This window comes from Staurois parvus, unplaced genomic scaffold, assembly GCF_062004578.1.
Source record: "Staurois parvus isolate SC_StPar_1 unplaced genomic scaffold, SC_StPar_1.0 ptg001525l, whole genome shotgun sequence".
Classification (NCBI taxonomy): Eukaryota; Metazoa; Chordata; class Amphibia; order Anura; family Ranidae; genus Staurois; species Staurois parvus.
In genome coordinates this window covers 1,320-73,408 of record NW_028319321.1, presented here as the reverse complement: position 1 = coordinate 73,408, position 72,089 = coordinate 1,320, and the positions used below count along the sequence as shown (strand labels likewise).

The 72,089-nt window shown below is 45.0% G+C and overlaps 1 protein-coding gene and 1 pseudogene across 3 annotated transcripts; both read right to left on the bottom strand.

The window, feature by feature from the left end:
* Window positions 1-17,719: 17,719 nt before the first annotated feature.
* LOC149435373 (uncharacterized) lies at window positions 17,720-40,570 on the bottom strand. Of its 2 annotated transcripts, none has more exons than XM_089662705.1 (5): window positions 40,469-40,570; window positions 35,368-35,471; window positions 35,154-35,251; window positions 34,904-35,045; window positions 17,720-19,310 (listed from the first exon to the last, which is right to left on the bottom strand). In XM_089662705.1, the coding sequence occupies exons 2-5, from the start codon at window positions 35,399-35,401 to the stop codon at window positions 18,169-18,171; spliced, it is 1,416 nt and encodes a 471-aa protein (XP_089518831.1). In that variant the 5' UTR covers window positions 35,402-35,471; window positions 40,469-40,570; the 3' UTR covers window positions 17,720-18,168. The 2 variants fall into 2 exon arrangements, with proteins under 2 accessions (XP_089518831.1, XP_089518832.1); XM_089662706.1 differs by having other exon boundaries at window positions 35,368-35,468; window positions 40,469-40,563.
* A 10,832-nt stretch (window positions 40,571-51,402) lies between these two features.
* LOC149435372 (uncharacterized) lies at window positions 51,403-63,337 on the bottom strand (annotated as a pseudogene). The gene is made up of 4 exons (XR_016308496.1): window positions 63,308-63,337; window positions 61,456-61,653; window positions 54,625-54,792; window positions 51,403-53,214 (listed from the first exon to the last, which is right to left on the bottom strand). The product of XR_016308496.1 is annotated as an uncharacterized LOC149435372 (transcript).
* Between the last annotated feature and the right edge of the window lie 8,752 nt (window positions 63,338-72,089).

Genomic DNA, 72,089 nt, shown 5'->3' with positions numbered 1-72,089 from the left:
GACAGGAATATCTGATCCAAAAATGTCACTTGTATTATTATTAGTATTACATGAAGTGAATGCTTGCTTACTTATGTCATCCAGGTTTATATTACTAGATTCCATTTCCACATACATATATTTATATGAAATGGTTTAACAATGAATACATATTGATATATTGGGGATATTGATAAACTCCCATGGCTTTAAGTACCATCTCTATGCTGATGACACACAAATCTATCTTTTTACTCCTCACCTCACCCCCCCCAGTCTCCTCCTCACCTCACCCCCTCAGTCTCCTCCTCACCTCACCCCTTCAGTCTCCTCCTCACCTCACCCCTTCAGTCTCCTCCTCACCTCACCCCTTCAGTCTCCACTCGCATTACTAACCTACTAAGTGACATATCAGCATGGATGTCACTCCACTTCCTCAAACTCAATCTTTCCAAAACTGAGCACCAGCCCGTGCCCCCTCCCCTGACTTCTCCATCAAGATCAATAATACAATCATCAGTCCCTCCCCTCATGCCAGGGTACTAGGTGTAATCCTAGACTCCCATCTGTCCTTTCAGTCCCAAATCCAATCGCTGTCCTAATCTTGTAGACTTTACCTTTCAACTCCGCAACATCTCCAAGAGATGCCTGTTCTTAACTTTTGAAACTACTAAGCAACTTATTCACTCCCTGGTTATCTCTCGCCTTGACTATTGTAACTCCCTCCTCATTGGCCGACCTCATCGCAGGCTATCCCCTCTTCAGTCTATCATGAATGCTGCTGCCAGACTCATCCACCTTACTAACCATTCTGTATCTGCCACCCCTCTCTGCCAATCCCTCCACTGGCCTCCATTCAGTGTCCTCCACCCCTCTCTGCCAATCCCTCCACCGGCCTCCACTCAGTGTCCTCCATCCCTCTCTTCCAATCCCTCCACCGGCCCCCACTCAGTGTCCTCCACCCCTCTCTGCCAATCCCTCCACTGACTTCCACTCAGTGTTCTCCATCCCTCTCTACCAATCCCTCCACTGGCCTCCAGTCAGTGTCCTCCACCCCTCTCTGTCAATCCCTCCACTGGCCTCCATTCAGTGTCCTCCACCCCTCTCTGCCAATCACTCCACTGGCCTCCATTCAGTGTCCTCCACCCCTCTCTGCCAATCCCTCCACTGGCCTCCATTCAGTGTCCTCCACCCCTCACTGACAATCCCTCCACTGACCTCCACTCAGTGTTCTCCACCCCTCTCTGCCAATCCCTCCACTGGTCTCCATTCAGTGTCCTCCACCCCTCTCTGCCAATCCCTCTACTGACTTCCACTCAGTGTCCTCCACCCCTCTCTGCCAATCCCTCCACTGGCCTCCATTCAGTGTCCTCCACCCCTCTCTTCCAATCCCTCCACTGGCCTCCATTCAATGTCCTCCATCCCTCTCTGCCAATCCCTCCACTGGCCTCCATTCAGTGTCCTCCATCCCTCTCTGCCAATCCCTCCACTGGCCCCCACTCAGTGTCCTCCACCCCTCTCTGCCAATCCCTCCACTGGCTTCCCATTGCCCAACAGATAAAATTAAAAACACTAACAATAACATATAAAGCCATTTATAACTCCGCCCCAAATTACATCACCGATCTTGTCTCCAAATATCACCCAAACCGTCCTCTCCACTCCGCATATGACCTCCTGCTCTCTAGCTCCCTTGTCTCCTCCTCCCATGCTCGTCTACAAGACTTCTCCAGAGCTTTAGTCATCCTCTGAAACTCTCTACCACATTTTATCAGACTATCGCCTACTCTGCTCACTTTTAGGCGATCTCTGAAAACCTATCTCTTCAGGGAAGCCTATCCTGCCCTCAGCTAATACTGGAAACTTCTACTCCTCCTACCAGTCCATCCCCCACAGTTACTACCTTTTGTACCACTAGCGCCTCCCTCCTAGATTGTAAGCTCCCAGGATCAGGGCCCTCCTAACCCTCTTGTATTGATCTGTATTGTTGCTGTATTGTCTCCCGTTATATTGTAAAGCGCTGAGCAAACTGTTGGTGCCATAAATCCTGTATAATAATAATAATAATATTCTGTTTCTAACATTATAAAGTATCAGTTTGAGTTCATTGTATGACAACGTTGTTATGTTACAGAAGACGTGAGATAAGAAGTCTCAGTATAATGACCTCATCTTTTTGTAGGATGTATAGGTAGATTTCTCTTCTCCAGAATCACTTAATACATTATTTGCAGTGACTTTGGTACAAGTTTGTCTGAAACCAACCCGTCAGAAAAGCCGTTATCTGGTAATGTAGTCATGTCCTTACTAGCCGAGGTTAAAGGTCAACCCTTGTCATGTTCCAGAAGACCCAAATCCTTCCCAATCCTATACTGCCCCCTTCAGGTCATTGAAATCTTTATATAGAGAAATGACACCTAGTCTGAGGTCACTTTTAGGTGAAGATAAGCTTTGCCCGCCTAGGGTTATGTGGGGGATAAAAGTAAGAGACGGACAGAGAGGAGACCACATCACCAAAGAGACCTCACAAGACAGGAGACAAGGGACAACAGACGGACACAGACACCCCCTGAAGTGAGCGCACTGAAAGCTGACATCACTGACACCATACAGTCCATATTGGGAACTAGAACTTTCATTTTCCTCAGATAACTTGTACTCCCCTTATATCTCCAGATACATTGTTTAGTCCGATAACGGTTCTGGTGAGCACAGGAGGGGATGTGACGTCATTTTACCTGCAGTATAAATTATTATCATTTCCCTCCTCTGGGGAAGATTTATTTTACATATCCCTGAAGCTGATTCTGGCTTCTAGTCAATGGTTTATCCGGATGTATACAGTATATATATGACAAGGTAGACTACTTCATGTAACATTACATCTTCATCTCAGATTGTAAGCGGATTGGATTGGCCTGTGTATGGGATTCCAGATCAAGTCATGGCAAGGTACACGTTGAGCGTTGAATATCTGGCTGTAGAGATCACGGGGGGGATTTGTATATCTGTTGTCACATGTTGCTGAGTTACTGATTTCTTACACGACATTTCCAGACAGTTGGATGTAATTCATTAATATTTGGCAGTAATTGCTGGCTTGTATTTCTCCCCATTATTGTGGATTAGATCATTGTACTGTTATCTTGTATTGTTTATTATTTATCATCACCTATTAGATTTCATCCCCATTTTGTACTGATTTATATTATTAATAAATATATATTTTTGCACATTATTGTGTTTTATTTTGTCTTCCAATTATCACAAATACAGAACTGGGATGTCGGTTACTTTGTGAGAATTAGTAGGGAATCTCCTTCATTCCAGATCCCGCCTGTTTCCATGAATTGTATACGGATTATTTCCTCACAGATAAAGTTCTGACATATTTCGGAGATCCCACCAAGATTTGCCTACATTTGAAACAGATAGAAAAATATAATGGTGCAAGTATAGATATTTTATAGTCATTTTCTTGGTTCTGAAAGCGCTGTTGTCAGTTACAGATACAGAAAATGTCTGATGTGAGAAGTGTTCCTAGTAGATGTAGCCATTCTGGTGCCGAATCTGAAGCTATTCTGAGTCAGAGAGATGTCAGAGAATTGGTGACATTTCAGGGGATGTCTTTTGTGAAAGATAAGTTGGACATTAAGCAGGATATGAATGATTGGGTACCTGAAATGTGGAGTAGGATTCCAGGGTATACAAATGATATCTGCTCTGATGATTCACGTGTTGCTGGCTATCTGTATATAATAGCTGAGGATAAAACAAAGAAAGAAAAAGAAACACGGCTGCATAAATCTCGGCCAGAATTTCTTGATGTCATTTTTGAATTGGCAGAACAATTAAATAAAGCAAAATTGGATATCAGGCCAGAGGCTGAGAACGTTAAACACTTACAGAGAAAACTCCATGAGATAGAAACTCAATCTACAAACATTTCTGCTGAGATGGAACAATTGTCAGATAAAATGTTCAATTTTAAGAAAATTATTTGCAAAATAAAGAATTGATCACTTCTTTAACCACTTCCAGTCCGGACACTTTCCCCCCTTCCTGTCCAGGCCAGTTTTCAGCTTTCAGCACTGTTACACTTTGAATGACAATTGCGCGGTCATGCAACACTGTACCCATATGAATTTTTTAGCATTTTTTTTTGAGACAGATAAAGCTTTATTTTGGTGGTATTTATTCACTGCTTGGATTATTATTTTTTTTGCTATATAAATTAAAAAGTCCAAAAATTTTGAAAAAAGTGTTTTTCTTATAAAATTTTGCAAATAGATAATATTTCATCATAAATCTTGGCCAAAATGTATTCCGTTATCTTTTTAGTAAAAAAAACCCAAATTAGTGTATAACCAAAAATTATAATTTTTAAAAAATGTTTTTTAGAATATTATTTATGTTTTTTTACCTACTGTCACCCTAGCAGTACAGTGTCACCATGGTGACACTGTACTACTTGTGGGGGATGATGAAGATTTTTTTTTTACACTGATTATTTTACACCCATGCATTCTTGCAGCCATTGATAAATACTGTGTAAGCTGTTATTGGTCACAGCTTGTCACATGGTACAAGGCTGTTGTGAATAGCCCTGTACTATGTGACCTCTGTGATCATTCATAGATTTCACACATAGCAAGCAATGATGTCAGAAGTGACATCTTGCTTACTACTCTGCATGTGGTCACTGATTGGGCAATCAGTGATCACGATTGGGACCTCACAGACGATCGGTGTTCCACTGTGTCTGGAGGACACAGCGGGCACCGGATCGCATTGCTGCGCACTCCCAGGGAGCGTGCACAAGCAGGGGGTGGGGAGGCCATTTATAAACAGCCACCTGCCCCTACACTGCCTGTTCTGTCTCTCCAATCTAAGCATTGATAGTGTGATCTCTGTAACTTACAGTTGTGATGAGATAGTGATAACTTCAACCTCAGTTGGATACCACAGTCAGTGACTCAATCAATAAGACATCTTGTAGATCTTGTGAAGTTTATTCCATAAACTGAGAGAATCTTACAACAATGAACATTCGATAGGTCAAAAGATCATAATGTTTCCTGCTCCATGACATGAGGCTAGAGCTGCAATGCATTCCTGGGAAAGGGGGAGGGCTATCTATACAACATTAACTAAACCAAAGGAAAGGAAGGAGCAGAGAAAAAATATAGAAAACACTTAAAGGCATATGACAGTCATGTGAAACATGACACTGCCACCATCTGACTGTTTATATACAACGGCTGGATGGGAGGTGGTTAAGAATCTAGATCAGATCTCTGAGGAGTTGTCTGATTGTAAAGGGATAAAATCAACTTTAGAAATGAGAATGTGAAAAGCTGAGCATTGCGAATACCCATCTCCAGCATGAGGTAGATGTCCAGAACCGCGCAAATCAGCAATTGGTACCGGAGACACAGGAGCTAAAAGCCAGCAGTACAAGGGTTACACCTTCTACTTGGCAGACTACAAATGTCATTGAACCCTTTAGCAGCTCACACACAGACCATTCTATGAGGCCTAAAATTGTAATCCCATTAAAATCAGAGGATTCAGAATCTGAGAGTAACTACAGTGACCCCCCAGATGAGGATGAAATGCCTTCCAGTAGGGAACATTATCTTCCTAAATTAAGACCCATCTCACTTCATAAACACCCCAAAAGTGAGAGAAAATCCCAGAGGCCTGTGTATGATACCACCAAAGTGATACCATTCCTAACAGAAACTGTGGGCCTCTTTACTAAGAAAGGATCCCTTCTATAATTGATCACACAGAAACCTACGAGGAGGCGATGATGACCCGAAGTTTGAATTCTGACAAACAGAAAACTGAATTTGTCCCATGGGTGTCTCAGCCAAAGCACAGGAATTTCTTGACTTGCCTCAGAGACACGGGTGTAATAAGATGGTCTGAAGTGGTATCAGAAATAAAAGCAGAATTTGGTCCCTACCGCTCAGCTACTGCTGATAAAAAACACATTTTGACTTTAAAATGTCGGCCAAATCAAAGTCCCCGAGAGTTTTTGTCAGTTCTCAAGAATGCCTACAGCCTGGCTGAAAAAGATCCTGATTATGACAGCCCTGAATGTGTCCAATTGTTTTATGATGCTTTGCCAAATAAAAAAGAAATGATTGTGGCCCGAGATTACAATCCCAGAAAAACTCTGGATTGGCTGCTGACAGAGAGGACCGCCCTCTACGCTGGATTACAGCATGGGGAAGAGTCTCAGGGCAGGAGATTTACAAAGCCCACAGAAAACATAGCTGAGACTCAGATTAAAAAGGATCCCAGAAAGTTTGAATCCCCAAAAAGGAGTTCTGCTGAAGTTGTTGAAGCTCCAGACCACTCAGTCAGAAGAAGTCTAAACCCAATCTGGATTTCAAGAAGGTCCCCGTCACTGACAACTCAGACAAAAAGAATCAATTTACTAAGCGACAGGAGAAATCAGGATGGTTATTACCAGAATTACAGGTCCAACCAGAAAAAGGTCCAATCTGGTTCTGAAACAGAAAGTTCTGTCAGATCCCAGACATCCAATTCCAAAACTCCAAACCCAAAAGTCCATTGGAAGAGTAGAAGTAATCTATATGAAGCCTGGAGCAGATGCAGGTCAGTTCAGTGTATTAGCAGAACAAATGGGGAAATAACCAATTTCTTCACTGCTAACACTAAGAATCCTTTTTTAGGGAATCCCAATCCTGCAGAAAATCGTCCTCAGTAGGAAGCAGGAATGAACAGGTTAAAGCATCAAACAATGATAATGCCTGTAATGTCCCGATAAACAAGAGAGCACAAATGAAGCCAAGTGTCTGTATGTGTGAGAAGGATTGAACCTGTCCTATGCCAAAAGGTAAGGGGGGGCAGAATGTTTGTGTTTCTGTATTACAGCCCACAGAATCCTCCACAATGAAAACGTGACAAGCCGTCCAAGGAGCTTCCATGTGAAGAAGAAGGGGGGGTCAGCGGATGAGACAAAGCATAAAGACACCTTCACTTCTCCCCCAAGGTACCTCTGCCCATTACAGGACATTGACAAAAGGTATTCCATTGAAGTGGAATGACATCATCATTTACCAAAGATCATGGCTTTATTAGACACGGGGAGCCAAGCAACTATTAGAACTCAGAAAGATTTCCAACAAATCCAAGACTTCTCTTCAGGGAAATGTAAAGGTGAAAAGTTTCCCAGCAAAACCTGTGAGTGTATCCGGTACAGCCATGAAGGTATCAGGTACGGCTTGGCTACATTTCATAGTGGGAAATAAAAGAATCTGCCATCCCACACTGCTAGTTGGTTTGCCCTATGACCCCTAATTATTGCTATAGATCTCCTTCAGAGATGAAACCCTGTCATTGATTTTATCAGTGAGGTTATATGGTCACAGGTCAATGTGCCAATTAATTATGAGCACCGCCAATCCTATCACAATCCGTGTAACTGCCACGTGATGGAGGAAAGACCGGACTCTATTGAGGTCCATTTCAGGAACAGCCAAATTCCAGATGTTTCCTTCTTACAGGCAACACCTACCTCCACCTTATGTGGACAGGAGGAGAACACCATATGTGTGTCCCCTGAAAGAGTCAGAGATGTCTGCCTGGAAGGGGACGTTCTATTCACCTCCATAGAGAAGATACTGACTCTACTGGGTTCAGTAATCATACACAATTCCTAGCAAGGATTGGAAAGGTGAATGAGGATGTGTTCTTTCCCTTCAAAGTCAATGACCTGGGAAGAACTAAAAAGGCTAAACTGGCTTTACGCCGGGAAATAGTTACATTAGTAGAGATCTACTAACACAAATGTCTAATCCTAAAGTAGTCAGGTATCCCAACCCTCAGGATAACTGGATCCATGATCTGGATAATGACTCCAAAAGTCATAATATTATTGCCAAATGCATGTTATCCATTTCAGTTGGGGGTAAAACAGCCAATCATTTATTCCTGGTAATCACTGAGCCCCGGTATCAGATTTACATTGGCAATGATCTAGTACATCGCTTTGCCATACACACGGATCTGATAAATTCCACATTGTGGACCAGATTAAAGGGGATCTATGTAAATTTATAGATGAACATGAAGCCCTTAAATCATCCCAGATAGTGCCATATGCAGGAAACATATTAGTACCACATGATGTACCTATACAGGTACAAAAAGGACAAAAAGAATCCTGATGCATTTATAGTCTCTCAAATAAGATGCAACAATCGGGAATTTTGGTAAATCCTACACAAATGGTGAATATCCAGCCATTGAAAACCCAAATAATTATTAATAATGGAGCCCCAAATGAAATCTCTTTGCCCAAAAACACTATAATTGGTTTGGCTTTAGATTCCTATTCTTGCACCTTTGGGGTTCATAATACAAGTATTGGCCTTATTCCTGAACAATTCCTTACTGAGGAACAGATATCTGAGCAAACATTTCATTCTTCTCCTGAAGGATTGTTCACAATTCGCTCAATGTATGCTTTCCATTCTGAGATAGGTACTTGTAAGGTGGAGGAATCCTCTTTTATATTTAATCCTCCTCTTAATGAACAAAGGAATATCATGACCTCACTGACAGGCTTGAGGAAGACGATGAAAATGTAAATATCCTTCACTGATGGATGCTCTAATGACCCAGAGCACCAACGGCTAAATGAAGTCCTTATGGGATTCCAGGATATGTTTGTAAAGATTCTTATGACTGGTGTTACAGACATTCACATAGCCGGGATCCAGACTGATCCTGATGCCCCTCCCGTCTATATCATGCAATATGGACTTCCTCTAGCGTGTTACGATTCGTTGTCAGAAATCATAAGGAACCTTACAGAGAGGTATGATAAGACCGGTGCACAGTTCTTATAATAATCCTGTCTTAGGGATCCTTAAACCAAATGGTCAATGGTGTCTGTGTGCCGACTTCACACAGCTCAACAAATGTGTATATATGTCCGGCTGACCCCTCCCATATATTGACCAATGCTTGGTACAGATGCAGGGAGCCAAGATCTTTACTGCGCTGGATTGTGCCCAAGGTTATTGGACAGTCAGGATAAGTCCTGGAGACCAATGCAGACTGGCCTTCACCTTGGATAAAGAACAATATACCTGGACCCGTATGTCTTTAGGTTACATAAACTCAGGCCATGAATTTGCTGGTTCTTACATAAGGCCATGCCTGATGCTGAGAGAGAGGAAATGTAACATATGTGGATGATATTTTACTGAAAAGTACTTCTGTTGAAAAGCATATCCAAAACATGAGACGGGCTAAATCAGCTGAGAGAGGCAGGTGTTACAATGTCATTACAGAAAGCCCGATGGTGCCGTACCAAAGTCACCTTCCTTGGACATGAAGTGACCTCTGAAGGCCTAAATCCACAAAAGAAGAAAGTGGAGGCCGTGATGAAGTGTAAAACACCTCCCAACATCAGTGACGTGAGATCATTTGTGGGTGTGATGAATTACTCACGTACGTTTATTGATGACTAGGCAGAAATCAGGAAACCTTTATTGACATTACTAAAGAAGAATATACCATGGACATGGGGGGGGCTCAGGAGCGAGCCATGAATGAGCTGACAAGGAAACTCACCCAAGCCCCGTGCCTGGCTTATCCAGAAGGAGGCTTATCCAGTTGGCCTGGCCTATCCTATAAGCCTGGCTTATGCAGTTTCCCTTCTATCTGGAAACTGGATTCACAAACCTCAGTATCAATGCTGTACTGGATCAAATACAAGACAATCTGAACCAATCATTGCCTATGCCAGTAATTCCCTGTCACCTGTACACATCACATCCAATGACTGTGAGAAAGCATTACTAGCCACAGTCTGGGCCCTTCAAAACTAGACTCATACTAGACTCATACACTTTACCAACCGATCAGCGACTGCTGCCCCTCTCTGCCAATCCCTTCACTGACTTCCACTAACTCAACGTATAAAAATTCAAAATACTAACCACAGCTTACAAAGCCATCCACAACACTGCCCCTAGCTATATCACCAACCTCATCTGCAGATATCATCCATATCGCCCGCTCCGCTCCTCCCAAGATATCTTCCTTTCTAGCTCCCCCATCACCTCCTGCCACGCTCGCCTCCAGGACTTCTCCAGAGCCCCCCACCCTGTCTGCCTTTAGGCAATCTTTGAAACCTCACTTATTCAGGGAAACCTACCCCACCCCCACCCCCACCTAAGAACTGTACTTGAATCACCTCCACCAGATCATCCCTCCCAGCTATCACCTTTTGTATCACCTCCCCCTTCCTTCAGATTGTAAGCTGCATGAGCCGGACCCTCCTATTCCTTCTGTACTGAAATGTATTGTAATTGTACTGCCCCCCTTATATTGTACAGCGCTATGCAAACTGTTGGCACCATAAATCCTGTATAATAATAATAAACACATAGAAGACCCTGTAACACCCCTATATTGGAGGAAGACTACGCCCAAAAAGAAGACCACCAATTATTTAGTGACATCCGAATCTCAATTCAGTATTAGAGATGGATTACTGATAAGAACATCCAAAAATGGTGTCCAACAATGGGGAGCCCCCACTATATGTAGAGGACTCAGGTTACAACATGATCATTACACAGAGCATTGAGGTCGGCTTGTAAGTTGGAGACATCCTGTAAGGACGTTATTCCCCGGCACAGCTTGGTGTCATCTGCAAAGACTGGAATGGGATTTATAATCTCACACCCCATATTGTTTATATATATATTAATAAGTAAGGGTCCCAACACTGAACCCTGGGGTACCCCACTAATAACACTGAACCTTGGGGTACCCCACTAATAAAACTGAACATTGGGGAACCCCACTAACACTGAACCTTGGGGTACCCCACTAATAACACTAAACCATGGGGTACCCCACTAATAACACTGAGCCTTGGGGTACCCCACTAATAACACTGAACCTTGGGGTACCCCACTAATAACACTGAACCTTGGGGTACCCCACTAATAACACAGCCTTGGGGTACACCACTAATAACACTGAACCTTGGGGTACCCCACTAATAACACTGAACCTTGGGGTACCCCACTAATAACACTGATCCTTGTGGGACACCACTGACACCCCCAGACCATTCAGAGTATGAATCATTAATCACTACTCTCTGAATACCATCTTTTAGTCAGTTTTCTATCCATTTACATTCAGATTTTTCCAGCCTGTAGACTTTACCTTACACATTAGCCGTGTGTGGGGAACTGTGTCCAAGTATACCACGTCCTCCGCCACCCCTCTGTCCAAGTATACCACGTCCACCGCCACCCCTCTGTCCAAGTATACCACGTCCACCGCCACCCCCTCTGTCCAAGTATACCACGTCCACCGCCATCCCTCTGTCCAAGTATACCACGTCCACCGCCACCCCTCTGTCCAAGTATACCACGTTCACCACTACCCCTCTGTCCAAGTATACCACGTCCACCGCCACCCCTCTGTCCAAGTTTACCACATCCACCGCCACACCTCTGTCCAAGTATACCATGTCCACCGCCACCCCTCTGTCCAAGTATATCATGTCCACAGCCACCCCTCTGTCCAAGTATACCACATCCACCGCCACCCCTTTGTCCAAGTATTCCACGTCCAAAACCAGCCCTCTGTCCAAGTATACCACGTCTACCGCCACCCCTCTGTCCAATTACACCACGTCTACCGCCACCCCTCTGTCCAAGTACACCACGTCCACCGCCACTTCTCTGCCCCAGTATACCATGTCCACCGCCACCCCTCTGTCCAAGTACACCACGTCCACCGCCACTTCTCTGCCCCAGTATACCATGTCCACCGCCACCCCTCTGTCTGAGTATACCACGTCCACTGCCACCTCTCTGTCTGAGTATACCACACCCACTGCCACCCCTCTGTCCAAGTATACCACGTCCAGCGCCACCCCTTTGTCCAAGTATACCACGTCCACAGCCAGCCCTCTGTCCAAGTATACCACGTCCACAGTCAACCCTCTGTCCAAGTATACCACGTCCACCGCCAGCCCTCTTTCCGAGTATACCACGTCCACCGCCACCCCTCTGTCCAAGTATACCACGTCCACCGCCACCCCTCTGTCCAAGTATACCACGTCCAGCACCACCCCTCTGTCCAAGTATACCACGTCCAGTGCCACCCCTCTGTCCAAGTATACCACGTCCACCGCCACCCCTTTTTCCAAGTATACCACATCCACCCCCACCCCTCTGTCCAAGTATACCACATCCACCCCCACCCCTCTGTCCAAGTATACCACGTCCACAGCCACCCCTCTGTCCAAGTATACCACGTCCACCGCCACCACTCTTTCCAAGTATACCACGTCCACCGCCACCCTTCTAGCCAAGGTTTTGCTCACCTCCTCATAAAAAGAAATCAGATTTGTGTGAAAACTTCTGTCTTTCATGAATCCACTACAATTTGGTAATGGATAAATGGGAGGAAGAGTGAATCTATGACAAATGGCCAGAGATGGCGCTGTACAGGCGATACATTGATGATATTATCATAATATTGAATGGCATCTATGAACATCTGAATAATTTTATTGAACAGATTAATAATAATATGTATGGTTTAACCGCATGCCACCCAGCCACTGTAGAAACAAGGTGGCAGGGCGGCATGGCTGGGCAAAACCACATTTTAAAACATGTGTTTTTAAAACAGGTAGGGGGTGCACGCGAGGCCGCAGATGTCAGTCGCCAGGTCACAGACAGTCGTTACCGGCTATGTCCCGGCAATCGGCGGCAATCGCTGACAGAGAGCACAGCTGCAGTAGCTGTGCTTTCTGTCAGTTCCCTGACAGCTCCAGGACACGCTGATCAGGACAGAAGAGTTTCTCTCTCCCGATCAGCAGAGTTCCCTGCAGTACACACCCCGCCCCCTAGTAAAACACTCCCCCTTACACAGTTAACCATTTCCCTGAAAAATAAACTTAACCCCTTCCTCCCCAGTGCCATTAGTACAGTGTCAGTGTTTTTTTTTTTGCACTGATCACTGTATTGGTGTCACTGGGGATGTCAGTGACCCCAAGTCAGTTCCCCCCAGTGCCAAAATGTCCACCGCAGTCCCGCCATAAGTCGCTGATCGCCGCCATTATTAATATAAAAAACCCTAAAAATCCCAGTATCTTTCCGCCAATTGTCCGTTAAACTAGCGCAGTGCTGTATAGCAAAAAAATGGCGTAAATTGCAGTATCTCTCCCATAGTTTGTAGACGCTATAACTTCCACACAAAGCAATCAATATACACTTATTGGGATTTTTTTTACCAAAAACATGGAGCAGAATACATTTTGGCTTCAATTTATAACCAACTTTGAGTTTACTATATATTTTTTATAGCTGAAAGTAAAAAATATTGTTTTTCTTCAAAATGTTTGGCCTTTTTTTGGTTATAGCGTGAAAAATAAAAAGCGCACTGGTGATCAAATACCACCAAAAGAAAGCTCTATTTGTGTGAAAAAAAGGATGTAAATTTTGTTTGGGTGCAGCATTGCATGACCGCGCAATTATCAGTTGAATTAGTGCAGCGCCGAGTAGAAAAAAGAGGCGTGGTCATTAAGGGGGGTAAATCCTCTGGAGGGCGAGGGGTTAAGATTTACGGTAACTAGCGATCTGAATCAGATTACTTTTCTTGACCTCATATTATATAAAAGCGATGGTGAAAGTTTGACTAAAACTTTTTTCAAGGAAGTTGATAAAAATAGCTATATTCCTGCAATTAGTGGACACCATCCTAGATGGCTTCACAATACACCTAGGAGCCAATTTATGAGAATGAAAAGAAGTTGTAGTGAAAACAGACTATATCAATCAAACAGATATTATTATTGACAGATTTGTGGAGAAGGGATATGAGAGGCCTTTTCTTCTTAAAGAAAGGAATTTAATTAATGAAAAAAATAGAGAGTCCCTTTTGAATAATAAGTTATCTAAGAAATGTGAGAACAATATCAGCTTTATTACCAATTTTAATATGCAATATCGTAAGGTTGAAAGAGGTTTTAAAAAATATTGGCCTATTTTGTTACAAGATGATACCTTAAAGAAAATTATTCCTAAAAAAACAATATTTGTCTATAGGAAAAATAGGTCATTAAGGACAAGAAGAGCCCAGAATGTTATAGACCCCCCTAAAAGAGTAGAGTTATTTCCAGATTTAAAAGGTTTCTTTTATTGCAACAACTGTATATGTTGCAGAACAGTTCGCAGAGTCAAAGAAAAATCTTTAATTCGTTTTGTTCTAATAAAGAATATAAAATCAATTCCCTGATTCCTTGCAATTGAACCCATGTAGTTTATATCCCAGAATGTCCGTGCCACCTTCCATACGTGGGGCGGACAGGGAGATGTCTTAAAACTAGAATAGCTGAACATATTGCCAATATAAAAAAGGGTTTCGAAAAACACAGCGTTTTGAAGCATTTTAAGATGAAACATAATTGTGATCCGAGTTTATTAACCTTTTATGGTATTGATTTGGCTAAATCCCATTGGAGGGGCATGGATTTAATTAATAATATTTCCAAGAAGGAAACTTATTGGATTTATGAATTGAATGCTCTTAAACCCAATGGAATGAACGTTGATATTGATCTTAATTGTTTTCTCACTAATTTTTGACATTTGTTTTTATTTTGATTTTTTTATGCCATTTTTTGCGATATTTTATATTAAGTTCCCCTAGTCCCCTTTTTTTTCTCTTTTCATAAGATATTTTTTCATGAGTTCCCTTTATTTTAGTATTTTATTTTATTTATTGTATTAGAGTTCCCCTTAATTATTATCTATCCTTGTTGATTAGTATTACAAACCTTTTCATTTTTGATCAGAGTTCTCTTTTAGTATCTATTTGACAATGCCACGTTAAATGTTTTTTTTTTTTATTGTTTCTTTATCATTTTTATGTTTTGTATAGATATTTTTATATACATTCTTACGTTAGATATATTAGGTTTTTGTTTAGATAGGTGTGCAGAGATATCAACGTGCATTACAAGATACATGTGTTTATGTTGAATGAAGATTTTCCTTTAATGACACATGTATCTATTTTGTTACTGTCTCCCAAGATGTTTATGTTCCCAATGATCTTTTATCTGCTTATATTGAAGTCATGTTTGTTATTTACCACATTGTTACATTTTACCCATCTATTGTATCCATTTGTTTACATGACAGCTTGTTGTTTTGGGATAGGATTGCTTGCTCTGTCGCTCCCATTAGTCATCAGTCTGGTGCAGTGAATATTTAATGAACAGCTGACATCTCACATCCATCCGCTCCATGAGGTCATCGATGATGAAATGCATAGGGCGGTGCCTTTGGATGTGACGTTCAGAACACTTCTGGTCTGTTTGCACGTTGCATGTGCATGTTTAGCTGGGTCTGAGTCGCTTGTATTCATCACACACGCTGTTTATACTGGTGTCAGTCTGGACACCTTGCTTGGAAGTGCATTTCTTCATTAAAGTTTGTTGCCTTTTAAAACATACTGCACCATGATTGGTCACTTTTTTTTTTCGAGTGACGGTCTGATCATCTCTCAGTTTGGATACTGAATCACCTTTGAAGTGGATTTTCAGCTTTGCAGCACATCATCTGTTGGAGTTCATCCCACATTTCATCAGGGTTGCTGTCACCATATTATTCATTTCTCCCAGAGTAACAAGTACTATATGCTGGTTTTTCAACAATCAGCATATTACTCTGGGGAGTTCTATTTAACCATTTTTTGGTGGTGGATTCATGTGGTGAATTATTATTTTGGACATTATTTATTATTTGAACTTTTTTGTTTTTGCTGGATTTTATTTTGATTAAATATATTGTTTCTTATTGTTTTGTTAAATTTTTTGTATGTATTTAAGCGCAACCTATATTTTTTGGAAGTTCATGAATCCATGCTGTCTGTGGCTTACAATATTTGTTTCCAGCAAGAACTCCTCTCTGTGGTCTTTTATTAAACTCTCCAGTATCTTCCCAACTATAGAAGTGACACTAACAGCTCTATAATTACTTGGGAAAGATTTTGTCCCCTTTATAAATATTGGCCCCACATTGGCCTTACACCAATCCAGTGGTACTATGCCAGTCATTAAAGAGTCCCTAACAATGAGAAACAATGTCTGTGAGATGACAGAGCTGAATTCTTTAAGGCCCCCGTGGGTGTCTGCCATCCGGTCCAGGGGCTTTATTCACCTTTATTCTGTACAAATATTTCTGGATCATATCAATTGTGAGCCAATGTGGATCATCTGGGGGTGTCAGTACCACCCCCCATTATGGACAAGAGCCCCCCCATGCTCCTTTGTATACACAGAGCTGAAGAAGGGATTTCATACATTGTCCTTCTCTTTGTCCCCAGTCACCCCCTCTAGATGGTTCTGTAAAGGGCCTACATGCTGGGACCGGACCTTTCTACTATTCATATATTGGAGGAATGTTTTGGGGTCGTCCTGATATCTTTCTGTTGTTTGTTTTCAGTTTTTGCCTTTATTTCCTTTTTGCATATTCTGTTCTATTCTTTGTAATGTGTAAACGATGATCGCGTTCCTTCATTGTTATATTTAATAAAAGCTCTTTTCTTATTATCTATCGCTTTTGTAACTTTGGCCATAAGCCATATAGGTTGGATTTGTAGCCTTTTATACTTGTTGCCCATGGGAATATATTTTGCAGTGTGGTCACATACAGTCTTTTTGAAGAACTCCCATTTCTGTGTTGTGTTCATCGATGCCAATATTCCCTCCCAGTCTAAGTCTTGGAGAGCAGATCTCAGCCTTGGAAAATTAGCTCTCTTAAAGTTGAGCATTTGTGCTTGCTGTTTACAGCTAACAATAAATGAAGTCATGTTATGGTCACTGCTACCCAGATGTTCTTTTATATGAACATTCGTAATTCATGGTTGGAGATGACCAGGTCCAGCAGAGCATCATTCCTAGTTAGGGCTTCTATGAACTGGACCATAAAATTGTCCTGTAGTAGGTTTAAAAACTTTTGCCCTTTAACTGTTCCTGCAGTACCATTACTCCAGTCACTTTCCGGGTAGTTACCATCCCCCATTATTATCACTGTCTCTGCCCTTGCAGCCCTTTCCATTTGTGTGATGAGCTGAGTCTCCATTAATGCTGGGAGGCCTATAACAAACTCCAATGATGACCTTTGTAGTACCGCCCCCCATGTGCAGTTCCACCCATAATACTTCAGCCTCATCACACTCTCCATCAACTAGGTCCTCTTTCACACTCGCTCTGAGATCACTTCTCACATAGAGACAGACTCCACCCCCTTTCCTATTTCCCCCGTCTCTCCGAAAGAGAACCTAGCCAGGAATATGAATGGCCCAGTCATGTGAGGAATGAAGCCAAGATTCAGCAATACCAATTCAATCCTAGTTCTCTTCATGCACCAAACCTTCCAATTCACCTATTGTGCTGGGTAGACTTCTGGCATTGGGGAACAAACACTTTCATTCACCGACACCTTGTTCATTCACTCACACCTTGTTCACATGGATTTTGTGTATTTTTTATTTTCATACAAATGGTACCAATTCCACTGGTTGTTTGTAACATGGGAAACTTCTTACCATCTGCCATAGCCCTCCCCCCATCTTTCCCCATTCCACCCCCCAATAAGTACTGACCCGTCTGATTTGTCTACCCCGTTATAATCAAATTCTCCCTCCCCCTCCATCCTAGTTTATATACTCCTCCAGTCTTCCCATAAACCCCTCCCCCAGCACAGCAGACCCCTTCCATTTAGGTGCAAACCATCTCTAGTATATAGGCTGCACCCCAATGAAAAGTCAGCCCAGTGCTCTAGGTCAGGACTCCATTTTTATTCTTCTCCTGCCATCAATGGCCAACCCGGTCCCACACTTCATCCATGTCTTTGGGGACCTCTGATCTCCTTATCAACTGTTTCTTCCATGATGAAGATCAGCCATGGAGTATATCTGAGGTGTATATCAGGGTGTGCTTCTTCCTCACATGAGAGCTGGGATGTCCATCAACATTCATCTAGAAGACATTTCTCACACTCAAGGCACTAATACACCTCGAGTTGTGTGGGACCCCCGATGTACAGGAGGACAGGACATCAGTGAGGAACATTTCCATCACTCAGGACAGGAATACGGCTACTCCCCTGTGTGAGATCTCTGATGTCTGTGAAGATGGGACTTATCTGAAAAACATTTCCCGCACTCAGAACAGGAATATGGCTTCTCCCCTGTGTGAGATCTCTGGTGAATGGAAAGATGGGACCTCACTGAAAAACATTTTCCACACTCAGGACAGGAATACGGCTTCTCCCCCGTGTGAGATCGTTGATGTATGTAAAGAATGGACTTCACTGAAAAACATTTCCCACACTCATGACAGGAAAATGGCTTCTCCCCTGTGTGAGATCTCTGATGTGTGGAAAGATGGGCCTTCTGTGAAAAACATTTCCCGCACACAGGACAGGAATGTGGCTTCTCACCTGTGTGAGATCGCTGATGTGTGGAAAGATTGGACTTCTGTGAAAAACATCTCCCGCACTCATGACAGGAATACGGCTTCTCCCCCGCGTGGGATCTCTGATGTGTGTAAAGATCGGACTTCTGTGAAAAACATTTCCCGCACTCAGGACAAGAATACAGCTTCTCCCCTGTGTGTGATCTCTGATGATTGTGCAGAATGAACTTCTGTGAAAAACATTTCCCACACTCAGGACAGAAATATGGCTTTTCGCCCGTGTGAGATCTCTGATGTTTGTAAAGACTGGACTTCTGTGAAAAACATTTCCCACACTCAGGACAGGAATACGGCTTCTCCCCCGTATGAGATCTCTGATGTTTGTGAAGATCGGACTTAACTGAAAAACATTTCCCACACTCAGGACAGGAATATGGCTTCTCCCCTGTGTGAGATCTCTGATGTGTGTAAAGATGGTACTTTTGTGAAAAACATTTCCCGCACTCAGGACAGGTATACGGTTTCTCCCCCGCGTGAGATCTTTTATGCCTATTAAGACGGGATTTATAACGGAAGCTCTTCCCGCACTCAGTACAGGAGAAGCTCTTCCCTATTGGAAGGCCGGCCTGGTCCCACACAGTCTGAGGTTCCTCAGGATACGAGGAATCCGATGGTCCATCTACACTGGGTGGTGCCTGATGGACATTGGAGGGAGCCGGGTTTTCTCCTGGACTATACTGTGTGATGTCCTCATCTTCTACTTTCCAGTCTGGTGACAAAGTGAGACAATCCTCAGAGGTTTTCCTCATCTCCCGGCCATGGTCTAAAATACAAAGACATAGAGGATTACTAGACAGGAGCTGATTGGTTCCCCCAAACCAGGACTCCGCCCACATCAGGCAGCTTGGTCTCTGAGGAGCTTACAATTCCACCCTCAAGGGAACTAGGAAATGGCTCCTCTGATCTCCTACCAGGTCATTTCTTTATTCATGGACCTTAGTCAGAGAGGAAACAACCAGAACTGTCTTTTATAGGAGGGACAGTGATGAGGGGATTATAGGACGAGGGTCCCCACCCCCTCTATCACTCATCGCCATCTTCCCAACACAAGAAGTACTGCACTTCCTTATTTAGTCCATGATTTAGTCATGAAGAACAGCGGGGCTGAGCCCCACCAGAGGTCAGAGAGTGAGGAGGGGGGAGAGCACCCATGATGAAGACTGGACTGATCCTGAAGACCACCATCATTGGGGTATTGGCTCCTCCCTCATTATCACTTTCTGTTTAAGGGTCCAAAGTTGGAGGATGTTATCACATTATTATCACCATGTAAAAGTCTGTGCTCCAATCACATCATCCGATATAAAATGTCCAGCTGGGAGGAAATGGGTGTAACAAAAGAGAATCTATATTATGTGTATATATAGCAGTGGGGGGAGAGCAGGAGTCTGGAGTATGAAATGTATAACATAGAGTATATAGTGCAGGGGTCAGGAGTATGGAATGTACAACATAGAGTATATAGTGCAGGGGTCAGGAGGATGTAACATACAACATAAATTATATATAGTGCAGGGGTCAGGAGTATGTAATGTACAACATAGAGTATATAGTGCAGAGGTCAGAAATATGTAATGTACAACATAGAGTATATAGTGCAGGGGTCAGGAATATGTAATGTACAACACAGAGTATATAGTGCAGGGGTCAGGAGTATGTAATGTACAACATAGAGTATATAGTGCAGGGGCCAGGAGTATGTAATGTACAACAGAGTATATAGTGCAGGGGTCAGGAGTATGTAATGTACAACATAGAGTATATAGTGCAGGGGTCAGGAGTATGTAATGTACAACATAGAGTATATAGTGCAGGGGTCAGGAGTATGTAATGTACAAGTTATATAGTATAAGGGTCAGGACTCTCAGTATTAGTATTCTGTAATCAGTGGAAGCTTAAATGTTTACTGTAGACAACATGTAGAAGTGATCTGGGATTAAACCATCATGAAACAGGTTAGATTGGAGGTGAGCAAATCCTTGGATGGAGGGGTCTCAGTGGATGTGGTATACTTGGGCAGAGGGGTGGCGGTGGACGTGGTATACTTGGGCAGAGGGGTGGCGGTGGACATGATATACTTGGGCAGAGGGGTGGCGGTGGACGTGGTATACTTGGGCAGAGGGGTGGCGGTGGACGTGGTATACTTGGACAGAGGGGTGGCGGTGGACGTGGTATACTTGGGCAGAGGGGTGGCGGTGGATGTGGTATACTTGGGCAGAGGGGTGGTGGGGGACGTGGTATACTTGGACAGAGGGGTGGCGGTAGACGTGGTATACATGGACAGAGGGGTGGCGATGGATGTGGTATACTTGGACAGAGGGGTGGTGGTGGTGGACGTGGTATACTTGGACAGAGGGGTGGCGGTGGACGTGGTATACTTGGACAGAGGGATGGCGGTGGATGTGGTATACTTGGACAGAGGGGTGGCGGTGGACGTGGTATACTTGGACAGAGGGGTGGCTGTGGACGTGGTATACTTGGACAGAGGGGTGGCGGTGGACGTGGTATACTTGGACAGAGGGGTGGTGGTGGACGTGGTATACTTGGACAGTGGGGTGGCGGTGGACGTGGTATACTTGGACAGAGGGGTAGCGGTGGACGTGGTATACTTGGACAGAGAGGTGGCGGTGGACGTGGTATACTTGGACAGTGAAGTGGCGGTGGACGTGGTATACATGGACACAGTTCCCCACACACGGCTAATGTGTAAGGTAAAGTCTACAGGCTGGAAAATCCAAATGTAAATGGATAGAAAACTGGCTAAAAGATCGTATTCAGAGAGTAATGGTTAATGATTCATACTCTGAATGGTCTGGTGTAGTCAGTGGGGTACCCCAAGGTTCAGTGTCATCAGTGGTGTACCCCAAGGTTGTGTGATTAGTGGGGTACCCCAAGGTTCAGTGTCATTAGTGGGGTACCCCAAGGTTCAGTGTCATCAGTGGTATACCCAAAGTTTCATTGATAGTGGTGTACCCCAAGGTTCAGTGTGATTAGTGGTGTACCCCAAGGTTCAGTGTGATTAGTGGTGTACTCCAAGGTTCCGTGTGATTAGCCGGTACCCGCCCGGCCTATGGCCAGATGGTGGCTGGGCGAGCACCTCGTTCCTCTGGGTGGAAGCCATATGGCATCCTTCCAGACATGCGCAGTTTGCATGCCCGCAGAGCCGCGCTGTAAGCCATGTACCGGGGTTACAGTGAAGTCACGAACGAGGAAAGCAACCCCAACACCAGCTTTTGCCACAACAGAATTTTACTTAGATGTGGCAAATAAACACAACCACAAATACTGGGAACATACAATAAATTTACATACACCCAGCCCAGAGGCTGAGACCCTTGTGCTGCACAGCATGGCGCCTCCTGATGGATGAAGGTAGAAGGTGTAGTAATTTACCTACTGGGGGCACAACTAAGCTGCCACACCTTACCTGTTATTACCCTACAGAGCAGGAATCAGTGTATGGGGGTACGGGATGGGCTAGCCTGCGGTGCAGCACGACAGCTTACAATCTTTCACAAATCTACAGTATTCCCCCTCCCATAACTGGTCCTGTAGCACGTGCCTGAGTATTCCTTCTGAGCAAAACACCAGTCTGGCTTGAGTTTGTAGGATTTTATCAGCTCTCCAATGTGAAATGTCACTTTAAGTGGTGGAGTCCTTCCAATGATCAGTAATAACACTTGTGGCCTGACACAAACAGAGACCCTAACTAACTAACTATAGACCTGGACTCAGTCCTATAGGCGCCAACACTGAAATGAGATGCGTGCACGATCTTACCGACCTGGGTCTGCTTTGTATCCGCTGGTGACTCTGAACAGAACAAACGTCTCTTCAACAGACATGCAATGTCATCAGCAGTACATGTTGCTTTGCTCCTCTGTCCTCATCAGCTTCCTGGCAGCAAATCTTCCTTTCTTTGAACAGGGTTAGCGTCTTCAACACCATCAGCTTCACTCAAGTGAATTTCTGATTACAGAGGGCCATCATCACAGCTGGATGGCAACGGATTCTCAAAGTCACTCAGCCATCTTCTCTCTCTCAAGCATGGCTGCTCTCCTCTCCTTCCCCTGCTCACTCTCCAAGTCCAATACCCCACCCCTTCATGAACATAGAAGTCTCTATGCAGTCTGAGGCTGCTAGAATAAACAGTGACATCTTGTGGCTCAACTGCAGAATGTCAGTCAGAACATTTTTAATTCACCTCAATCAGTGTTCAAACAATGAAAGCAGTTTCCCCATCTCACAGCGCAGCGGCACGATCTGTCACTGGCCGTGTACCTCGGACACGGCCGGTGACAGATCTGTGTAAGTACCATGTAAGTACCATCCGTTGTAAGTACCATGTGACCAATCACTGCAGGTCACATGATAGTTGTATACAATGGATGGCTTCATTTTCTTCCCAAAAAAAGACCAAACATTTTGAAAATAAAACACGTTTTTCTTTGTTTCTGGTTTAAAAGTTTGCAAATAAATAATTGTTCATAAATTTAGGCCGAGATGTAATCTGCTACATGTCTTTGGTGAAAAAATCCAAATTAATATTTATGATTTAGTCTGAAGGGAAGTTATAGAGTTCACAAACTATGGAAGATATCTGAAAATTGATCAATCCTGAAGTACTGACAGCCAGTCTATTTTATTGAGGTCCAAGAATGTCAGAACAGTACAGATATCCCCCAAATGTCAGGACAGTACAGATATCCCCCAAATGTCCGGACGGTACAGATATCCCCCAAATGTCAGAACGGTACAGATATCCCCCAAATGTCAGGACGGTACAGATATCCCCCAAATGTCAGGACGGTACAGATATCCCCCAAATGTCAGGACGGTACAGATATCCCCCAAATGTCAGAACGGTACAGATATCCCCCAAATGTCAGGACGGTACAGATATCCCCCAAATGTCAGGACGGTACAGATATCCCCCAAATGTCAGGACGGTACAGATATCCCCCAAATGTCAGGACGGTACAGATATCCCCCAAATGTCAGAACAGTACAGATATCCCCCAAATGTCAGGACGGTACAGATATCCCCCAAATGTCAGGACGGTACAGATATCCCCCAAATGTCAGAACAGTACAGATATCCCCCAAATGTCAGGACGGTACAGATATCCCCCAAATGTCAGGACGGTACAGATATCCCCCAAATGTCAGAACAGTACAGATATCCCCCAAATGTCAGGACGGTACAGATATCCCCCAAATGTCAGGACGGTACAGATATCCCCCAAATGTCAGAACAGTACAGATATCCCCCAAATGTCAGGACGGTACAGATATCCCCCAAATGTCAGGACGGTACAGATATCCCCCAAATTTCAGTTTGGGTACAGTGTTGTATGACCGCGCAATTGTCATTCAAAGTGTGAGAGCGCTGAAACCTAAAAATTGGCCTGGGTAGGAAGGGGGTAAAAGTGCCCGGTATGGAAGGGGTTAGTGGGGTACCCCAAGGTGCAGTGTTATTAGTGGGGTACCCCAAGGTTCAGTGTTATTGAGGTACCCCAAGGTTCAGTGTGATTAGCGTTGTACCTAAAGGTTCAGTTAGTGGGGTACCCCAGGGTTCAGTGTTATTATCGGAGTACCTCAGGGTTCAGTGTTATCAGTGGGGTACCCCAAGGTTCACTGTTATTAGTGGGGTACCCCAAGGTTCAGTGTTATTAGTGGGGTACCCCAAGTTCACTGTTATTAGTGGGGTACCCCAAGGTTCAGTGTTATTAGTGGGGTACCCCAAGTTCACTGTTATTAGTGAGGTACCCCAAGGTTCAGTGTGAATAGCTGGTTCCTGCTCGGCCTATGGCCAGATGGTGACTGAGCGAGCACCTCCTCCCTCCGGGTGGAAGCCATATGGCATCCTTCCAGACATGCGCAGTTTGCATGACCGCAGAGCCACGCAGCGGCAGGATCTGTCAACGGCCGTGTACCTCGGACACAACCAATGACAGATCTGTGTACCGGCCCCGTTGTAAGTACCATGTGACCTGCTGTGACCAATCACTGCAGGTCACATGATAGTTGTATACATTGGATGGATTCATTTTCTTCCCAAAAGAAGAACAAACATTTTGAAAATAAAACAAGTTTTTCTTTGTTTCTGTTATAAAATTTTGCAAATAAATAATTGTTCTTCATAAATTTAGGCCGAGATGTATTCTGCTACATGTCTTTGGTGAAAATAACCCAAATTATTATTCATGATTTAGTCTGAAGGGAAGTTATAGAGTTCACAAACTATGGGAGATATCTGAAAATTGATCAATCCTGAAGTACTGACAGCCAATCTAATTTCTTGAGGTCCAAGAATGTCAGAATAGTACAGATATCCCCCAAATGTCAGGATGGTACAGATATCCCCCAAATGTCAGGATGGTACAGATATCCCCCATATGTCAGGACGGTACAGATATTCCCCAAATGTCAGGACGGTACAGATATCCCCCAAATGTCAGGACGGTACAGATATCCCCCAAATGTCAGGACGGTACAGATATCCCCCAAATGTCAGAACAGTACAGATATCCCCCAAAATTTTGTATGTATGTTGTATGATCGCGCAATTTCATTCAGTGTGAGAGCGCTGAAACCTAAAAATTGGCCTGGACAGGAAGGGGGTAAAAGTGCCTGGTGTGGAATGGGTTAGTGGGGTACCCCAAGGTTCAATGTCATTAGTAGGGTACCCCAAGGCCCAGTGTCATTAGTGAGGTACCCCAAGGTTCAGTGTTATTAGTGGGGTACCCCAAGGTTCAGTGTTATTAGTGGGGTTCCCCAAGGTTCAGTGTTATTAGTGGGGTACCCCAAGGTTAAGTGTTATTAGTGGGGTACCCCAAGGTAAAGTGTTAGTGGGGTACCCCAAGGCTCAGTGTTATTAGTGGGGTACCCCAGGGATCAGTGTTATTAGTGGGGTACCCCAAGGTTCAGTGTCATTAGTGGGGTACCCCAGGGTTCAGTGTCATTAGTGGGGTACCCCAGGGTTCAGTGTTATTAGTGGGGTACCTCAAGGTTCAGTGTTGGGACCCTTACTTATTAATATATATATAAACAATATGGGGTGTGAGATTATAAACCCCATTCCAGTCTTTGCAGATGACACCAAGCTGTGCCGGGGAATAACGTCCTTACAGGATGTCTCCAACTTACAAGCCGACCTCAATGCTCTGTGTAATTGGGGGACTATGGGGCCAATGAGGGCTAATGGTGATAAATGTAAGGTTCTGCACTTGGGGGGGCTAAGAATATGCATCATACATACTAGGGGGGTACAACTGGGGGGTCAATGGTGGAGAAGGATCTGGGGGTTCTGGCAGATCATATGCAATGCAAGCTACGGTTCCAAAACTGAGCAAAATCCTCTCTTGTATAAGGAGAGTTATAGACTCCAGAGAGAGAGAGATATCGCCCCTCCCCCCCTCCCCCCCGGGTACAAATCATTTGTAACACCTCATCTGGAATATGCAGTTCAGTTTTGGGCTCCAATTCACAAAAAGAACATTGGGGAACTGGAGAAAGTACAGAGAAGGGAAACTAAACTGATACGAGGCATGGAGGAGATCAGCTATGAGGAAAGATTAGAGGAACTGAATGTATTCTCTACTGAGAAGAGGAGATTAAGGGGGGATATGATCTCCATGTATAATACATAAGGGGGGGGATATGATCTCCATGTATAATACATAAGGGGGGGATATGATCTCCATGTATATTACATAAGGGGGGGATATGATCTCCATGTATAATACATAAGGGGGGATATGATCTCCATGTATAATACATAAGGGGGGATATGATCTCCATGTATAATACATAAGGGGGGATATGATCTCCATGTATAATACATAAGGGGGGATATGATCTCCATGTATAATACATAAGGGGGATATGATCTCCATGTATAATACATAAGGGGGGATATGATCTCCATGTATAATACATAAGGGGGGATATGATCTCCATGTATAATACATAAGGAGGGATATGATCTCCATGTATAATACATAAGGGGGGATATGATCTCCATGTATAATACATAAGGCGGGATATGATCTCCATGTATAATACATAAGGGGGGGATATGATCTCCATGTATAATACATAAGGGGGGATATGGTCTCCATGTATAATACATAAGGGGGATATGATCTCCATGTATAATACATAAGGGGGGATATGATCTCCATGTATAATACATAAGGGGGGATATGATCTCCATGTATAATACATAAGGGGGATATGATCACCATGTATAATACATAAGGGGGATATGATCACCATGTATAATACATAAGGGGGATATGATCTCCATGTATAATACATAAGGGGGGATATGATCTCCATGTATAATACATAAGGGGGATATGATCTCCATGTATAATACATACGGGGGGGATATGATCTCCATGTATAATACATAAGGGGGGATATGATCTCCATGTATAATACATAAGGGGGATATGATCTCCATGTATAATACATAAGGGGGGGATATGATCTCCATGTATAATACATAAGGGGGATATGATCTCCATGTATAATACATAAGGGGGATATGATCTCCATGTATAATACATAAGGGGGGGATATGATCTCCATGTATAATACATAAGGGGGATATGGTCTCCATGTATAATACATAAGGGGGGATATGATCTCCATGTATAATACATAAGGGGGGGTATGATCTCCATGTATAATACATAAGGGGGGGATATGATCTCCATGTATAATACATAAGGGGGGATATGATCTCCATGTATAATACATAAGGGGGATATGATCTCCATGTATAATACATAAGGGGGGATATGATCTCCATGTATAATACATAAGGGGGGATATGATCTCCATGTATAATACATAAGGAGGGATATGATCTCCATGTATAATACATAAGGGGGGATATGATCTCCATGTATAATACATAAGGGGGGATATGATCTCCATGTATAATACATAAGGGGGGGATATGATCTCCATGTATAATACATAAGGGGGGATATGGTCTCCATGTATAATACATAAGGGGGATATGATCTCCATGTATAATACATAAGGGGGGATATGATCTCCATGTATAATACATAAGGGGGGATATGATCTCCATGTATAATACATAAGGGGGGATATGATCTCCATGTATAATACATAAGGGGGATATGATCACCATGTATAATACATAAGGGGGATATGATCTCCATGTATAATACATAAGGGGGGATATGATCTCCATGTATAATACATAAGGGGGAGGATATGATCTCCATGTATAATACATAAGGGGGGATATGATCTCCATGTATAATACATAAGGGGGGATATGATCTCCATGTATAATACATAAGGGGGATATGATCTCCATGTATAATACATAAGGGGGATATGATCTCCATGTATAATACATAAGGGGGGATATGATCTCCATGTATAATACATAAGGGGGGATATGATCTCCATGTATAATACATAAGGGGGGATATGATCTCCATGTATAATACATAAGGGGGATATGATCTCCATGTATAATACATAAGGGGGGATATGATCTCCATGTATAATACATAAGGGGGGATATGATCTCCATGTATAATACATAAGGGGGATATGATCTCCATGTATAATACATAAGGGGGGATATGATCACCATGTATAATACATAAGGGGGATATGATCTCCATGTATAATACATAAGGGGGATATGATCTCCATGTATAATACATAAGGGGGATATGATCTCCATGTATAATACATAAGGGGGGATATGATCTCCATGTATAATACATAAGGGGGGATATGATCTCCATGTATAATACATAAGGGGGATATGATCTCCATGTATAATACATTATTATTATACAGTATTTATATAGCACCAAAGGGTTTGCTCAGCGCTGTACATTAGAATGGGGGACAAGACATGAGACAATACAGTAGCAAAACAATACACAATACTCGAGGGTTAGAGGGCTCAGCCCTTTCAAGCTTACACTCTAGGAGGGAGGGGATGGTGGTACAGGAGGAGATGGCTGTGGGGGATGTAATGGAGTGAGGAGTGGAGGGGGATCGGCTGTTAGGTGAGGGTGGGGTAGGCTTCCCTGAAGAGATGGGTTTTCAGGGTGCGCAAAAAAAGGTGAGGAGGGTAGGTGACAGTCTAATGGATTGGGGTAGGGAGTTCCAGAGGATGGGGGAAGCTCGGGAGAAGTCCTGTAGTCAGGCATGGGAGGTGGAGACCAGGGAGCTAGAGAGAGTAGGAGGTCTTGTGAGGAGCGAAGATTACAGGTAGGGTGGTATTTGGATATCAGGTCGGTGAGGTAGTTTGGGGCAGCGCCATGAATGGCTTTGTATGTCAGTGTTAGTAGTTTGAATTTGATGCGTTGGGCAATCGGGAGCCAGTGGAGGGAATGAAAGAGAGGGGTTGAGGACACTGAATGGAGGCCAGTGAAGGGAATGACAAAGAGGGGTGGAGGACACTGAATGGAGGCCAGTGGAGGGATTGGCAGAGAGGGGTGGAGGACACTTAATGGAGGCCAGTGGAGGGATTGGCAGAGAGGGGTGGAGGACACTGAGTGGAGGTCAGTGGAGGGAATGGCAGAGGAGGGTGGCAGAAGAGGAGTGGTTGGTAAGGTGGATGAGTCTGGCCACTGAGTTCAGGATAGACTGAAGCGGGGATAGTCTGCGATGAGGTAGGCCAGTGAGAAGGGAGTTGCAGTAGTCCAGGCGTGAGATAATAAGGGAGTGAACGAGTTGTTTAGTAGTGTTAGTAGTGTCTGGGGTTAGCAACGAGCGTATTTTGGAGATGTTGCGGAGGTGGAACCTGCATGCGGTAGTCAGCAATTGGACATGGGGTTGGAAGGACAGGTTAGAGTCTAGGATGACACCTTGAACCTTGGCTTGCGTGGTGGGACTGATGGTGGCGTAGTTGGTTGTGATGGAGAAGTCAGTGGGGGGGTGCGGGCTGAGGGGAAGACTAGGAGCTCGGTTTTGGAAAGGTTCAGTTTGAGGAAGTGGAGCGACATCCAGTCTGATATGTCATTCAGCAGGTGGGTGATACGGGCGGAGAATGAAGGGGTGAGGTGAGGGGTGGAGAGGTAGATTTGCGTGTCATCGGCATAGAGATGGTAGTTGAAGCCATGGGAGTTTATCAGCTGTCCAAGGGAGGAGGTGTAGATGGAGAATAGAAGGGGCCCAAGGACAGAGCCTTGGGGGACCCCAACAGAGAGGGGGAATGAGGGGGAGGTGGTAGCATTATAGGTAACGCTGAAGGACCGTTGGGATAGATAGGAGGAGAACCATGAGAGAGCAGAATCTCTGAGGCCAAGAGAGTGTAGTTTATTAAGGAGGAGGGAGTGGTCAACTGTGTTGAAGGCCGAGGAGAGGTCGAGGAGAAGGAGGACAGAGTAGTGGCCATTAGCTTTGGTGGATAGCAGGTAATTAGTGATTTTGAGTAGGGCGGTTTCGGTGGAATGTTGGGGCAGAAGCCGGATTGTAGGGGATCGAGGAGGTTGTTGTCGGTGAGGTGGGAGCTTAGCCGATTGTAAACTAAGCGCTCAAGGAGCTTGGAAGTGAATGGCAACAGGGGGATGGGGGATAATACATAGGGGGGTATGATCTCCATGTATAATACATTAGGGGGATATGATCTCCATGTATAATACATAAGGGGGGATATGATCTCCATGTATAATACATAAGGGGGATATGATCTCCATGTATAATACATAAGGGGGATATGATCTCCATGTATAAATACATAAGGGGGGATATGATCTAAATGTATAATACATAAGGGGGGATATGATCTCCATGTATAATACATAAGGGGGATATGATCTCCATGTATAATACATAAGGGGGGGATATGATCTCCATGTATAATACATAAGGGGGGGATATGATCACCATGTATAATACATAAGGGGGATATGATCTCCATGTATAATACATAAGGGGGGGATATGATCTCCATGTATAATACATAAGGGGGATATGATCTCCATGTATAATACATAAGGGGGGATATGATCTCCATGTATAAATACATAAGGGGGGATATGATCTAAATGTATAATACATAAGGGGGGATATGATCTCCATGTATAATACATAAGGGGGATATGATCTCCATGTATAATACATAAGGGGGGGATATGATCTCCATGTATAATACATAAGGGGGGGATATGATCTCCATGTATAATACATAAGGGGGATATGATCTCCATGTATAATACATAAGGGGGGATATGATCTCCATGTATAATACATAAGGGGGATATGATCTCCATGTATAATAAATAAGGGGGGATATGATCTCCATGTATAATACATAAGGGGGATATGATCTCCATGTATAATACATAAGGGGGGATATGATCTCCATGTATAAATACATAAGGGGGGATATGATCTAAATGTATAATACATAAGGGGGGATATGATCTCCATGTATAATACATAAGGGGGGGATATGATCTCCATGTATAATACATAAGGGGGGGATATGATCTCCATGTATAATACATAAGGGGGGGATATGATCTCCATGTATAATACATAAGGGGGATATGATCTCCATGTATAATACATAAGGGGGGATATGATCTCCATGTATAATACATAAGGGGGATATGATCTCCATGTATAATACATAAGGGGGGATATGATCACCATGTATAATACATAAGGGGGGATATGATCTCCATGTATAATACATAAGGGGGGGATATAATCACCATGTATAATACATAAGGGGGGATATGATCTCCATGTATAATACATAAGGGGGGGATATGATCTCCATGTATAATACATAAGGGGGGATATGATCTCCATGTATAATACATAAGGGGGGGATATGATCTCCATGTATAATACATAAGGGGGGATATGATCTCCATGTATAATACATAAGGGGGGATATGATCACCATGTATAATACATAAGGGGGATATGATCTCCATGTATAATACATAAGGGGGGATATGATCTCCATGTATAATACATACGGGGGGGATATGATCTCCATGTATAATACATAAGGGGGATATGATCTCCATGTATATTACATAAGGGGGAATATGATCTCCATGTATAATACATAAGGGGGGATATGATCTCCATGTATAATACATAAGGGGGGATATGATCTCCATGTATAATACATAAGGGGGGATATGATCTCCATGTATAATACATAAGGGGGGATATGATCTCCATGTATAATACATAAGGGGGATATGATCTCCATGTATAATACATAAGGGGGGATATGATCACCATGTATAATACATAAGGGGGGATATGATCTCCATGTATAATACATAAGGGGGGATATGATCTCCATGTATAATACATAAGGGGGGATATGATCTCCATGTATAATACATAAGGGGGATATGATCTCCATGTATAATACATAAGGGGGGATATGATCTCCATGTATAATACATAAGGGGGGATATGATCACCATGTATAATACATAAGGGGGGATATGATCTCCATGTATAATACATAAGGGGGGATATGATCTCCATGTATAATACATAAGGGGGGATATGATCTCCATGTATAATACATAAGGGGGGATATGATCTCCATGTATAATACATAGATGGGATATGATCTCCATGTATAATACATAAGGGGGGATATGATCTCCATGTATAATACATAAGGGGGGATATGATCTCCATGTATAATACATAGGGGGGTATGATCTCCATGTATAATACATTAGGGGGATATGATCTCCATGTATAATACATAAGGGGGGATATGATCTCCATGTATAATACATAAGGGGGATATGATCTCCATGTATAATACATAAGGGGGATATGATCTCCATGTATAAATACATAAGGGGGGATATGATCTAAATGTATAATACATAAGGGGGGATATGATCTCCATGTATAATACATAAGGGGGATATGATCTCCATGTATAATACATAAGGGGGGGATATGATCTCCATGTATAATACATAAGGGGGGGATATGATCACCATGTATAATACATAAGGGGGATATGATCTCCATGTATAATACATAAGGGGGGGATATGATCTCCATGTATAATACATAAGGGGGATATGATCTCCATGTATAATACATAAGGGGGGATATGATCTCCATGTATAAATACATAAGGGGGGATATGATCTAAATGTATAATACATAAGGGGGGATATGATCTCCATGTATAATACATAAGGGGGATATGATCTCCATGTATAATACATAAGGGGGGGATATGATCTCCATGTATAATACATAAGGGGGGGATATGATCTCCATGTATAATACATAAGGGGGGGATATGATCTCCATGTATAATACATAAGGGGGATATGATCTCCATGTATAATACATAAGGGGGGATATGATCTCCATGTATAATACATAAGGGGGATATGATCTCCATGTATAATAAATAAGGGGGGATATGATCTCCATGAATAATACATAAGGGGGATATGATCTCCATGTATAATACATAAGGGGGGATATGATCTCCATGTATAATACATAAGGGGGATATGATCTAAATGTATAATACATAAGGGGGGATATGATCTCCATGTATAAATACATAAGGGGGGATATGATCTCCATGTATAATACATAAGGGGGGGATATGATCTCCATGTATAATACATAAGGGGGGGATATGATCTCCATGTATAATACATAAGGGGGATATGATCTCCATGTATAATACATAAGGGGGGGATATGATCTCCATGTATAATACATAAGGGGGATATGATCTCCATGTATAATACATAAGGGGGGATATGATCTCCATGTATAATACATAAGGGGGATATGATCTCCATGTATAATACATAAGGGGGGATATGATCACCATGTATAATACATAAGGGGGGATATGATCTCCATGTATAATACATAAGGGGGGGATATAATCACCATGTATAATACATAAGGGGGGGATATGATCTCCATGTATAATACATAAGGGGGGATATGATCTCCATGTATAATACATAAGGGGGGATATGATCTCCATGTATAATACATAAGGGGGGATATGATCACCATGTATAATACATAAGGGGGATATGATCTCCATGTATAATACATAAGGGGGGATATGATCTCCATGTATAATACATAAGGGGGATATGATCTCCATGTATATTACATAAGGGGGAATATGATCTCCATGTATAATACATAAGGGGGGATATGATCTCCATGTATAATACATAAGGGGGGATATGATCTCCATGTATAATACATAAGGGGGGATATGATCTCCATGTATAATACATAAGGGGGGATATGATCTCCATGTATAATACATAGATGGGATATGATCTCCATGTATAATACATAAGGGGGGATATGATCTCCATGTATAATACATAAGGGGGGATATGATCTCCATGTATAATACATAAGGGGGGATATGATCTCCATGTATAATACATAAGGGGGATATGATCTCCATGTATAATACATAAGGGGGGGATATGATCTCCATGTATAATACATAAGGGGGATATGATCTCCATGTATATTACATAAGGGGGGATATGATCTCCATGTATAATACATAAGGGGGATATGATCTCCATGTATAATACATAAGGGGGGGATATGATCTCCATGTATAATACATAAGGGGGGATTGCTGTAGGAAAGTCCTGGATTCTTTCTTGGATACACAGAATATAACTGGATATAACATTTATAGGGAAAGTTGATCCAGGGAATATCCGATTGCCTCTCGGGGGGTCAGGAAGGAATTGTTTCCCTGCAGGAGCAGATTGGATCGTGCTTTGCTGGGTTTTTGCCTTCTGGTGGATCAGCTGTGGGTGTCGGATTATAACTTTTAATGGTACAACTAGATGGAATGTCTTTTTTCAGCCAGACTAACTATGTAACTATGTAGGTCCCACACCGCTGCCTCCCATCTCCTGAGACTGCACTCAGTGACTTGGGTCTGAGACACTACAGACATATCCCTCCACCCGGCACAGCCAGCAGATAACAGAGAAGGTCCCCTGGAGGAGTCAGGCACAAGGCAGGAGACCCCAGTCACATGTCCTGGGTGCCTACATTATGCAATGCTTAGAGTAAAAATCAACATTTTGCTGCCAGCTGAACCCCAGAACCTCCATAAATCCAGTCTAGATACATAAATTGTGTCTGCAGCACAGAGAAGGAAGATTATCCGAGAGAAATCCAGGAATACAGGACGGGGAACACAGCTCAGGAAAGTGACCAGGGGATTACAGGCTGATATCACCCAGTCCCCGCCCTACTCTGGACCAATCAGTGAGCAGTATGGGTGGAGGAATGGATTTAGTGTTCATGACCCACCTGTGCTGATCTCTGTAGGAGTGTCCTCCTCTATAAATGTCCCCGTTATTCCATCCTCCTCCATAGACTGCTGATCATCCCTCACATACGCCTCTTCTTCTTCTGCTTTCACCTCAAATTCTATATCGATTGGATCTCCACTCTAAATCAAGGAAATGAGAGAGAATATCATCTGTAAAATGTAAGGTCACATAAAATATCCACACATTGTCTCTACAAGTCCATGTTCTAGATGCTCCATCCCACCAACCTTGTAATAGTGAGGGATGGTGTGACCTTCCTGTGTGGAATCCCGGGAATACAGAGGACGGGGACATCTCTCTGGTGGGTTCCCATGACTGGATCCATCTGTAGGAAACACACACACTGACTGAATCCATTGTTTCTATGTGTTTATCAGATGATGGGGGATCTAGGTGGATCCTCCGTACTGCTCTCTCCTTTACAATAAAGTCTCCTCTTACCCGGTGATGTGAGGGGCGGCTGATTGTCCATCATGACGTCCTTGTAGAGATCCTTGTGTCCTTCTAAATATTGATATGTATCATCAACATGTGTGTATCATCTGCTGGAGATAAAAGACGTCACAATGACTATAGAGGAAGAGGACGGACATGACTATGGAGGAAGAATATCAGGGAGCGAGGAGCCAGACACACAAGGAGGTGCAATTAAAAGGTAGGTTTATTATACAAACACAAGACAGAGTCTATGCAAGTCAAACAGCAACAGCGGATGACTTGATAGGACAGTAGCCAGGAAGAATGGTCGCCAGAGCCAGGATCAGAAGCCAGGAAGGAGTCTTGCCAAAGCCGAGTTGGTATCCAGGAGAGCAATGAGAAACAAAACAGGAGCTTGCTGCTGTGCAACAGACAGGACACGAATGCAATGGACAGCTACAAACAGCAGACTTATATGTGATAAGCCGCCACCTCCTGGAGGAGGAGCCGCAGAGGGCTGAAAGCATAAAGGATCCCACAATGCTTTGCAGACACCTAAGATGGAGGCCAGCACATGGAGCAGCACAAGCCCTGAGGAAAGGTAGGACCTTGACAAAGAGGACGGACATGACTATGGAGGAAGAGGACGGACATGACTATGGAGGAAGAGGATGGACATGACTATGGAGGAAGAGGACGGACATGACGGGGGGTTACTGGGTGTAAATAGAACATGACATCTTATTACCATTTTATGACTACGGCCTGTGTCTGGTCTGTGCTTGAGAATCATCCCCCCCATTCATGTGATCCTTATCAGTTCCTAATTAAGGAGGAGATGAGTGCTCATTTGGCCATCTCCCTATAAATTTAGAACAGCTTATGGGGGGAGATCACTGATGGGGGGCTGCTTTTGAGTGAGTGCTGCGTTGATGGGGTGCTAAGAAACAGTTGAACTAAAGCAGAACTCAAGCAGCAGGAAGATACAACAATAAACTCTACTGCATGCTGGACAGACTGCGAGCAAACACCCCGGGAAACATCTCTTACAAGTCTGAGTCCCACTCCGTGTACATTTAATATGTCCCCTCTACTCCTCCTTTTCATATTACTTTCCTGCGTTCCCAAAATCTCACTTCTTTACCCCTCTGCTCCACCCCAAAACTTGTACATCTCCCCCTCACTGCTACCATCTCCCTACTACTGCTCTCATCACCTCCTGCTGATACTTCACTCTCCTGCTGACCCAAACACCAGGTCTGGAAGTCATGTGCGCTCGTGTACATCCCGCTCCCATCTTACTTTCTGCACCCTCCTTCTCCTAACCTCTGGGGATAGCTCCCCAAACCCTGGTCCTCCAGTATTTCACCCCCACACCAGGCATCCTCCTTCTCCTAACCTCTGGGGATAGCTCCCCAAACCCTGGTCCTCCAGTATCTCACCCCCACACCAAGCACCATCCTTCTCCTAACCTCTGGGGATATCTACACAAACCCTGGTCCTCCACTATCTTTCCTCCAGGAATAGCCACAATCCCCTCAATTTAGTATCAGTCCCCGTGCTCCCAAAAACCAGCCTCCCTTTTTCATGTGTGCTCTGGAATGCCCGCTCTGTCTGTAATAATCTCACCTCTGTCCATGACCTTTTTGTCTCCCGCTCCCTTAACCTACTAGCGATTACAGAAACCTGACTCCAAGCAGCAGATTCTGCTTCCCCCGCAGCACTTTCCTATGGAGGCCTCCTCTGGACCCACTCACCCAGACCCAGTGGTCAGAAAGGTGGTGGGGTTGGTTTACTTCTATCCCCACTGAGCACCTTTCAAGTCCTCCCTAACCCTCCCTCTCTATCCTTCTCTTCTTTCCAGACTCACTGCATCCGGCTGTTTTCTCCCATTTCTCTGAGGATTGCAGTGATCTATTGGCCTCCTGGACCCGTGTCCCGCTTTCTTGATGATTTCTCCGCCTGGCTACCCTACTTTCTCTCCTCTGAGCTACCCGCTATCATTCTCAGAGATTTTACCATTCCCATTAATGTCAACAACCCGGCTACATCCCAACTCTTCAACATAACCTCATCTTTTGCATTAGCACAATGTATACCGTCCTCCACTCACTCTGATGGGAATACATTAGACCTTGTTTTCTCCCATCTTTGCACTCCCTACAACCTCACAAACACCCCCTTTCCTCTCTGATCACAATCTCATCACCTTCACAGTCTCCTCGTCTTCAAACACCTATCCCTCCAAGCAGCAAACAATTACCCACAGAAACCTTCACAACTTGAACCCGGCTCCTTTCCACTCTGCAACTGACCAACTCTAAGACAGAATCTCTCCCCTGTCCTGCCCTGACCTGGCCACTGCTGTCTACAACAGTTCACTGTCACCCACACTGGACTCACTTGCTCCTCTAACAACACGAAGCATCAGGCCCCGACCATTACATCCGTGGCAGACTGACCACACCAGACATCTTAAACAACATAGACGTGCGCTGGAGCGATTGTGGCGTAAAACCAAATCTCAGCAAGCATTCACCTTATATAAATCTGCTTTCTTCATATACAATTCTTCCCTCCATGCTGCCAAACAAGACGACTTTGTCACTCTCATCAATACCTTGTCATCCAGTCCTCGTCATCTCTTCTCTACTTTTAACTCTCTACTTTCTCCACCTCCACCCAGTACCTCACTCACTGCTCACGAGATTGCAAATCATTTAAAAAACAAGATTGATGCAATTCGTAGGGACATCTCCACTGCACAGACATCCATCCCACTTAGCATTCCTTATACTAAACCTCCCTCAACACTTTCCTCTTCTGACCTCGCTACTACCAAAGAGGTCACTAAGGTTTTCTCAGAAGCCCATCTCACTACCTGACCCCTGGATCCTGTCCCCTCACAACTACTACGGTCACCCTCTTCTTCCATCCTATGCTCCCTCACTCACATCTTCAATCTTTCCCTCTCTAATGGTGCCTTCCCCTCCCCTCTAAAGCATGCGCACATCACTCCCAAACTTAACAAGCCCTCCCTGGACCCCACCAACCTGAACAACTTAAGACCCATCTCCCTGCTGCCATTTACCTCTAAACTCCTAGAACGCTTAATCTACAATCGCCTGAGCTCCCACCTCACTGACAACAACCTTCTTCACCCTTTACAGTCTGGCTTTCGCTCACTCCACTCCACAGAAACCAGACTACTAAACCTCACTAATGATCTACTAACTGCTAAAACCAATGGCCACTACTCCGTATTCATCCCAACCAACGGCCACTACTCCGTACTAATCCCAACTGATGGCCACTACTCCATACTAATCCCAACCGATGGCCACTACTCCGTACTCATCCCAACCAACGGCCACTACTCCGTACTCATCCCAAACAACGGCCACTACTCCGTACTCATCCCAAACAACGGCCACTACTCCGTACTCATCCCAAACAACGGCCACTACTCCGTACTCATCCCAAACAACGGCCACTACTCCGTACTCATCCCAAACAATGGCCACTACTCCGTACTCATCCCAAACAATGGCCACTACTCCGTACTCATCCCAAACAATGGCCACTACTCCATACTAATCCCAACCAATGGCCACTACTCCATACTAATCCCAACCCATGGCCACTACTCCGTACTCATCCCAGCCAATGGCCACTCCTCTTACTACTTAACCTCTCTGCGGCTTTTGATATGGTTGACCATCCTCTCCTCCTCAAAAAACTACACTCTCTTGGCCTCCGAGACTCTGCTCTCTCCTGGTTCTCCTCCTACCTATCGCAGTGCTCCTTCAGTGTTACCGGTAACTCTGCCTCCTCCTCTTCACTCCCTCTTTCTGTAGGAGTCACTCAATGTTCTGTCCTTTGACCCCTTCTCTTCTCTTTCTACCCCTCACCTTATCCCTTCAGTCTCCTCCTCACCTCACCCCTTCAGTCTTCTTCTCACCTCACCCCTTCAGGCTCCTCCTCACCTCACCCCTTCAGTCTCCTCTCGCATTACTAACCTACTAAGTGACATATCGGCATAGATGTCACTCCACTTCCTCAAACTCAATCTTTCCAAAACTGAGCTCTTAGTATTCCCTCCAGACCGTGCCCCCTCCCCCAACTTCTCCATCAAGATCAATAATACAACCATCAGTCCCTCCCCTGACTTCTCCATCAATATCAATAACACAATCATCAATCCCTCCCCTCATGCCAGGGTACTAGGTGTAATCCTAGACTCCCATCTGTCCATTCAGTCCCAAATCCAATCACTGTCCAAATCTTGTAGACTTCACCTCTGCAACACCTCCAACCTCCACAACATCTCCAAGATACGGCGGTTCTTAACCTCAGAAACCACTATCTCTCGCCTTGACTATTGTAACTCCCTCCTCATTGGCCAACTCATCACAGGCTATCCCCTCTTCAGTCTATTATGAATGCTGCTGCAGACTCATCCACCTTACTAACTGCTCCATATCTGCCACCCCTCTCTGCCAATCCCTCCACTGACCTCCACTCAGTGTCCTCCACCCCTCTCTGCCAATCCCTCCACTGGCCTCCACCCCTCTCTGCCAATCCCTCCACTGGCTTCCCATTGCCCAATGGATAAAATTCAAAACATTAACAATAACATATAAAGCCATTTATAACTCCGCCCCAAATTACATCACTGATCTCATCTCTAAATATCACCCAAACCGTCCTCTCAGCTCATCGCAAGACCTCCTACTCTCTAGCTCCCTTGTCTCCTCCTCCCATACTCATCTCCAGGACTTGTCCAGAGCTTCCCCCATCCTCTGGAACTCTCTACCTCAATCTATCAGACTATCACCTACTCTGCTCACTTTTAGGTGATTTCTGAAAACCGATCTCTTCAGGGAAGCCTATCCTGCCCTCAGCTAATAATGGAATCTTCTATTCCTCCTACCAGTCTATCCCCCACAGTTACAACATTTTGTACTACTGGTCCCTCCCTCCTAGATTGTAAGCTCCCAGGATCAGGCCCTCCTAACTCTCTTGTATTGAACTGTATTGTTGCTGTATTGTCTCTCCCTTTATATTTTAAAGCGCTGAGCAAACTGTTAGCACTATATAAATCCTGTATAATAATAATAATTACATCCTCTACTGCCATGTCCAGCAACCTCTCCGATCTCCTTCAGACTGCACGGAACTTCTTCTCTATATTCCAGATCACTTCCTGTCTGTTCCTGACATCACTTCCTATCAGTACCCAACATCACTTCCTGTCTGTACCTGACATCACTTCCTATCAGTACCCGACATCACTTCCTGTCAGTACCCGACATCACTTCCTGTCAGTACCTGACATCACTTCCTGTCTGTATTCCATAGAGAAGTCCTGTCTGGGTAGTAGAAATGAGATCACCATCTTGTGGAGTTCAGAGGAACTGCAGCCCCAGAATGTCCCATCCTTCATATCGGAGAGAGACAGACTACCCAGAAAGAGAGAGAGAGAGAGAGAGAGAGAAAGAGAACTACCCAGAATGACCCATCCTTCATATCAGAGAGAGAGACAGACTACCCAGAATGTCCAATCCTTCATATCAGAGAGAGAGAGACAGACTACCCAGAATATCACGTCCTTCATATCAGAGAGAGACAGACTACTCAGAAAGAGAGAGAGAGAGAAAGAGAACTACCCAGAATGACCCATCCTTCATATCAGAGAGAGAGACAGACTACCCAGAATGTTCCATCCTTCCTATCAGAGAGAGACAGACTACCCAGAATGTCCCGTCCTTCATATCAGAGAGAGACAGACTACCCAGAATGTCCCATCCTTCATATCAGAGAGAGAGAGAGACAGACTACCCAGAATGTCCCATCCTTCATGTCAGAGAGAGAGAGACAGACTACCCAGAATATCACGTCCTTCATATCAGAGATCGAGAAAAACTACCCAGAATGTCCCATCCTTCATATCAGAGAGAGAGAGACTACTCAGAATGTCCCATTCTTCATATCAGAGAGAGACAGACTACCCAGAATGTCCCGTCCTTCATATCTGAGAGAGACAGACTACCCAGAATGTCTCGTCCTTCATATCAGAGAGAGACAGACTAACCAGAATGTCCCATCCTTCATATCAGAGATCGAGACAGACTACCCAGAATTTCTGAAATTCTGAAGGACCCTCTGCACTCTGGTATATACCCTTTCAAGCAGACTATGCAATAAATAGGGATATTTAGTTCACACATATTGCAGCTTAAGCGTGTATTGCAATATGTATGAACTAATTATCCAGACCTGAACCTTGTAGTTCTCCCCATTGTGTCTTTTCCCCTATGCTAGCATTGTGTCCACAGTAGCATTTGCGTAGGCAGAGCAGAGTAGGACTGGCCATAGAGGGATCACTTTGACGCAGTTGGCAGCTTAAGCGTGTATTGCAATATGTGTGAACCAAATATCCCTATTTATTGCATAGTCTGCTGGGAAGGGTATATAGCAGAGTGCAGAGGGGCCTTAGAATTTCTAGTGTTAATATGTGGTTACACCCCTTTAGCACCTGATGGATAAATGCATGCACTAGCTGTTGGGATTTGAGCACAGGGATCTTGTTTGTTGTTTAGACTACCCAGTATGTTCCATCCTTCATATCAGAGAGAGACAGACTACCCAGAATCTCCCATCCAGGGGCGGACTGACCATTTGAAAACTCAGGCACTGCCTGAGGGCCCAGGATCAGTAGGGGGCCCCATGAGATGCCCCTAGTACCTTTTTCATAGGCTTTTTTTAGTTTGGGCAAGGGCACAGGGGCCCCATGATCCCCTATTGCCCGGGGGCCCCATGAGTTGTCAGTCCGCTCCTGCTCCCATCCTTCCTATCAGAGGGAGACAGACTACCCAGAACGTCCCGTCCTTCATATCAGAGAGAGACAGACTACCCAGAATGTCCCATCCTTCATATCAGAGACCAAGACAGACTACACAGAATCTCCCATCCTTCCTGTCAGAGTGAGACAGACTACCCAGAATGTCCCGTCCTTCATATCAAAGAGAGAGAGACAGACTACCCAGAATGTCCCATCCTTCATATCAGACAGCCAGCCAGCTCTTGAAGGCTGGTAGGAAAGAACCCTAAGGGTACCTAACGGCTTGACTAGAAGAGGAAAAAGTGCCAAGACACCTCCACAGGAGTAAGCAGAGAGAAGAAATATGGTGCAACCCATATGGTGCACAAAACACCAGCAGGTCATAAGGATGCACAGGGACCCATGTGCCTAAACACCCATCGGTGCCTCTAAGCAAAACTGCCTACATCTAATCACGGAGCATGGTCCAACAAAGCATCCTCAGCTGAGGAGAGGGGAATGGGGGGAAGGGATCCTAGATTGTCTACCTGATTAGGAACAGGAGCAAGGGAAGGAGTCTGGAGGAACTGCACATCGGTCATCAAATGAGAACTTACCCTCCAGTGACCAGGTCCCACAAAGGTCTCCAGGCAGACTCCCTACCTGCTGGGTGAACTAGCAGCAGGACCCAAGCATGATCTTCTTCCTGACAATGTGGAGAGCACAGGGCCATCCAGCAATTAAATCTTCCTGCCAGGTGGGAAATCAACAGCTTTCAGGTACTGAATCAGAAGAGAACCACACGGCAAAATCTTATCTCCGAGGAGGACAGCATAGTGAAACGTAAAACTCTCAGTGCAGTACAGCATAGGGACTAGGCCACTAGACCTGCCACAGAGAAAACTCTCAGACCTTTCCATAGCGGAAGACTCTTCAACATGTGAGGAATTTCCAGTGGAGCTCAGGTCAGAGTACCAAGTCATGGAGGGGATGCTTGATGAGACAGGAACTGTTCTCAGGAAACAAATTGGAGCCCCCAGACTTTCATGGTGAAGGGAAGAAAATACCCCTTTCAGACAAAAATGCAGACAGGTAATATCTGGAAGTACTTAGTCTAGAGAGACCATTTTTCATGTTTTGCCCCAAGTTCAGGCTCCCAGGCATGAGGGATTGATGACAAGGACTGAGTTACAATTGAAAAAGGGAGTCTAACATATGAGCGTAATTCCTTGGCACCCTACACACCCTGAAAGATGAGGGAGGGAAAATGATCCTGACTTATAAGGGGAGGAATTAGAACCCTAAAGCACAGGTGTCAAACTGGTGACCCTCCAACTGTTGCAAAACATCAAGTCCCATGAGGCATTGCAAGATTCACAGTTACAAGCATGACTCCCAAAGGCAGAGGCATGATGGGACTTGTAGTTTTGCAACAGCTGGAGGGCCGCCAGTTTGACACCCCTGCCCTAAAGGAAATGAGCAACCTTGCCCAGCAGTGACCTTTAAAAAACCCAAGGGGTACGGGTAGTACATCTATAAGGTTTGAAACAACCACGTTAAATCTGTGTCCACGTCACGAGACTGCAATGACCCCAACCAGAGGTAGATTGTTGGAACTCTCAGAGACAGTGACAAGGTCAACATGACCAGCATGAATAGAAGTTTTAGGCCAACTCTGGACCCGAAAGCACTCCTCAGCTAAACAAAACAGTACACCCTGGCCTGAAGAGCACCAGAATGAAAAGCCCAGTGCCCAATGGTTACATTCCAGGCTAGTCTCACATGTACAGTCCAGGAGGGTCTGGCCTCAAAAGCTAGTGCTGAGAAAACACTGATCAGGATAGCTGATCAAGATCATCTGAGTTCACCAAAGAACCTTGATAGATTGATTGATGTCACCAAGGAACCTTGATTGATTGAAACAACCAAGGAACCTTGATTGAGGTCACCAAGAAACCTTGATTGATTGAAGTCACTAAGGAACCTTGATTGAGGTCACAAAGAAACCTTGATTGATGTTACCAATGAACCTGTCACGGTCTGGGTCAGGTTCAGAGACCAGTTGCTACAGCAGTTGTAAGGCTTACCTGAAACCAGCAGGATTGGTACACCAGTGGCCCACCCTGGGAATGATGGAGGCTCACCTGAGGTGCGGGGTCTAAGCATCCACCTGTCTTCCCCAGAGCTCCTAATGGTGGAGATGGATTTGGCTGCATGTGAATGCCAGGTCGCAGATCTCAGGATCACCCCACCAGGGAATGAATAGGCTGGAAACCAAAAGCGGATCAAACAGTTCAGGGATCAAAACAGAAGCGGAGTCAGTCACAAGCCAAGGGTCGGTCACCAATGGTAGTAGATAGGATGAGGCAGAATCGTAGTCAGTAGCAAGCCAAAGGTCGATAATGTAGATGAAGACGGCAGCAGGAACAGTAAGTGGGATATTGGCTGGGAAGGCACAATAATCTGGCAAAGAGGAAGTGCAGAGGAATGGCTTATATAGGAAGTTCATGGGAGGAGCAAGGAGTTCAAGGTTCAAGAGAAAACAGGGTCAAGGCAGGATCATCCAAAGAATTGTCAAGGGAGCTGTCCAGAATTCCAGGTGACTCAGTGAGAAGAAACATTGTCTCTCCCTGCAGAAGGCCCAGGTTTGATCCCAGGCTCTGACAGTACTCCCCAACTCACAGCACATCCCCTGGACGTCTTAGGACCAGGCTTGTGTGGAAACCTCTGGTGGAATTCTCTTGTTAGTCTAGGAGCATGAACATTTTCCTCAGGCTCCCAAGAATTTTCCTTTTGCCCATATCCTTCCCATTGGACAAGATATTGCAACTTTCTTCTAAACATCCTAGAATCAAGAATCTTCTCCACCACATATTCTTCTTCACCCTGTACCTCAACAGGTGGAGGAGGTAGAAGAATTCTTCCAGAGAAAAGGATTGTCGTGAAATGGTTTGAAAAGCGATACATGAAAAACCGGGTGAATCTTCATACTGTCGGGAAGTTTTAAGCGAAAGGTGACTGGGTTGATCTGAGCAGAAATCTGAAAAGGACCCACAAACTTTTTACCCAACTTAGCAGATGGCACATGCACCTTCAAATTCTTTGTTGATAACCAAACTTTGTCACCCACATGAAACGTAGGAAGTGCTCTCCGGTGTCTGTCAGCCATCTTTTTGTAATATTCCTGAGCTTCCCTCAAAGTCTCAATTTCTCCTGAATCTCCTGCAATGTAGTTAGTCTGTTGGTAACAGCAGGGATTGGAGTTGTGATAGGGAGATCAGGAATAAAAACTGGATGGTAACCGGTGTTTAAGTAAAAAGGGACTTTGAGGTGGAACTATGTTTAGAATTGTTGTATGCAAACTCTGCAGTAGGAAGACAGTCCACCCAGTCATCCTGAAGATAAGTGACAAAGCATCGAAGATACTGTTCCATTGTTTGATTAGTTCTCTCAGTCTGACCATTAGACTGGGGATGAAAAGCAGAGGACAGATTGATAGCAACACCCAAGGCTGAGCAAAAGCTTTTCCAAAATTTCAAAGTAAACTGCACACCTCTGTCAGACACCACATCATCAGGGATTCCATGCAGTTTAAATACTTCTCGAACCATCAGTTCTGCAGTCTGTTCAGCAGTGGGCACCCCCTTCACTGGAACAAAATGGGCCATTTTTGTGAGACGGTCAACCACCACCAAAATGGTGGTCATTCCTTTTGAGGGAGGTAAATCCACCACAAAATCCATAGAAATAGACCCCCATGGTCTCGATGGAACAGGGAGTGGCTGAAGCAACCCCAAAGGAGAGGCTCAGGGAATTTTATTGCATGCACAGGTCAAGCATGAGGCCACATAGAGTTTGACATCCTTCTTGTACCCCAGCCACCAAAAGGAACGTGACAACAGTTCTTCAGGTCTTAGTAACTCCAAAATGCCCAGCAAGTTTGGAATCATGAACCAACTTGAGAGCTTCCACCCGAACAGACTCAGGTACATAAAGATGATGTCTTTGAATCCAAAAGCCATTCTTGTACACCAGGTTCATGTCCCTAGGAGGATCATTGAGAAGTGGGTCATTCTCATACCCCTCTTTGAGAAGACTCAAGAATGTCTTTGCACTTGTGGGCCGAATGTTCCATCCTAACGCAAAAGAACTTCCTAGGGGCCCTAGGAAGTTCTTTTGCGTTAGGATGGAACATTCGGAGTTGCCCTCCAGGGGAGGCTCGGACAGCATCCTTGATAAGGCATCAGCCTTACCATTCCTCGATCCCGGTCGATATGATATAACAAAATTAAATCTGGAAAAGAATAGAGACCAGCGAGCTTGTCTAGAAGACAATCTCTTGGCCGAACGAATAAATTCCAGATTTTTATGGTCAGTGAGAACAGTTACAGGATGATTAGCCCCTTCTAGCAGATGCCTCCATTCAGAAAAGGCTTCCTTAATTGCCAGTAGCTCTTTATTCCCAATGTCGTAATTTCTTTCGGCTGAGGACATCAAATGGGAAAAGAAGGCACAAGGATGAAGCTGCATTTTTCCACCACTTCACTGAGACAGTATCGCTCCCACGGCAGAATTGGAGGCATCCACTTCCACTATAAAGGGTAGTTCAGGATCGGGATGTACCAAGATTGGTGCAGAAGTGAAAAGAGTTTTCAGTTTTTCAAACACAGCTTGTGCCTCAGAGGTCCACATGAAGGGTACCCCTTTCTTTGTAAGCTGTGTGATTGGAGCTATCACTCTAGAAAAGTTTCTTATAAATTTTCTGTAAAAGTTGGCAAACCCGATGAAACAATGAATTTCCTTAACATTTCCAGGTGCTGACCAATCTACCACTGCTTTGATTTTCTCGGGATCCATGCTCACGCCCTCTGGAGAAATGATATAGCCTAAGAACTGGATCTGGGTTTGTTCAAACTCACATTTCTCCAATTTAATGTAAAGTCTATTCTTCCTTAATCTTTCAAAAACTGTGCAAACATGTGTGCGGTGCTCCTCCCAATTATCGTAAAAGATAAGGATATCATCCAGATAGGCAATTACAAATTGGTCCAACAGATCACGAAAAACATTGTTGATAAAATGCTGAAACGTTGCAAAGTCCAAAACGGCATTGTAGCAAACTTGCTCATCAGAGATGGACATGGAGTTCCCCTGTTTTATTAGAAGTATTCCTCAATCCTTTATTCCTTACCCCCACCCTTCCTGAGAGGCACAGGGACAGATGTGTAAGTGTTAAAAGTTGCTGGCAGGCTGAAGCAGCAGGGGGTCCAGCACTACAAAGCCCCCCATAGAGACAGTAGACTCTCTGTCCAAGGGACCTGTTTGATTTCACACCTCGGGGAAGGATGGCAGAACCTTCTCAAGAGTTCAAGGGATTCCCCAGAAGCACAAACAAGATAACATTTTTAACAGATCTGGTTTTCCCGTTTCATATCATGGATTATGACAGATGTTGGTTCTAATTCAGAGTTCGCTCGACTGACCCCTCCCTAAACAGCGTATTGGTCAGTTACTCAGAGCCATTTCCCCTGCTGGGGGACTTTTAAAAACTCAGGCTAACAGGCCTAAAAAAAAAAAGCTAAAGAGATCTCCTAATTTTAACATCGTAACAGCAGGAGATCAAAGACCCTTCGCTCTGCAACTTAGATCTGCTTACCTTAAGGCTGAACATGACAAGTAACTTAACCTTTTAACTTCTCCCTGTTATCTCTTTGCTGTGCTACTTTCTATGTATATACAGTTGCAAGAAAAAGTATGTGAACCCCTTGGGATTACGTGGAGTTTTGCATGAATTGGGCATAAAATGTGCTCTGAACGTCATCTAAGTCACAACAATAGAAGAACACAGTCTGCTGAACATAATACTACACAAACATTAGATGTTGCCATGGTTTAATTGCACATAACATGTAAACATTCACAGTGCAGGGAGGAAAAAGTATGTGAACCTTTGGACTTAATAACTGGTTGACCCTCCTTTGGCAGCAATAACCTCAACCAAACGTTTCCTGTAGTTGCTGATCAGACCTGCACAACGATCTGGAGTCATTTTGGACCTCTCCTCTTCACAAAACTGTTTCAGTGTAGCAATATTCTTGGGATGTCTGGTGTGAATCGCTCTCTTAAGGTCATGCCACAGCATTTCAATGGGGTTGAGGTCAGGACTCTGACTGGGCCACTCCAGAAGGCGTATTCTGTGCTGTTGCAGCCATTGTTTTGTTGAATGACTTGTATGCTTTGGGTCATTGTCCTGTTGCATCACCCATCCTCTGTGGAGCTTCAGTTGGCGGACAGATGGTCGTACGTTTTCCTGCAAAATGTCTTGATAAACTCTGGAATTCATTTTCCCATCAATGACAACAATCCGTCCAGGCCCTGAGGCAGCAAAGCAGCCCCAAACCATGATGCTCCCTCCGCCATGTTTCACAGTGGGGATGAGGTTTTGATGTTGGTGTGCTGAGCCTTTTTTTCTCCACACATAGTGTTGTGTGTTCTTCCCAAACAACTCAATCTTGGTTTCATCTGTCCACAGTATATTCTGCCAGTAGTGCTGTGGAACATCCAGGTGCTCTTTTGCAAACTTCAAACGTGCTGCAATATTCTTTTTGGACAGCAATGGCTTCCTCCGTAGTGTCCTCCCATGTACTCCATTCTTGTTTCATGGTTTCCTTATTCATCTTACCGTCCGATCAACAACTGCTGCTAGACTCATACACCTCACCAACCGATCAGGGACTGCTGCTAGACTCATACACCTTACCAACCGATCAGGGACTGCTGCTAGACTCATACACCTTACCAACCGATCAGGGACTGCTGCTAGACTCATACACCTTACTAACCGATCAGGGACTGCTGCTAGACTCATACACCTCACCAACCGATCAGGGACTGCTGCTAGACTCATACACCTCACCAACCGATCAGGGACTGCTGCTAGACTCATACACCTTACCAACCGATCAGCGACTGCTGCTAGACTCATACACCTTACCAACCGATCAGGGACTGCTGCTAGACTCATACACCTTACCAACCGATCAGGGACTGCTGCTAGACTCATACACCTTACCAACCGATCAGGGACTGCTGCTAGACTCATACACCTTACTAACCGATCAGGGACTGCTGCTAGACTCATACACCTCACCAACCGATCAGCGACTGCTGCTAGACTCATACACCTTACCAACCGATCAGCGACTGCTGCTAGACTCATACACCTTACCAACCGATCAGCGACTGCCGCTAGATTCATACACCTTACCAACCGATCAGCGACTGCTGCTAGACTCATACACCTCACCGACTGATCAGTGACTGCTGCTAGACTCATACACCTTACCGACCGATCAGCGACTGCTGCTAGACTCATACACCTCACCAACCGATCAGCGACTGCTGCCCCTCTCTGCCAATCCCTTCACTGGCTTCCACTAACCCAACATATAAAATTCAAAATACTAACCACAACTTACAAAGCCATCCACAACCCTGCCACACAGTACACCAATAATATGTTGGGGGGTGTGATCTCCGGTATTTGTATGACACCGCCCCTCACATAGCACACTAATAATATGTTGGGGGGTGTGATCTCCGGTATTTGTATGACACCGCCCCTCACATAGTACACTAATAATATGTTGGGGGGTGTGATCTCCGGTATTTGTATGACACCGCCCCTCACATAGTACACTAATAATATGTTGGGAGGTGATCTCCGGTATTTGTATGACACCGCCCCTCACATAGTACACTAATAATATGTTGGGGGTGTGATCTCCGGTATTTGTATGACACCGCCCCTCACATAGCACACTAATAATATGTTGGGGGGTGTGATCTCCGGTATTTGTATGACACCGCCCCGCACATAGCACACTAATAATATGTTGGGGGGTGTGATCTCTGGTATTTGTATGACACCGCCCCTCACATAGTACACTAATAATATGTTGGGGGGTGTGATCTCCGGTATTTGTATGACACCGCCCCTCACATAGTACACTAATAATATGTTGGGGGGTGTGATCTCCGGTATTTGTATGACACCGCCCCTCACATAGCACACTAATAATATGTTGGGGGGGTGTGATCTCCGGTATTTGTATGACACCGCCCCTCACATAGTACACTAATAATATGTTGGGGGGTGTGATCTCCGGTATTTGTATGACACCGCCCCTCACATAGCACACTAATAATATGTTGGGGGGGTGTGATCTCCGGTATTTGTATGACACCGCCCCTCACATAGCACACTAATAATATGTTGGGGGGGTGTGATCTCCGGTATTTGTATGACACCGCCCCTCACATAGTACACAATAATATGTTGGGGGAGTGTGACAAGCATGTGTTAAGCCATGACAAATTCTGGCCGTATTTAATAAACTAAGTGACTTCCTATATTCGTCAGCTCCAACTGGTGGCCATAATGAGGTATTAGTTTCAAAATGCCTCAGTCAGGAAAAACAGTTCAATACCACATTATGGCCACTAGATGGAGCCAATGATCATAGGAAATCCCTCTATGAAAAGATCAACATGTGACATGGCTGAATGAATGCTGGTCATATTAGTTCATCTATTCTCTAAGTGGGGTGGTATCTATCGGGCCAATCCCTTTTACAAACCACACATAATATCGCCCTTCAAAGTGAAAACAGAAACGATTTGCACAAAATCAAAGAGTGGAAATATTTTCTGGTGGATCCCCTCTACCCAGACCCCATATGTAGACATAGAACAACAAGCTGTGTTCCCTCTCATGCCGCACTCCTCCAACCACCCAAACCCACACAGAAGCCAAGGGAAATAATGAGAGGAAAGTTCCCCCCTAGTTTGGGGCGGAGTTCTCCTTCCCTCCTGTTGGGGGATGGGAGAAGGATGGACTGAAGACAGAGAGACGCTTCGGGGTCACCACTGTTCTGTAGAGCCTTGAAATGAAGGACATCAACTTCAGAAGTTCTTGTTGTCTGTGTAAAGTTCCCCGATAACGAGATCTGGGCTCTCCCGGCTTCTAGCTCTGTAACCCGCTATATCATTATCAGGAAACGCAACTCCGACACCCAAGAAGGGCTGAAGTTGTGTCCTTCATTTCCAGGATCTACTGACCACTCTGCACCCCGACATTTACTGCACTTCATCCATGTCTTTGGGGACCTCTCATCTCCTTATCAACTGTTCCTTCCATGATGAAGATCAGCCATGGAGAATATCTGAGGTGTATATCAGGGTGTGCTTCTTCCCCACGAGAGCTGGGATGTCCAGCAACATTCATCTAGAAGACATTTCCCACACTCAAGGCACTAATACACCTCCAGGGTTGTGTGGGACCCCTGATGTACAAGAAGATAGGACTTCAGTGAGGAACAATTCCCTCACTCAGGACAGGAATACGGCTTCTGCTCCGTGTGAGATCTCTGATGTTTGGAAAGACCGGACTTCTGTGAAAAACATTTCCCACACTCAGGACAGGAATACGGCTTCTCCCCTGTGTGAGATCTCTGATGTGTGTGAAGACTGGACTTCACTGAAAAACATTTCCCGCACTCAGAACAGGAATACGGCTTCTCCCCTGTGTGAGATCTCTGATGTGTGTGAAGACTGGACTTGTCTGAAAAACATTTTCTGCACTCTGGACAGGAAAACAGCTTTTCTCCTGTGTGAGATCTCTGATGTTTGTAAAGACCGGACTTCTGTGAAAAACAAGATCCGCACTCTGGACAGGAATACGGCTTCTCCCCTGTGTGAGATCTCTGATGTGTGTGCAGTCTGGACTTCACTGAAAAACATTTCCCGCACTCAGAACAAGAATACGGCTGCTCCCCTGTGTGAGATCTCTGATGTATGTGAAGACTGGACTTGTCTGAAAAACATTTCCCGCACTCAAAACAGGAATACGGCTTCTCCCCTGTGTGAGATCTCTGATGTGTGTGAAGACTGGACTTGTCTGAAAAACATTTCCCACACTCTGGACAGGAATACGGCTTCTCTCCTGTGTGAGATCTCTGATGTTTGTAAAGACCAGACTTATCAAAAAAACATTTCTCGCACTCAGGACAGGAATGCGGCTTCTCCCCTGTGTGAGATCTCTGATGTATGTGAAGACTGGACTTCAGTGAAAAACATTTTCCGCACTCTGGACAGGAATAAGGCTTCTCTCCTGTGTGAGATCTCTGATGTTTGTAAAGACCGGACTTATCAAAAAAACATTTCTCGCACTCAGAACAGGAAAATGGCTTCTCCCCTGTGTGAGATCTCTGATGTATGTGAAGACTGGACTTCTGTGAAAAACATTTTCCACACTCTGGACAGGAATACGGCTTTCCTCCTGTGTGAGATATCTGATCTGTGTAAAGATGGGACTTCTGTGAAAAACATTTCCTGAACTTTGGACAGGAAAACGACTTCTCTGCCATGTGACATCTCTGATGTCTGTAAAGATGGGACTTCTGTGAAAAAGATTTCCCACACTCAGAACAGGAATACAGCTTCTCCCCTTTGTGCAATCTCTGATGTGTGTAAAGAATGGACTTCTGTGAAAAACATTTCCCGCACTCAGGACAGGAATACGGCTTCTCCCCTGTGTGAGATCTCTGATGTGTGTAAAGATTGGACTTCTGTGAAAAACATTTCCCGCACTCAGGACAGGAATATGGCTTCTCCCCTGTGTGAGATCTCTGATGTCTGTAAAGACTGGACTTCACTGAAAAACATTTCCCACACTCAGGACAGGAATATGGCTTCTCCCCCGTGTGAAATATTTTATGCACATTAAGCTGGAATTTAGAACAGAAACCCTTCCCGCACTCAGTACAGGAGAAGCTCTTCCCTGTTGGAAGGCCGGCCCGGTCCCGCACAGTCTGAGGATCCTCAGGATACAAGGAATCCGATGGTCCATCTACACTGGGTGGTGCCGGATGGACATTGGAGGGAGCCGGGTTTTCTCCTGGACTATACTGTGTGATGTCCTCATCTTCTACTTTCCAGTCTGGAGACAAAGTGAGACAATCCTCAGAGGTTTTCCTCATCTCCCGGCCATGGACTAAAATAGAAAGACAAAGAGGATTACTAGACAGGAGCTGATTGGTTCCCCCAAACCAGGACTCCGCCCACATCAGGCAGCTTGGTCTCTGAGGAGCTTACAATTCCACCCTCAAGGGAACTAGGAAATGGCTCCTCTGATCTCCTACCAGGTCATTTCTTTATTCATGGACCTTAGTCAGAGAGTGAGGAAACAACCAGAACTGTCTTTTATAGGAGGGACAGTGATGAGGGGATTATAGGACGAGGGTCCCCACCCCCTCTATCACTCATCGCCATCTTCCCAACACAAGAAGTACTGCACTTCCTTATTTACTCCATGATTTAGTCATGAAGAACAGCGGGGCTGAGCCCCACCAGAGGTCAGAGAGTGAGGATGGGGGGAGAACAACCAAGATGAAGACTGGACTGATCCTGAAGACCACCATCATTGGGGTATTGACTCCTCCCTCATTATCACTTTCTGTTTAAGGGTCCAAAGTTGGAGGATGTTATCACATTATTATCACCATGTAAAAGTCTGTGCTCCAATCACATCATCCGATATAAAATGACCAGTTGGTAAGAAATGGGGGGAACAAAAGAGAATCCATATTATGTGTATATATAGCAGTGGGTGGAGGGTGGAGAGCAGAAGTCAGGACTGTGGAATGTACAACAGAGTATATAGTGCAGGGGTCAGGAGTATGTAATGTACAACATAGAGTATATAGTGCAGGGGTCAGGAGTATGTAATGTACAACATAGAGTATATAGCGCAGGGGTCAGGAGTATGTAATGTACAACATAGAGTATATAGTGCAGGGGTCAGGAGTATGTAATGGACAACATAGAGTATATAGTGCAGGGGTCAGGAGTATGTAATGTACAACATAGAGTATATAGTGCAGGGGGTCAGGAGTATGTAATGTACAACATAGAGTATATAGTGCAGGGGTCAGGAGTATGTAATGTACAATATAAATTATACAGTGTAAGGGTCAGGACTCATAATATTGGTATTCAGCAATCAGTGGTGGCCTAGATGTCCACATGAGACAAGTTGCAGAGGTCCCACACTACTGCATCCCATCTCCTGAGACTGAATCCATTGTTTCTATGTGTTTATCAGATGATGGGGGATCTGGGTGGATCCTCCGTACTGCTCTCTCCTTTACAATAAAGTCTCCTCTTACCCGGTGATGTGAGGGGCGGCTGATTGTCCATCATGACGTCCTTGTAGAGATCCTTGTGTCCTTCTAAATACTCCCACTCCTCCATGGAGAAATAGACAGTGACACCCTGACACCTTATAGGAACCTGACACACACAATGATACAGTCACCATCCAGACACATCCCTTGTCTGTTACTGGAGAATGTCCCAGAATTCCCGGCACCGCTCACCTCTCCTGTCAGCAGCTCCATCATCTTCTTGGTGACTTCTAGAATCTTCTGTGTCTTCTGTCTTGTAGGGATCAGGGATGGAGGTGGGGGGATGGTGATGGGATTCTGGATTCTCGAGGATCTTGTGGTCATACGATGAGGTCTTCTTGTGTCATTGGTGGTAGATTTCTTCATGACTCCTGTACAGTTCTGTGTGATACAAAGAGGTCTTACCTGTCCATAATGGACAACAAGAGGAAGTACTTGGTATAGCAGAGTCCAATGTTTGGTGAAAGGATTGGTACAAAGCTGAAGGTTTTGGTTCTGTTAGTCATGATGCCATCAGGTGGTCTGACATTGAGCTGTACAATAGAGATGGTCTGCATCCCTCACACAAGGGCGCTCAGCTCCTTACTATGGAATTTAGGAGGTTTTTGGACATGCATTTAACCTGAGAAATGGGGGCAGAGATGTCATTGTTGAGGATCATTTCTGTCCCCAGCAGGCTGAAACAAATGTGAGGTTGGTGTTGCTGAGGACGGGCTGATGGGGTCACTTCAGTTACAGTTTCTGCTGGTAAACATAAAGCAGTAGATGGCAGTGCTTGTCATGTCATTGCACTAATGCTCCGAGTTTAGGCAACAAGCTTGTGAGCTGACAGCTCTTATGTCTAGGGACCACTTGGACCTTCTTGTAATTACAGAGACGTGGTTCAAGGATTCAGATGACTGGGAAGTAACTATACCAGGCTATACACTATACAGGAAAGACAGAGTAGGGGGGAGGGGAGGTGGAGTTGTCATATATGTCAGAAATAGCATAAGGAGAACATTAATTCAAACAACAAATGAAATACTGGAAACCCTCTGGGTCTGCCTTCCAACCAGAGAGGGATCTTCCCTTAGAATTGGTGTCATATACAGACCCCCAAGACAGGCTGAAGATTAGGAGGACTTCTTGATTGATGAGATAACTCAAATGGCAATGAAGGCGGAGGTTTTCATTATGGGTGACGTCACCACGCCTGACATTAACTGGAATTCTCAAACTGCTATTACAAGCAGCAGCAGAGATGTAATGGAAGCACTGAATGGGGCTTCTCTAAAACAGTAAAAAGTCCAACCCAAGGCGATCATATTCTAGACCTAATACTGACAAATGGGGATCAACTGTCTAATGTTGAGGTGGGAGAAAATGTGGGTTCTAGTGATCACCAATGTCTTCGTTTTGATATTAAAATAAGAACTGAAAAATCAAACACAAAAAATTTAGATTCCAAAAAGACAAATTTTTGCAAAATGGGTAAATTTCTAAAAAATGAGTTGAAAGGTTGGAGTAAAAGGACCGGAGTAAGTAATCAGTGGGCTCTGTTAGAGTCTACCATCCTGGAGGCAACTAGATTATATGTCAGGCAAGTTAGTAAGAATAAACAGAAGAGACAACCAATATGGTTCACTAAAGAGAGAAGTAGGATAGTAAAGGAAAAGAAATCATCATACAGGAGATTCAAGGAAACAGGAGGTGGAGGTGACAGAGAAGAATATAAAAATAGACAAAAGGAGGCCAAACACATTATCAGCGCTGCCAAAGCACAGAAAGAGGAGGAAATTGCTAAATCTATGAAGAAAGGAGATAAAACCTTTTTTAGGTACATTAGTGATAGAAAAATACGATGGGATCACTGAAATGAAAACTGAGCACAACACCTATGTTGGGGGAGACCTGGATGTAGCAAACCACTTAAACAATGACTTTTGTCATCTCAGAAATAAATTATACTAACAATAATATGTTGGGAAATCATATTGGTTCCAGTAATGATGGATCATTTTTAGGATTTCCAGAGACAGAGGCAGCAGGGGAACTGGCTCAGTTAAAGATTAATAAATCAATGGGCCCTGATGGATCATCCCAGATTTCTCAGAGAACTTCGAGGTCTAGTCGTTGGACCAGTAACTGATCTTTTTAATCAATCTATTCTAACAAAGTCCCCCATGACTGGCGGACAGCGTATATTGTACTGATCCACAAGAAGGGCAGCAAGGTAGAAGCTGGCAATTACAGGCCAGTGAGTCTAACATCGGTGGTAGTCAAGTTAATGGAATCACTCCTGAAAGGAAGGATCATTGATCACCTAAAAACACACAACTTGCTGGATCCAAAGCAGCATGGCTTTACTGGGGGCAGACCATGGCAGACTCATCTGATTGGATTTTTTGACTATATCACCAATGTTTTGGACCAGGGTGGTGCTGTGGACATAGAATATCTTGATTCCAGCAAGGCATGTGATACAGTCCACATAATGATCTAATACAGAAGTTGGACAAGCTAGGACTTAGCCCTTGGGGGGTTCAGTGGATGTGCAGCTGGCTAAATGATAGATACCAGAGTGTGGTTGTAAATGGGGATCACTCAGAACAGAGAGCAGTCACTAGTGGTGTGCCCCAAGGTTCTGTACTGGGTCCTGTTCTATGTAATCTATATGTAAGGGATAGAACTAAAGGGTTGTTGGGTAAGGGGATGTCTCTTTGCTGATGACACAAAGGTGTGTAATAGGGAGGATATCCCTGGAGGTGTCTGTAACATGGAACAGGATTTGGCATTGCAGGAAGATTGGTCAGAGAAGTGTAAATTTCAGTTCAATGTTTCTAAATGTAAAATAATGCACCGAGGGAAAAAGAATACCTTGAGAGTGAACACCATCGGGGGTCAGTGTTGGTCAGCACTACAGAGGAAAAGGATTTGGGGGTACTTATTTCAGATGATTGCAAAATGAGCAGACAGTGTGGCTAAGCAGTGGGGGACGCAAAAAGAATTCTAGGATGCATTACTAGAGGGGTCCACAGAAGGAGGGAGGAGGTCCGATTCCTCTATATAGATCTTTAGATCACTAGAGGGGTCACCGGCAGGAGGAAGGAGGTCCTGATTCCTCTATATAGATCTTTAGATCACTAGAGGGGTCACCGGCAGGAGGAAGGAGGTCCCGATTCCTCTATATAGATCTTTAGATCACTAGAGGGGTCACCGGCAGGAGGAAGGAGGTCCGATTCCTCTATATAGATCTTTAGATCACTAGAGGGGTCACCGGCAGGAGGAAGGAGGTCCTGATTCCTCTATATAGATCTTTATATCACTAGATGGGTCACCGGCAGGAGGAATGAGGTCCTGATTCCTCTATATAGATCTTTATATCACTAGAGTGTCACCGGCAGGAGGAAGGAGGTCCTGATTCCTCTATATAGATCTTTATATCACTAGAGGGGTCACTGGCAGGAGGAAGGAGGTCCCGATTCCTCTATATAGATCCTATCACTAGAGGGGTCACCGGCAGGAGGAAGGAGGTCCCGATTCCTCTATATAGATCCTATCACTAGAGGGGTCACCGGCAGGAGGAAGGAGGTCCCGATTCCTCTATATAGATCTTTATATCACTAGAGGGGTCACCGGCAGGAGGAAGGAGGTCCCGATTCCTCTATATAGATCTTTATATCACTAGAGGGGTCACCGGCAGGAGGAATGAGGTCCTGATTCCTCTATATAGATCTTTATATCACTAGAGGGGTCACCTGCAGGAGGAAGGAGGTCCCGATTCCTCTATATAGATCTTTATATCACTAGAGGGGTTACTGGCGGGAGGAAGGAGGTCCTGATTCCTCTATATAGATCTTTAGATCACTAGAGGGGTCACCAGCAGGAGGAAGGAGGTCCCGATTCCTCTATATAGATCTTTATATCACTAGAGGGGTCACCGGCAGGAGGAATGAGGTCCCGATTCCTCTATATAGATCTTTATATCACTAGAGGGGTCACCGGCAGGAGGAATGAGGTCCTGATTCCCCTATATAGATCTTTATATCACTAGAGGGGTCACCGGCAGGAGGAAGGAGGTCCTGATTCCTCTATATAGATCTTTATATCACTAGAGGGGTCACTGGCAGGAGGAAGGAGGTCCCGATTCCTCTATATAGATCCTATCACTAGAGGGGTCACCGGCAGGAGGAAGGAGGTCCTCATTATTCTATATAGATCTTTATATCACTAGAGGGGTCACCGGCAGGAGGAAGGAGGTCCTGATTCATCTATATAGATCTTTATAATCACTAGAGGGGTCACCAGCAGGAGGAAGGAGGTCCTGATTCCTCTATATAGATCTTTATATCACTAGAGGGGTCACTGGCAGGAGGAAGGAGGTCCCGATTCCTCTATATAGATCCTATCACTAGAGGGGTCACCGGCAGGAGGAAGGAGGTCCTCATTATTCTATATAGATCTTTATATCACTAGAGGGGTCACCGGCAGGAGGAAGGAGGTCCTGATTCATCTATATAGATCTTTATAATCACTAGAGGGGTCACCAGCAGGAGGAAGGAGGTCCTTATTCCTCTATATAGATCTTTATATTACTAGAGGGGTCACCAGCAGGAGGAAGGAGGTCCTGATTCATCTATATAGATCTTTATAATCACTAGAGGGGTCACCAGCAGACAACAGAGGAGAGCTGGATGGATTTTAGGTTGACATTAAAGCGCATTTGATATATATATTCCCTATAGATCAATATGGGAGAGGAGCGTGCACGCTCTTTGGTGGAGGATTCTTCCAAGTCACGTGTTTAGTATCTGCTGATTTGAAGATTTTTCAGATGAATTGGTGTCATATTACACCAGATTACAGATCTTGATTTTTCCTGCATTTACGGACATTTATTCACAGACTGTCACTGTGTTGAGGGCTCAGCCGGGTGTTTAATGCAATATTATCTTTATATTTTGTTATATATAGTATCTCCCAGAAGTGAGTCCCCCCTTCACATTTTTGTAAATATTTGATTCTCTCTTTTCATGTGACAACACTGAAGAAATGACACTTTGCTACAATGTGACGTAGTCAGTGTACAGCTTGTATAACATGTAAATTTGCTGTCCCCTCAAAATAAATCAACACACCGCCATTAATGTCTAAACCTCTGGCATCAAAAGTGAGTCCACCCCTAAGTGACAAGGTCCAAATTGGGCCCAATTAGCCATTTTCCCTCCCCAATGTCATGTGACTCATTAGTGTTACAAGGTCTCATGTGTGAATGGGGAGCAGGTGGGTTACATTTAGTGTTATTGCTGTCACTCTCTCTTACTGGTCACTGGAAGTTCAACATGGCACCCCATGGCAAAGAACTCTCTGAGGATTTGGAAAAAAGAATTTGTGCTCTACAAAAGATGGCCGAGGCTATAAGAAGATTGCCAAGACCCTGAAACTGAGTGGCAGCATGGTGACCAAGACCATACAGCAGTTTACCAGGACAGGTTTCACTCAGAACAGGCCTCCCCTTGGTCGGCCAAAGAAGTTGAGTGCACATGCTCAGCATCATATCCAGAGGTTGTCTTTGGGAAATAGACGTATGAGTGCTGCCAGCATTTCTGCAGAGGTTGAAGGGGTGGGGGGGTCAGCCTGTCAGTGCTCAGATCATTGCACACACACTGCATCAAATTGGTCTGCATGGCTGTCGTCCCAGAAGGAAGCCTCTTCTAAAGATGATGCACAAGAAAGCCCGCAAACAGATTGCTGAAGACAAATAGACTAAGGACATGGATTACTGGAACCGTCTCCTGTTGTCTGATGACACCAAGATCAACTGATTTGGTTCAGATGGTGTCAAGCGTGTGTGGCGGCAACCAGGTGAGGAGTACAAAGACAAGTGTGTCTTGCCTACAGTCAAGCATGGTGGTGGGAGTGTCATGGTCTGGGGCACTGGGGGGCTACAGTTCATTGAGGGAACCATGAATGCCAACATGTACTGTGACATACTGAAGCAGAGCATGATCCCCTCCCTTTGGAGACTGGACTGCAGGGCAGTATTCCAACATGTTAACAACCCCAAACACACCTCCAAGACCACCACTGCCTTGCTAAAAAAATCTAAGGGTAAAGGTGATGGACTGGCCAAGCATGTCTCCAGACCTGAACCCTATTGAGCATCTGTGGGGCATCCTCAAATGGAAAGTGGAGGAGCGCAAGGTCCCTAACATCCACCAGCTCAGTGATGTCATCATGGAGGAGTGGAAGCGGACTCCAGTGGCAACCTGTAAAGCTCTGGTGACCTCCATGCCCAAGAGGGTTAAGTCAGTGCTGGAAAATAATGGCGCTCACACAAAATATTGACACTTTGGGCCCAATTTGGACCTTGTCACTTAGGGGTGGACTCACTTTTGTTGCCAGCGGTTTAGACATGAATGGTGGTGTGTTGAGTTATTTTGAGGGGACAGCAAATTTCCATGTTATACAAGCTGTACACTGACTACGTCACATTGTAGCAAAGTGCCATTTCTTCAGTGTTGTCACATGAAAAGAGAGAATCAAATATTTGCACAAATGTGAGGGGTGGACTCACTTCTGAGAGATACTGTGTGTGTGTGTGTATATATATATATATATATATATATATATATACATATACACACACACATTGTATACAGTCCGGGGGAGGGGGGACTCACTTCTGGGAGATACTGTATATTATTATTTATGCCTTGATATATATTACTCAGACTATTTTTTCACATTTGTTGAAGTTGCACTCATTGGTTTGTTCACATTTGGTGTTGCCTAGCAGGACATCCATTGTTTTTGGATCTTTTCCTTCCCTTGTGTTTGGTGGTTCTCTAGGTATGCACTTCCATCACCTTAGTTAGGGGCTCTGTCAGGTGTTTACTTTATGGTTAGCTTTAGTGAGTAGCTCAGCACTATTTATCTCTCCATTTATTTTGTAGTGTTGTGGGAACGCAGTTTGTTGTTTGCAGACACTCTTAGTTCATCATATTAGGTTTGGCAGCACAAGAGGATTTTTTCTTTATTTAACCCCTTCATTACACTCACCTCTCCAGTCAGCAGGCTGAGGATCTCCAGGGTGAGCTTCAATATCGTCTCATTCCGGGGAAATTCCTTCCTTACAATCTTCCTGAAAGTCTGCTGATTGTCCATCATGACGTCCTTGTAGAGATCCTTGTGTCCTTCTAAATACTCCCACTCCTCCATGGAGAAATAGACAGTGACACCCTGACACCTTATAGGAACCTGACACACACAATGATACAGTCACCATCCAGACACATCCCTTGTCTGTTACTGGAGAATGTCCCAGAATTCCCGGCACCGCTCACCTCTCCTGTCAGCAGCTCCATCATCTTCTTGGTGACTTCTAGAATCTTCTCCATGTTGTGTCTCTCAGGGTTTAGGGAGTCACATGGAGGCACTGTGATGGTCATATGATCACCTGACTTCAGAAGAGGAAATCTCTGTATTGAGGAACCAATAGGAATATCATGTTAGACTCCCAGAATCCTCCTCACCTCTCCGGTCAGGTCTGTGTTTTATTAATAGAGATGAGAGTGATGTCATGTGACCTCCCAGAATCCTCCTCACCTCTCCGGTCAGGTCTGTGTTTTATTAATAGAGATGAGAGTGATGTCATGTGATCTCCCAGAATCCTCCTCACCTCTCCGGTAAGGTCTGTGTTTTATTATTAGAGATAAGAGTGATGTCATGTGACCTCCCAGAATCCTCCTCACCTCTCCGGTCAGGTCTGTGTTTTATTATTAGAGATAAGAGTGATGTCATGTGACCTCCCAGAATCCTCCTCACCTCTCCGGTCAAGTCTGTGTTTTATTAATAGAGATAAGAGTGATGTCAAGTGACCTCCCAGAATCCTCCTCACCTGTCAGGGACCATCGCGACGCATGGGTCTACACAGGCGTAGGTGTCTGCCAAGACATGTAGGTGGCAGGGCACTAGGACCCAGGCGCACCCGTCGTCTTGACAGTACTAGGCAGGCACTAAGACCTAGGCTGCGCCTGTCAGGTGCAGGGCGGGCTATTTAAAACAGCCCTGCACAAACACTTGTTGCTGAATGGTCTTTGTATGCTGTTACCTGTGTTGTGAGTGTCTTGATCTGGATTGTTTGACCTTGCTGCCTTCTCCTGTCCTGACCCTTGGCCTGCCTGACTCTGCTCCTGGATGTTCCCCTTTAAATCTGATCTTTTGGTATTGACCCTGCGTGTGACCCGACTATCCTTTGCCTACCGTTTTGTACCTCACCGACCCGCTAGTTACCGACCCGGCCTGTATGACTCTGATTTAGCTCATCCATCCATCCCGCAGGGATCACTAGGCTCCCTCACATCAGACTCTTAGCCCCCTGGAGCTCCTGTCAGACTCCTCTACCCCTGTTGGAGATACCTAGCAGCTGCGACCTGATACCGGAGCACTCCAAGTCCATCCCCACCATCAGGGGCCCTGGTGAACAAGTGCTCCGGTGCTTAGACTCCGCACTCTGGGGAGGCTCTGCCAGGGGATTGATAGAGGTGCTGTCAGATGGTCTGTTACAGTACCATTCGGCCATGACTGAGTCTGGAGGGAATCCTTCCCCCTTTGAAGTGATGTGTCAACATTTGTCTGCCCTGACGCAGTCAGTAACTGCCCTGCAGGACAAATGCGCCCAATTGGAAGATCGGTTTGACCCTTTAACTGTGTCCGGGGATCCCCCTCAGAGCCAGGCCTTATCTGTTGACGCTGAGGTAACTTCTGGATCAACCATAGGGGCTGCGGGTGCAGCTCCACCAGCTGAACCCCGCGTGCCCATGCCTGAACGTTTTCGGGGAGATCGAGCACATTTTAGGACATTTAAAAATGCCTGTTACTTATATTTTGACTTACAACCTCGTTCGTTTACCACGGAGTCGGTCAAAGTAGGATTTGTCATTTCCTTGCTGCAAGACGAACCCCAGGATTGGGCCCTTAGAGTAAGGGAAACGCAGGACCCCCAATTGCAGACTTTGGACGCATTTTTTAAAGCCATGTAGGACCTCTATGACGACCCCCAACGGGCGGTTTCGGCTGAAACCACCCTTTATGCCCGACGACAGGGTCGTTGAGCTGCGGAGGAATATGCCTCCGAGTTCAGGCGATGGATGGGGGACACGCATTGGAACAACGCAGCCCTGCGTCACCAATTTCGGGTCGGACTCTCGGAGGGGCTTAAAGATGAGTTAGCCTGGGTTGGCCTCCCCGAGTCCCTAAAGGATCTGATCGACCTGGCGATACAAATTGATCGCAGGTTACGGGAACGCCGGTCTAAGAGGACAGGTCAGGGTCAAGGAGCTACTTGGACACCCTCCAGGGGCACAGGTCACCCTGTTCCTGCTGATGCTCCACCAGCCGTTCCCACTGACACTTCTGAGCCTATGCAGCTGGGATTGGCTCGGCAGGCCCTCACCCCCGAGGAACGCAAGAGAAGACGTGCCAGGAACCTGTGCTTTTACTGCGGGGAAGCTGGACATGCTGTGCGGAGCTGCCCAGTAAAGACACGTAAGTCACGATCTACAGTTCCTTTGTCTCTGAGTAACATAAGTCAATCCAGTTACTTAGCGGTACCCCTCTTGTTTCAGCTGCCGGAAAGAACCGTGGAGACCACTGCAATCATTGATTTGGGGGCCTGCAGTTGCTTCCTGGATCTTGGTTTTGCCCGCCAGCAGGGGATACCACTACAGGCCAGGAAATGGGGGCTTAATTTGTTCTTGGCTGATGGCTCTCAGATAAAATCAGGTTTAGTTGACCAAGAAACCCCTCCCATACTAACCACCATATTTGGCTCCCACCAGGAGTTGTTACATTTTGACGCTATTGCGTCACCCCTTTTTCCAGTGATTCTGGGGCTTCCATGGCTGTAGGCCCACAACCCCCAGATCAACTGGAAAACCGGGTCTCTTAGTTTTTCCTCTGACTACTGTCAGGAAAACTGCCATGCCTCGGGGCCCCCAAATCCTCTTATGTGCTGAGGAGGATGCTAGCTTAAGACAGGTTGTGCCAGCAGCATACCACGGGTATTTAGATGTGTTTAGTAAACGGGGGGCTGACACATTACCCCCACATCGACCATATGATTGTCCCATCGATTTATTGCCAGGTTCCGAGATCCCTTTTGGTCGTATCTTTCCACTGTCTGAGAGAGAATTGGGGGTAATGAAGGAGTACATTGAGGAGAATCTCCAGAAGAGGTTCATCCGCCCTTCCACTTCACCGGCAGGGGCGGGTATTTTCTTTGTGGAGAAAAAAGACATAACATTGAGGCCCTGTGTGTATTATAGGGAATTAAATTGGGTAACCATTAAAAACCGCTACCCCCTACCGTTGGTTCCCGAGTTGTTTCAAAGCCTAAGGACAGCGGTCTGCTTCACGAAGCTGGATCTGGGTGGGGCATATAACTTGGTACGCATCCGGGAGGGGGATGAGTGGAAGACAGCCTTCTGTACTAGGTTTGGTCACTTTGAGTACCTGGTCATGCCTTTTGGACTATGCAATGCCCCGGCTACGTTTCGGCATTTTTTGAATGATGTGTTTAGAGATTTCTTGGACATTTCTGTTATTGTCTACCTGGATAATATTCTGATTTTTTCCCCATCCCTAGACATCCACAGAAGCCATGTAGTTAAGGTCCTGGAGCGACTGCGCTTGCACGGCCTATACGCCAAGGCCGAGAAGTGTAGTTTTGAGCAGCAGAGCATTTCCTTTCTGGGTTTGATCACCTCCACTGCGGGGATCCCAATGGATCCCCAAAAGGTCTCGGCGATCCTTGATTGGCCAGCTCCTACCGATAAAAAGGGCGTCCAAAGGTTTATTGGATTCGCCAACTTTTATCGAAAATTCAACAGGAACTTTTCAGGTCTGGTCTCCCCTATCACGCAGCTGACTAAGTCAGGAAGTCACTTTAAATGGACATCAGGAGCTCAAGAAGCATTTGAGACCCTGAAGCGACTATTTACCACCGCTCCCATTCTGGGTCACCCGGATACGGCACTGCCCTTTGTACTAGAGGTAGACGCATCCGAGAACGCAATAGGATCCATCTTGTCACAAAGGAAGGGGCCCAAAGAACTGCTAAACCCAGTGGCGTTCTTCTCTAGGAAACTTACTTCGGCAGAACGCAATTATGACATCGGGGACCGAGAACTGTTGGCCATCAAGACCGCGTTGGAGGAATGGAGATATCTACTGGAAGGAGCGGCGCACCCAGTTTTGATTTTCACGGATCATAAAAATCTTGAATATTTGAAAACAGCCAAACGTCTAAGACCACGCCAAGCCAGGTGGGCCCTGTTTTTCTCACAATTCTCATTCCACATCACGTACAGGCCAGGTTCAAAGAACACAAAGCCAGATGCCCTGTCTCGTATGTTTGAGGATCCTGAGGAAGAGCTCAAACCGGATACCATTCTGTCTGCTGGAAACATTTTGGCTCTCCAAACGGAACTGAGAGCTAAGTTGCAGGACGCATCTGAAGCTTGTCCTACAGTGCCAGGAGTACCACTCTCCCGCGAAGAAGGACTGATACGGAAAGAGGGGCTGATTGTGGTTCCAAAGGAGGTGCAGACACAGGTATTAGGGTACTGTCACGATCACCCAATGGTGGGGCACTTTGGAACGGCAAAAACATTGGAACTACTTAAACGCACCTTCTGGTGGCCTGAAATGAACAAGGACTGTAAACGCTACGTGGAATCTTGTGCGATTTGCCAAAGGAATAAACCAACCAGGAACAAGGCTTGGGGGCTGCTACGCCTACTACCCATTCCCACCTGATGTTGGCAGAAGATTGCTATGGATTTCATAGTGGAACTACCTCCATCCCAAGGACATACGGCAATTTTCGTTGTAGTGGACAGACTTTCAAAGATGGGCCATTTTGTACCACTGAAGGGGACCCCATCAGCAGAAGAGACTACCAGGATCTTTATCAGAGAAGTAGTTAGGCTACATGGGGTTCCTGAGGATGTGGTATCTGACCGAGGGGTGCAGTTCACCTCCAAATTTTGGAGGGCCCTATGCAAGGCCCTGGGCATTAAGCTCTCGCTTTCTTCCACCTTCCATCCTCAGACCAACGGGCAGACAGAGAGGACCAATCTGACGTTAGAGCAATATCTGAGATGTTACACTTCATTTGTACAGGATGATTGGCTAACCCTCTTGCCCCTGGTGGAATTTGCATTCAACAACGCGAATCACTCTGCTACAGGACAGTCACCATTTTTTTCGAATTATGGGTTCCACCCCACATTCATGCCTGACCTGATTGCGGAAAGCACGGTCCCAGCTACCCAAAACATGATGGATTTTTTTTCAAACAATAACAAACGATTACAAGAAGCCATGGCTAAAGCCCAAGAAGACAACAAGGAGGCGTTTGACAAAAAACGAAGGGGGGAATTAATATTGCAGCCTGGTGACAAGGTCTGGTTAGCAACGACTAACCTAAAATTGCAGTGCCCATCTAAGAAATTAGGACCAAAATTTTTAGGCCCCTTCCAGGTTAAACGCATGATCAATGAGGTAGCTTACGAGCTGGTCCTTCCTGAGACCTTCAAGATTCATCCTGTGTTCCACGTCTCTTTGCTGAAACCAGTAGCCACAGACCCATTTCCGGATCGGGAATCCAGGCCCCCAGAGGCTATTATAGTAGGGGAACAGGAGGAATTTGAGGTAGAAGCAATCTTGAACTGTCGGAGGAGGGGGGGCCAGACCCAGGTTCTGATTAAGTGGAAAGGCTATGGTCCTGAGGAGAATTCTTGGGAATCCGCTCAAAATGTTCATGCTCCTAGACTTATGCGGGGGTTCGTGCGTGATCACCCGCAGTGGAGAGATCAATAGGGGGGGGGGGCAATGTCAGGGACCATCGCGACGCATGGGTCTACACAGGCGTAGGTGTCTGCCAAGACGTGTAGGTGGCTGGACACTAGGACCCAGGCGCACCCGGTCTTGACAGTACTAGGCAGGCACTAGGACCTAGGCTGCGCCTGTCAGGTGCAGGGCGGGCTATTTAAAACAGCCCTGCACAGACACTTGTTGCCGAATGGTCTTTGTATGCTGTTACCTGTGTTGTGAGTATCTTGATCTGGATTGTTTGACCTTGCTGCCTTCTCCTGTCCTGACCCTTGGCCTGCCTGACTCTGCTCCTGGATGTTCCCCTTTAAATCTGATCTTTTGGTATTCACCCTGCGTGTGACCCGACTATCCTTTGCCTACCGTTTTGTACCTCACCGACCCGCTAGTTACCGACCCAGCCTGTATGACTCTGATTTAGCTCATCCATCCATTCCGCAGGGATCACTAGGCTCCCTCACATCAGACTCTTAGCCCCCTGGAGCTCCTGTCAGACTCCTCTACCCCTGTTGGAGATACCTAGCAGCTGCGACCTGGTACCAGAGCACTCCAAGTCCATCCCCACCATCAGGGGCCCTGGTGAACAAGTGCTCCGGTGCTTAGACTCCGCACTCTGGGGAGGCTCTGCCAGGGGATTGATAGAGGTGCTGCCAGGCGGTCCGTTACATCACCTCTCCAGTCAGGTCTGTGTTTTATTAATAGAGATAAGAGTGATGTCATGCGACCTCCCAGAATCCTCCTCACCTCTCCAGTCAGCAGGTAGATGATCTCCAGGGTGAGGTTTAGTATCTTCTCAGTCATGTGACTCCGGTCCTCCTCCATCCTCATTGGTGCCATCATGTGATCTATACAGGTCTCCTTGTAGACGGATAACTTTGGGAAATGAAAGTAAGAATGATTTGGATGGTATTGGTCACACAATAATAGGATGTGGATGTGAGGGGGGAATAGGAGGGTTGATGGACATTTAGGAACTACTACAATCATGGGAAGATATTTAGTCTGAACATTTTAGTATTTCCTACATCTTGGAGGTCCCGGGACCCCATTTCTCTGCCGTATTAGAAATACCTTTTCTCTGTTGGGTTTGTTTGGTCTCTGTTTGACGTGTTTTAGATCTGCAGACAAGGAATGATAAATACGATCCTTCCTATGACTTGTTTGCTCTGAGGCAGTGCTGTGCTATGAGATCAATGTCTGGTCATCATGATGTCCAGGAAGGGGAATTTGTTGACTTTTCACTGAAGTTGCCAGCTAATGAGGATAATTGGCAGCCTGCTGACTGACAGGAGTGAGGTCACTGTCACTCTCTGCAATAAGGGAAGGGATTGGATAGCAGGAGGTTGCTTCTGGTGGAGTAGATAGCTGTGGGGGATGAGTCTGTTCTCTTCCCTCCAATGACAGCCCAGTGTGGGTCAGAGGAGAATAGCAGAAGGGAGGGGTTAGTTCTCTTCATTGCCAAGTATACTGTAGTATCCAGGACATTGTACAGAGTGGTGGTGGGTTCCTGGGGCTCTGAATTCCAGCACCGGGCACTGCCAGAGCCTGTGTCATGGGAAGGTATTGGAGTGTCTCCTGAATATGTATAGCACTGACCCCCAACTACCTTTTAGTCAATAATGTACCAACAGACCTCCTGTAAGAACAAGTGCCCACCAAGGGGTGAAGCACTGCCCTCCTTCATTCCACTTGGTATCTTGGAAAATATTACCAGTGAGATGGTCAGAAGGTGAAGGTCACCTTCCTTTCCTGGTAGGAGTTCTGTAAAGAGGTCTGGAAAGTAAATACAGGTGGGAGAGCAATCACCAAGAGCCCCCCTCCCTACCTCAGAGTACCCCTGAGTCTGACAACCTTCTCTTCCCTCAGAGCCCTGCTCTCCGCCAACCCTATCCACCCAGATTCCTTCAGCTACTCTACCCCCTCAAAGCCCTTGAGCTCCACTGCCTCGTTAGGGGCCCTAAAGTCTCTCATCCTCAGTATCCCCTGAGAGACCTCTTAGCTCCTCTACTTTTCTCAGAACCCCCATTATTTCCCTCCCTCTGACACCAATGATGGAACATATTCTTCATGGAAGGCTGAGGAATGTTTTCCTCTTCCTGACCACCAATGTAAGGGGCTCTATGCTCCATACTCCTGCCCCCGGCACTCCATCATTGTGTTGGCTGCATAGTGTAATGATTGCCCATTGGCTGCCTGTGTAGTGTCATCATTGCCCTTTGTAGGCCATGTATGGTCAGGATGGTCCTTGTCTTGTCTATTTATTGTCAGTGCTGTTTGTTTAGAGGACCATATTACTAGAATTTATCTCCACAATGAGGAAGTGGGGGAATGTTCTGCCCCTGAAGGGGTTAATATGGGTTCCCACACTATATATGTGTGTATCATCATCTGCTGGAGATAAAAGACATCACAGTGACTATGGAAAAAGAGGACGGACATGACTGGAGGAAGAGGATGGACATGATGGGGGGTTACTGGGTGTAAATAGAAATTAACTTCTTATTACCTCCTCTGCTGCCACTTCCAGCAACATCTCCTCTCTACTTCCTCCCGCCTCACCTCTCACCCAGAACTTCCCATTTATACCTGACATCACTTCCTGACTGTATTCCATAGAAGTGAGATCACCATCTTGTCGAGTTTAGAGTAACCGCAGCCCCGAGAAACGTCCCATAATAAACATTCCAGCATTGTATCTACCTTACAGGGATACCACAGAAGTTCCAAAATTAAAAATAAATAAATTAAACTATTATGCAGCCAAATGTTTAACAAAGATATTTTTTACAGATAGAAAAGTCTTAAAGACACAGAACACAAGATAAAAACAAAGGTATACATAATAAAATAGATACCCTCCAAAACTGATCCTTTGGGTAAAAAAAATACAAAAATACATCCTAAAGCATAAAAATATCTATCAATCCACTGATAATGAAGATGTTAGACATAAATGACAAGGATGTAATGGTCACAGAGGAATGGTGGTGGAGATCTCTCAAAGTAAGAACACTTCCTTGAATGGTTCTATAAATAAAGAATGAATCCTGGAGGGAATAAAGCTGTAAAGCAATAAATAATATATAAACTGGGCCATCCACTTCATCCATAAAGACATTGTGATTGAAGATCTTCTAGATCACATAGAAGGAGGACTCATCCATGATTTCATACATTTGTTTGGAAGGATAGAACAATCCTCAGAAGGGAACATGTAGGATGACAGGAAAGGCTCCTGACTGGTGAGATCCTCCAAACATAATGATGACATCCATGAACTGGAGCGAGCTCGTTGGGGTGATAAAGCCAATCTGGAAACACTGTGTAGACGTTCTCCAAGAACTCAGCACACTCCAGGTGTGGACAAAGTCTCCAGGTGGGTTTAGCCTGTCATTTATCATAGGTAGAAATGTCCACACATGGACTTCCATAGGGACGCCCGAGACTACATATAGAACCTGTACAGTGTCCCCTGGCTTCCCACCAGGCCTATAGCAGAATGACAGATACAAAGAAACATACAGAGGGCGCACCGGCCTAGTGCATTACCTAAATGACATTTATTAATAAAAGTAGCAGATACTTATATACTCACAAACAACAATGATGTGAAAGCTCATCATAAAGAACAGCAATATCCAGTCCTCCTGATGTGGTGATCCCCACAGGAACCCTGGGCCTCCAATAGACTAATGCGTTTTGGGGACTTGCCCCTTCCTCAGAGCCTGCCTGCACAGTGTCTGTAACCTCTTTATAAATGGTCGGATATCGAGTCAAAGTGCTGCAGACGGGTTGTCACCTCCTCACCCAGAGGCAGGGACAGCATCAATGAGTACCACCCACAACAAGCATAGAAGTCTATGAATGAATGATAACGATGGATGACAATACATGTACACAAGTCTTTGTCAAAACAGTGAAACACACAAAGGACACGGTATAAAATCTGTGTGAACAGTACACTGTGGCCAAGGAAGACATGTGCATGTGTAGAATCAAATATGTCACACGTATGTACCACCTATCATGTATATGTACGTCCTGTGCTGCATCCGTGCCAACCTCCATGTGCACCACAGTGGGCAAACATGAGCTTGCAAAAGGGGTGAGGGGGATAAGTATGGCAGGTTACCATTTGTTTTGTGTCTGGTGTGGGGGGTGTGGACAGTGGAAGAATGATTAACACCGGGGTTCTAGCTTGTAGGATAGCTGGAGGAATCCTAGAAAGGTGTGCTAATTGCTAGACTGCTCCCCAACCCTTAGAGTGCACCAGATTGTATATAAGATTTGTATCTGCCTGTGTGTGGTCAGCCAGCTGGATTGAAGTAGAGTCTCCCTCTAGTGGTGATCAGGGGTAGTGCAGGCTGTGAAAGTGTATCACAGCCAGTCTTATATGCTCAAAGTCCCCCTCATTCCCTCTTTATCTCAGTCACGGACCACGCCTCGGTTATCTAGTTGCCGTGGGTGTGTGTTTGGTCCGCGACACTGTATTATAAATGGCTGTCACCACAGGGACACACAGGAACAGCTGTTTTCTATTTGTCCCATTCACACTGCAGTACAGCCTAAGCCTACTCTGCAAGGTGCTGCCATACAATGTAGACATGCTGCAATTTATTGCAGTACACCATCCCACATGGCACTGCAATGTCAGGAATCACACCAAATTGCATCCGCCGACATTGCAGGGAATGAATTGTACATTTTTTACACTTCAAGTAAAGCTAGTACAAAACAAAGAAGGAAGGAGGAATGGTGTGAATTGGCCCTTAGACATGGCTTTGGTTCCAGCTTACACA

Coding starts and splice junctions, on each gene's coding strand:
- LOC149435373 (XM_089662705.1), bottom strand. CDS start 35,401: ATGATGGACAATCAGCCGCCCCTCACATCACCGG. Junction 35,252..35,367: donor GCCGCCCCTCACATCACCGG/GTAAGAGGAGAC, acceptor TGTTTCCTACAG/ATGGATCCAGTCATGGGAAC. Junction 35,046..35,153: donor CCATCCCTCACTATTACAAG/GTTGGTGGGATG, acceptor TCCTTGATTTAG/AGTGGAGATCCAATCGATAT.